Source organism: Denticeps clupeoides, chromosome 9 (assembly GCF_900700375.1).
Source record: "Denticeps clupeoides chromosome 9, fDenClu1.1, whole genome shotgun sequence".
NCBI classification, from domain to species: Eukaryota; Metazoa; Chordata; class Actinopteri; order Clupeiformes; family Denticipitidae; genus Denticeps; species Denticeps clupeoides.
Window position 1 is genome coordinate 477,953 of NC_041715.1, and position 70,499 is coordinate 548,451.

Sequence of the window (70,499 nt, forward strand, 5' to 3'; positions counted from 1 at the left end):
CTCAAAAAAACCTTTTCATGAGATGAACCATGTAATATGTTCTTGTGGAGTCTGCAGACTCGTTCTTCTAATTTGCCTGATCTGCAGAAGACATGTTCTGCGTTAAGGGACGCGGATGTTTGTTTTATGGGGGTGATGGTGGGGGTTCCCCGTTATCTGCGCTGGCTGAGGGCTGGATCTGTGCGGGCTTCGGGGCGGGGTGGCGCGGTCCCTCCCTCCGCGGAGCTTCCTGCCCGGATAAAAGCGCTCCGCTGCCGGGCGGCTGGAAGTCGGAGCTCCGACCTTCACCCTCCGTGGAAGAGACGCGTCAGAATGCGGCGTGGCGCCCTGTCGTGGGTGCTGGCGGTCCTCCTGGCCGGGGGGCCGGTGCGGGCCATGCCTCAAGCCGGGATCGAGAGCAGGGGGCGGGCAGACGCGCACGGCGCCGCGTCGGTGTCGCAAGGTGAGCTTTATTCTTATTAAAAGTTGGGAAAATTTTATTAGAAAATGAAAAATGATGAGCATTTGGAGAAGAACCTGCTGTTTGTCCCCCTGAACAGAAGGCTGCAGTGAAAATGGACATTTTTATGGGGTTCATGAGCAGTGGGAGCGCTCCTACTTGGGCGGGACGCTGGTCTGCACTTGCCATGGAGTTTCGGGGATTAAATGCAAGTCCAAGCCAGAGGGTGAGTGTTTGTGGGACCCCGGGTCTTGTTTTAGGGTCCCGTCGTGACCGTGCGTGACGTGACTGTGCTCCTCGTCCCAGAGGAGGAGATGTGCCACGACAAGACCAACTCTCGCTCGTACCGGGTGGGGGAGACCTACGAGAGGCCGAAGGACGGCATGATCTGGGACTGCACCTGCATCGGCTCGGGCCGCGGCAAGATCAGCTGCACCATTGGAAGTGAGTGCTCGTGTTTTTTGGCCGGATGAGTGTGCAGGGTGGCGCCGGGTTCACCGCGGCTCTCGTGTCCCCGCCAGACCGCTGCCACGAGGGGGGACAGTCCTACAAGATCGGAGACACCTGGAGAAGGCCCCACGACACCGGGAACTACATGCTGGAGTGTGTGTGCCTGGGAAACGGGAAGGGGGAGTGGACGTGCAAGCCCGTCGGTGAGCGTCCGGTCGGTGCCCGGGGGGGACGGGGGTGGACTTTCCAAAGCCCTTCTAACCCCTTCCGTTCGCGTCCCTGTCCCCAGCCGAGCGTTGCTACGACAACGCAGCAGGCACCTCGTACCTGGTGGGCGAGACGTGGGAGAAGCCGTACCAGGGCTGGATGGTGGTGGACTGCACCTGTCTCGGGGAGGGAAGCGGCCGCATCACCTGCACCTCCAGAAGTGAGTGTGTATCGCGTTCTAGATGTTACCACACAGCCGTATGTGAAGAGTTAAAAGTTCCCATCCGGTGGAACATTCCCCGCCGCACACCAAACCTCCAGCCCCACAAATTCCCACTTTAATTAGAGCCGTTCTGGCAGCGAGCGCGGAGCTGCGGCGGGGGTTTTAATGGCGGTTCTGCTTCCAGATCGCTGTAATGACCAGGACACCCGCACCTCCTACCGCATCGGGGACACTTGGAGCAAGATGGACGCCCGTGGCAACGTGCTGCAGTGCCTGTGCACAGGGAACGGGCGTGGCGAGTGGAAGTGCGAGAGGCACGCCTCGCTGCACACCACCGGCCTGGGTGGGTCTCCGTCCTCGCCATCGCATGGTGGCCGCGCCTCTGCTACCCGCCGCGCGTGACTCGTCCCCGTCTCTCCCCGCCCCACAGGAAGCGGCTCGCGCGTGATCACCAACGTCCAGCCGGCCGTGTACCACCCCGACGGCCACGCCGAGGGCGCCTGCGTCACCGAAGCCGGCTTGTCCTACTCCCTGGGCATGCGCTGGCTGAAGACGCAGGGCAGCGCGCAGATGATGTGCACCTGCCTGGGCAACGGCGTCAGCTGCGTGGAGGGCGGTCAGTGTCCCGCCGTTCGCGCTCTTCCAGGGGTCAAAGGTTAACCTGACTAACCTGCTCTTTGACGTGCAGAGGGCCGGACCCGGGTGTACGGGGGGACGTCGGACGGGAAGCCCTGCGTGTTCCCCTTCGTCTTCATGGGGAAGACCTACTACTCCTGCACCTCGGAGGGACGCGCGGACGGACAGCTGTGGTGCAGCACGTCCTCGGACTTCGAGAGCGAGCGCAAGTACTCCTTCTGCACGGAGAAGAACGGTGAGTGCGTTTACCGCCATTCGTGACACCCAAACAGCAACGATTAAAAAGGGGAGGAGCCTGCAGGCATGATGTAAATACGCGACACGCCCAGATGTAGCACAGCGTCCATCTCCTCCGTTTTCTGCACTCCTGACCACGTGACCACGCCCACTGCCGCTTTAATTGGGGACTGGTAAATCTGGCCCTCGGCGCGTGACGGAAAGTCTTCCCTTGTCGCGTAGTTGTGGTGGCGACCAGAGGCGGGAACTCCCACGGTGCCCTCTGCCACCTCCCCTACCTCTACAACGGACGCAACTACAGCGACTGCACGGCCGACGGGCGCAGGGACGGCATGAAGTGGTGCGGCACCACCTACAACTTCGACGGCGAGCAGAAGTTCGGCTTCTGCCCCATGGCAGGTATGTCCCGCTCGGCCTGGCTGATCAGATAAACTAATTAGTCCCCAGCAGTCATTAAGCCCCCTTCTTAAGACCCCTTTGCATTTAGACCGGCGTGAAAGCCGGGGCGTGAAAGCCGGGGCTTCTGCTCCCACCCGGGCGCCAATTACACCGTTCTGCTGCCCCACCCGGGGGTCCAATCAACATCGCTTGGATTCTGTGATGGCGACACCTAATAAAATGGGTGTGAGCGTGAGTGTGTTTGTTTTGGCGGTGGGGGGGCGGCCCCTTACTTCTCACGTCTGCCCCGCCCCCGCGCCGATCCTGGTGAATTCGCGTTAAAATAAAAACAGCGTCTCATAAACGAGTGGCAGACGGTTACCTCGACCGTGAGAACCACCCGGGGTTGTGGTGCCTCCGCGGCCGGGCCTGCAGAAGGGGGGCGGGGCCGGTATATTCGCGGTTTTCCTTCCTTCACTAATGAGGCCAGATGCGCAGGCCGAGTGTAAAAACCATCCAGTCGGTTCCGCTGCGAATTACGCCAAAATTCGCCATTGGGTGGGTGGCATACTGATGGTACCTGCCGTCGTCTCCCACTCAGCCCACGAGGAGGTGTGCACCACCAACGAGGGGGTCATGTATCGCGTCGGAGACCAGTGGGACAAGCGCCATGATGTCCTGGGTCACATGATGCGCTGCACCTGTGTAGGCAATGGCCGCGGCGAGTGGAGCTGCATCGCCTATTCCCAGCTCAAAGGTCAGAGGTCACACCTGCACGCCTCACGTGACTCTTTCATCTGGTGGACTTCCTCTTAGTGGCTTTTTTTTTGTTTTTACTGCTGCATAGACCAGTGCATCGTGGATGGGCTGACGTACGAAGTGAACCAGACCTTCACTAAGCTCCATGACGAGGGCTACGTGATGAACTGCACTTGCTTTGGCCACGGCCGGGGCCGCTGGAAGTGTGATGCCGTCGGTGTGTAGACCTGATTCTCCTCCAACTTAGGAATATTCTTGTCACTGTTCAAGAAATGAGATCCTGGTACATCCTGGTACAAAACAAAAACTGAGCATTCCTGAAAATCCCTTTTATTTTCCCAGATCAGTGCCAGGAGCCTGAATCCAGGGTGTTCTATCAGATCGGAGAGTCCTGGGAGAAGGTCATCAACGGGATTCAATACAAGTGCTACTGCTATGGCAATGGGATTGGCGAGCTGAGCTGTGAACCCCAGCAGTCCTATGCGGGTAAATCATGCTTTATAAATGATTTTATGACTCCCCCACCTAAACTACGTGTTTGGGGCCCTTTGTCTGGGGGCTTATATTGTCACTGGGATCTGAGCAATGCCTTTGATCCTCTAAGTTTGGACAGGTGACCCGGGTAATGGCCGAAGATTCATTTATAATCAAGGGTGATTGCCCTGTACATCACTCAGCCTTCCAGTCAACCAGAATGAGAGCATATCATCTTTCTAGGGTGCTCTGTGATCCAACGCCACCCAGCAGGAGCATCAAAGGACCAGAAGCTTTCATTAATTTCCTGTGCACTCCACTTATTTAGTATACACTTGTATCCATGGAGATGGTCGGTAATGAAACAGATCATTTTGTCTTTAATTTAATTAAAAAAGGGTAAATGCTGTATTCATTCCAAGTGCTGAGTCTGGTTAGAAGATCATTTTTCTCATCATTAGGGTGGCAACTTTTTGTAAGCACCTTCGAGTCTCCTGATTGGTCAGTATCTTGTGACCAGAGTGGAATCATTATTACAACCTCTTTCTCTTCTTGAAGACCATCTGAGGATTTGAGTTGTTTCGAGGACAAATGTGAACCATCCTGTAGCATTTGTCCGGAATGACGTCTCCAGGTGTCTGTCGGGTCACTGGTCCTCTTTGAAGTCACTTAGAGCAAAAGTTGGACCTAAGACGCTAAGTGACATGACGTCCCTTTGTGTTTGATGAAGCTCTATTTGAGGGGTGGGGCTCAACGTCTTTACTGCGTCCTGTCAGATGCGTGGTCACATGGCTGACCAGAGTACCTTGGTCTCGTGAGGTCACTATGAGGTTGAAAAATTGAAAGAATCAAATTTTCTTAGTTTGATGAAAATTTCAAATCAAGTGGTAAAAGAGAAATATGGTGTTTCAGTGCAGAAAGACCCCTGACCAATAGTGTCCCATAATGACACCCAGCTGGGAAGTTGTTGGGACCTGGAGAGGGCAGGGGCCGGCTGAAGCTTCCGGAACGTAATTCAGACTTAAGTGGGATTTAAATATGCTATTTATGTGGTTTTAATTGGGAGAAATGGAGACCAGACTGAGCTGAGTGGGATTCTCCCAGGCTCACGGTGCCCGTGGAAAAGTGGGAATGTTGTGGGATAAACACTTCCTGTTTAGAGCCTGAACAACATGACTTCTATTTGAATTAAAATGTCCATTGAGACCGAATGGACCCTTTTTGGAGTTTCTTTTTCCAGCGCTGCCTCCTTGCTGAACTACAGGCAAGAATCTCACAGACCTGTGTGACTTTTCCCAGCCTTTAGTTTCTATTCAGAATAAACAAGAGCACACCCTGTTAATTCAGAGTTGCCCCAAAATGAATACCCATCCTTTCAACTGTATATCTAGCAGAATTTCTTATTTTATTTCATTTTTACTCTCAGGTGGCAACCGGCCAGTAAAAGTGATTATTACTGAATCTGGCAACCACCCCGACTCGCACCCCATCCAGTGGAACCCTCCTCCCTCCTCCCATATCACTCAGTACATCCTCAAATGGAGGCCGGTGAGTCTCAAACACTTCTCCACATAGTCTATTGATGGCTTGATAATAACAGTAATTATACAGTAATACATAAAGATTATATACAATACACATAATATTTATTTTTCCAAGTTTACATATTCATATATATCCCTTAATATTTTCATAATTTAAAAAAAAACTTTTTTTTATAGTTACTTTTGATACTGTACTTTTGGTTTTTAGTCTTTTCTATTGTCCACTGTCCAGTTCCACTGTCACTTTCCCACTTGTGGGACTAATATTATCTTCCCTGTAATATAATAATGAAAATAATGATAATTGTGACCGTGACATTTCAGCAGTCTTTAACGTGAGTCCTGTGTGTAAATCCCATGTAGAAAAACAGCCAGTCTCAGTGGATGGAGGTGAACATCCCCGGGCACCTGAACTCCTACACCATCTCCGGCCTGAAGCCTGGCATCACCTACGAAGGTCAGCTGATCAGCATCCTGCGCTTCGGCCAGCGCGAGGCCACCCGCTTCGACTTCACCACCACATACGGCTCGCGTGAGTGGAAAATTGTCTAAAATAACGGCTAAAACGTTGCTCGGATTGCTGAATCCGAAACCCAAACCTTCTCCGGACCAGTGACGGACCTGGAGGGCGAGACCACCCAGCCCCCCGCCGTGGTGGACACGTCCGAGTCGGTGACCGAGATCACCTCCAGCAGCTTCGTCATCTCCTGGGTCTCGGCGTCCGACACCGTGTCCGGGTTCAGGGTGGAGTACGAGCTGAGCGAGGAGGGAGGCCGGCCCACCATCCTGGGTTCGTTAGTTGACCTTTTATGGAATTTTACAGATTTAGCGGAATAAAGGTCGTTGGGCCGAAAAATGAAATATTTGGATGTTCCAGACCTGCCCCGCACCGCAACCTCTGTCAACATCAACGAGCTGCTGCCAGGCAGGAAGTACACGGTGAACGTGTACGAGGTGACCGGCGAGGGAGAGGACAACCTGATCCTCACCACGTCCCAGACCACCGGTGAGCCTCCCAATTTAAAAATAATAAATAAATAAAGTGAAGTGATTGTCACATGTGATACACAGCAGCACAGCACACGGTGCACACAGTGAAATTTGTCCTCTGCATTTAACCCATCACCCTGAGTGAGCAGTGGGCAGCCATGACAGGCGCCCGGGGAGCAGTGTGTGGGGACGGTGCTTTGCTCAGTGGCACCTCAGTGGCACCTTGGCGGATCGGGATTCGAACCGGCAACCTTCTGATTACAGGGCCGCTTCCTTTACCGCTAGGCCACCACTGCCCCAATACACAAATACACAGCAAGAAACGAGACACCACCATTCACCCTGACCTGCACCCTGTCTCCTTCTGTCCTGCAGCTCCAGACGCTCCTTCTGAGGAGGAGGTGGAAGATGTGGGCGACACCGCCATCATGGTCAGCTGGACCAAACCTGTGGCTCCCATTACAGGTGGGACAGTGTCCATATACTGTCCTTTATACTGGACGTGGCACTTTTTTTGTTCTGTATGTAGACACAGTGCTGATTGTCTTCTGTGCCCCAGGCTACCGCGTGGTCTACACCCCCTCTGTGGAGGGCGGGAGCACGGAGCTGACCCTGCCCGACACGGCGACCTCCGTGACCCTGAGCGACCTCCTGCCCGGCCGGCAGTACAACATCAGCATCTACGCAGTGGAGGAGAGTCTGGAGAGCGAGCCGCTGACGGTGCAGGTCAGCACCACCGGAGAGGCCCTGCCAGGTACATGCCCCGCCTTCAGCGATCTGGACACTTCTGATTGGCTGTCGTTCCCATACTATCCAGATGTGAACATTACATCACATTAAATTGATCGTTTTGCCAGGATTGTGATGACCGTTGACTGAGAGCAACGTAAAAGTGGCGTACATTCCGATTTGCCCGGTTCACACTGTGGTGGTATTGCAAAAAAATCATACATACAATTTATACCCACGTTCTGAATATAGTAGATTTATCAGATGTTTCTGTCAGATTTACGTTCCAGAAGGGAAGTAAGTGTGAATACGTGCAGGAGGTGACCAGTGAATACAGGGAAAAAAGGTCCTTTCATGGTTTTCCATACGGAGGACGGTCATACAGTATCAGAATACAGTATTACTCTGATTTTTTATACTCAATCTGCCCAGTGTATTTTATTATACTGCAAGGCTCCCCAAAATCTGCACCTGCTGTCAAAGTCTCTGGTTCCTCCTCAGCTCCTGGTCTCCCACCCTTTGATGCTGATGGCGCTGTCTTCCTGTACAGGGATTAAGCCTAGTCCTGGACCAAATCTCACTTGCAATGGAGCTTTCCTGCTCAAAATGGAATCTGATCCATGGCTGATCCCTTTCTGAGAACGTGGTCCTACAAAGCGCAGCTCCGACTCTTCCAGCCGGCGTCCCGTGTAGCGGACAGCTGTTCTCCAGAAATCGGAGCCACACGGCCGGTGTCGCCCAGTTTCCCGCCGCTGAACATCTGCTTGCGCTTTCACCCGTCCCATCAAAAAAAGATTCATTTCGTTTTGGTTGGAGCCCCAGAAGCCAATTAAAATGTTAATGGGACGCGTTTTCCGCCAGCGTAGAACCCACATTTCTGTGTGAGCGTTATTCTTCTGGCAGCTCTGAACAGTAAACCGAAGCAGAAAAACCCAGGTGCTGGGAAGGCTGTATAACCCAAAGTGCCCTGTCAGGTCTCGGTCCGGTCTCGGCGGGACTTTGCGGTCCGTCTTCTGTCAGCAGCCGGCCTTGTTCCGACTGGCGGCTCCTCCGGCGCCCTGTCCGGTCTCGGCCCGGCCTCGGCGGGACTCTGCGGTCTGTCTTTTCTCTGGGCAGGGGGCCTTGTTCCGACCGGCGGTCCTCCGGCGCCCTGTCCGGTCTCGGTCTGGTCTCGGCGGGACTCTGCGGTCTGTCTTTTCTCTGGGCAGGGGGCCTTGTTCCGACCGGCGGTCCTCCGGCGCCCTGTCCGGTCTCGGTCTGGTCTCGGCGGGACTCTGCGGTCTGTCTTTTCTCTGGGCAGGGGGCCTTGTTCCGACCGGCGGCTCCTCCGGTGCCCTGTCCGGTCTCGGACTTGTTCACCATTTACATTTACTGCATTTACCAGACGTCCTTATCCAGAGCGCCTTACAATCAGTAGTTACAGGGACAGTCCCCCCCTGGAGCAACTTAGGGTTAAGTGTCTTGCTCAGGGACACGATGGTAGTAAGTGGGATTCGAACCTGGGTCTTCTGGTTCATAGGCGAGTGTGTTACCCACTAGGCTACTACCACCCGACCGGCGGCTCCTCCGGCGCCCTGTCCGGTCTCGGTCCGGCCTCGGCGGGACTCCGCGGTCCGTCTTTTCTCAGCGCCATTAAAAAGACTCAGCCCACCCTCGGCGGGAATCCGGCGGCCTTGTTCTCTTCTCTTGGCGGGTAAACGTGACATTTTCTGTCTGCAGACGAAGTCCCGTCACCCGCGGACCTGCACTTCTTTGAGGTGTCGGACTCCAAAGTCACCATTACGTGGTCCAGCCCTGCCGGTGAGGTGTCGGGGTACCGGGTGTCCGTGGCGCAGGTGGGCAGCGATGGCCTGGCCGAGAGGCAAATGCAGCTGCCCATCACCCGGAACGCCTACGCCGAGGTGGCGCCCCTGCTGCCGGGGACGCTCTACCGCTTCTACATCTTCGCCCTGAAGGGGGACGAGGAGAGCGAACCGCTCGTCGGAGAGCAGGCCACCAGTGAGTATCGCGGCGCTGGAAATATGAACAATATTACTTTACAATAATTCTGCTAGTGCAAGAGCATTTAAAATATATTACATTTTTGTAATCGTCAAATCTTGGATGTGATGAATAATTTAGTTACCGGGGTTACTACTTGCCTACTAAAGTTATGAATTTAGTGTTTTTTTCCGACCCGCCGCCCCCACTTTTCCCAGTCTAACTGGCATGAGCAGATGTGCTTCATGTGAGCGTTTTTCCTACTCAGAGCCGGACGCCCCCACCAACATCCGCTTCGAGAGCGTGACCGAGGACACCGCCGTGGTCGCGTGGGCGGCTCCCAGGGCCCAGATCGGCGGCTACCGGCTCTTCCTGAGCGCGGAGGGCGGGAACCCCAAGCAGCTCCGCATCCCCGCCCGCCTCTCCCAGTACACCCTGCTCAACCTGCAGCCCGACACCGAGTACACGGCCACGCTCCACGCGGAGAAGGAGAACACGCTCAGCGAGGGCGCCAGCGGCGTCTTCACCACCAGTGAGTCCCTGCTGCTGCTCCTACCGGTCACATGACCTGTAGCTGCATATTGACCCTGTTCTACATCTGGTAGCACGAGGTAAACGGAAAGTGATTGTCACACGGTGACACGGTGAAACGTGTCCTCTGTATTTAACCATCACCCTTGGTGAGCAGTGGGCACCATGACAGGCTAGTCACTTCATGTCAGGATTATCAGGATAAATTGTCATTTGCAGCCAGTGGTGGGCAATCTGGAAAGGAAGTGTACTCATAATCGGACTCATAAACTACCGAAGTGTCGCTGAGGTCCCTGTGATCAAAGTGAAAGTGACGTGATTATCATTGTGAGAAACTGCAGCACAGCACACGCTGACACAGTGAAATGTGTCCTCTGTATTTAACCATAATTTAACCATAAGCAGTGGGCACCATGACAGGGGACGTGGGGACGGTACCTTCATAAAGGGGACCTCATTGGTCACCACTGCCCCATAATCCCCGCTGGTGCTACCATCATGTCATGTCACCGCTTTCTGGATTATTTTTTACATGAAGTAACAGTAAAGTAGTGTGCTGAATGATGTCACTCATTCCTGACCTTGTTGTCATGACATTTTTTTTTCCAGGCCAGCCAATGGGCAACGCTCCACAGTTCACCACGGACGTCACGGACACCTCCATCATCCTCTCCTGGAAGCCTGTCCCCCGGATCGGCTACAAGGTACAATGACTGTGATTCTGAATCATTTATTCGATTCCCTCGCGGCAGTGTCCCTCACCAATGACCTTTAACCTCTCCCAGCTGTCTGTCCAGCCCAGCCAAGGTGGAGAGGCTCCCCGAGACGTCACCTCCGACTCGGGCAGCATTTACATTTCTGGCCTGACCCCTGGGGTGGAGTATACCTACAGTGTCCAGCCGGTCATTAACGGCCATCACCACGGCAACCCAATCACGCGTCGCGTAGTCACGCGTAAGAGTTTTCATACTTTCATCTACTGATCGCAAATGTCATTATTTTTATTAAATTCTGTCCCTTTCACCGCCACAGCGTTGTCTCCGCCCACTGACCTCAACCTCCAGTCCCACCCACACAAGGGAGAGCTCACCGTGCAGTGGGGAGACACCAAGACCCCAGGTTGGTGTTGGGCCTCGCCCCGCCGTCACCGGCAGCCAAACTCTGTCATTCACTGTCCCATCCATCCCTCCGCCAGACATCTCCGGCTACAGGGTGACGTGCACGCCCACCAGCGGCCAGCACGGGAACTCGCTGGAGGAGTTCGTGAAGGCGGGGCAGACCTCGTGCACCCTGGAGAACCTGAGTCCGGGGGTGGAGTACAACGTCAGCGTGTTCGCGGTCAAGGACGATATGGAGAGCGTCCCCGTCTCCACTACCATAACACAGGGTGGGTGGAGCTGTGGAGGACGGCCACGCCCATGTGCTCTTACTAAACCAGCTGAGGTCATGTGCCAAAATGAATGGAGTCTCTATGGTGACCCCATTCATTGTTGCCATGACTACCATGACAATGCCAATAATGTCACGAGTTTCATGCTTACGGATATGTGACATAATTGTGATGCCATATGCGTCTGCAGTGAAATGGCACAACCATGCAAGTGCTGCGCTTGCCATGGTTGACCCTGTTGTCATGGTAAAATTACCATGTTTTCACACTCACAGTCGCTATCTGTGTGTCCGTCGCCCCTTTCTAACCCACTAGACGTCCCCCAGCTAACCGACCTGAGCTTCGTCGATGTTACTGACACCACCATCGGCCTCCACTGGAACCCGCTCAACTTCACCGCCATAACCGGCTACCGCATCACGGTGGTGGCCGCCGGCGAGAGCGTTCCCATCTTCGAGGACATGGTGGAGCCCACGACGGGCTACTACACAATCCACGGCCTGGAGCCCGGCATCGACTACGACATCAGCGTCACCACGGTGGCGGAGAGCGGCGAGAGCCCGCCCACCACACTCACACAGCAAACCGGTGAGTTTTTCTAGTTTTCACCTGTCAGCTTGAGTCGCGAACACGGCAAACTCACCTGTTCGCCGTTCCGAAACCACGGCAGCTGTCCCTGCTCCAACGGATCTGAGGTTCGGAGACGTGAGTCCCGACAGCATGTCCGTGTCGTGGAGCGCTCCCATCGTGCCCAACCCCTCTGAGATCGACAGCTTCGTGGTGCGCTACCACCCCATCGACAGTGAAAATGATGCCGTGGAACGCACACTGGGGGGCGCCAACAACAACGTGGTTCTGCGCGGTAGGAACCGCTCCTGATTGGTTCATAAATTCTAAAGTTGAACTGAAATATTTAAATTTGGTGTGACTGTGTCTATTCTAGACCTGCTGCCCAACACTGAATACATGGTGAGCGTGGTGTGTGTTTACGAGGCGCGGAAGAGCTCACCTGTCGTGGGGACTCAGAGAACTGGTACGTTCCAACCACCAAATTGTCATACAATCATCTATCACCACTTTTTACGTGTCATTTGTGAGGCTGGTAGTAACCTAGTGGGTAACTAGGTGGTATAGAGGGCGGTAGTAGCTTAGCGGGTAACTAGGTAGTATAGAGGGTGGTAGTAACCTAGCGGGTAACTAGGTAGTATAAAGGGTGGTAGTAGCCTAGTGGGTAACTAGGTGGTATAGAGGGCGGTAGTAGCCTAGTGGGTAACTAGGTGGTATAGAGGACGGTAGTAGCCTAGCGGGTAACTAGGTAGTATAGAGGGTGGTAGTAGCCTAGTGGGTAACTAGGTGGTATAGAGGGCGGTAGTAGCCTAGTGGGTAACTAGGTGGTATAGAGGACGGTAGCCTAGTGGGTAACTGGGTACTATAGAGGGCGGTAGTAGCCTAGTGGGTAACTAGGTGGTATAGAGGACGGTAGTAGCCTAGCAGGAAACTAGGTAGTATAGAGGATGGTAGTAGCCTAGCGGGTAACTAGGTAGTATAGAGGGTGGTAGTAGTCTAGCGGGTAACTAGGTAGTATAGAGGGGGGTAGTAGCCTAGTGGGTAACTAGGTGGTATAGAGGGCGGTAGTAGCCTAGTGGGTAACTAGGTGGTATAGAGGGTGGTAGTAGCCTAGTGGGTAACTAGGTGGTATAGAGGGCGGTAGTGACCTAGTGGGTAACTAGGTGGTATAGAGGGCGGTAGTGACCTAGTGGGTAACTAGGTGGTATAGAGGGCGGTAGTAGCCTAGTGGGTAACTAGGTGGTATAGAGGGCGGTAGTGACCTAGTGGGTAACTAGGTGGTATAGAGGGCGGTAGTAGCCTAGTGGGTAACTAGGTGGTATAGAGGGCGGTAGTAGCCTAGTGGGTAACTAGGTGGTATAGAGGGCGGTAGTGACCTAGTGGGTAACTAGGTGGTATAGAGGGCGGTAGTAGCCTAGTGGGTAACTAGGTGGTATAGAGGGCGGTAGTAGCCTAGTGGGTAACTAGGTGGTATAGAGGGCGGTAGTAGCCTAGTGGGTAACTAGGTAGTATAGAGGGGGGTAGTAGCCTAGTGTGAAACTGGGTACTATAGAGGGCGATAGTAGCCTAGCGGGTAACTAGGTAGTATAGAGGGTGATAGTAGGCTAGTGGGTAACTAGGTAATATAGAGGGTGGTAGTAGCCTAACTACTGATTGTAAGTCGCTCTATATCAATGACAGAAATGTTATATACAGGGTGGGCTATTTATATGGATCCACCTTAATAAAATGGGAATGGTTGGTGATATTAACGTCCTGTTTGTGGCACATTAGTATATGTGAGGGGGCAAACTTTTCAAGATGGGTGGTGACCATAGTGGCCATTTTCAAGTCGGTCATCTTGGATCCAACTTTTTTTTTTTCAATTAGAAGAGGGTCATGTGACACATAAAATTTATTGGTAATTTCACAAGAAAAACAATGGTGTGCTTGGTTTTAACGTAACTTTATTCTTTCATGAGCTATTTACAAGTTTCTGACCACTTATAAAATGTGTTCAATGTCACCAACCATTCCCAATTTATTAAGGTTTATCCATATAAATGGCCCACCCTGTAGAAATGTGGTTAGTACATGCAATACGTTGTATAACAGCAGTGCCGGATCTCATGGGATTTAAATACATTGAAATATGGATTTAATTTACGTTTCTCTTTGCAGTCCTGGACTCCCCGACTGGCCTGCGTTTCACAGAGCTCCTCACCAACTCCTTCACCGTGCACTGGCAGGCCCCCCGCGCCGCCATCACCGGCTACCGCATCCGCTACCAGATGGTGAGCGGCGGCCGTGCCAAGGAGGAGCGCCTGCCCCCGTCCAGGAGCCACTACACCCTGACGGGCCTGAGCCCCGAGACGGAGTACAGCATCAGCGTCTTCGCCGTCAGCGGCTCGCGGGACAGCCTGCCTCTCACCGGACAGCAGGCCACCAGTACGGCCGGTCCCCCTCGCCACTTATACAGTTTTTAGATTGTAATAAATATTATAGTATTTTAATAAATCGATCATTTTCCTGTTTCGTCCGGTAGTTTCTGATGCCCCTACTGACCTGGAAGTGACCTCCTCGACCCCGACAAGCATCACCATCCACTGGGATGCCCCCTCTGTCACTGTGAGGTACTACAGGATCACTCATGAGGAAACAGGTTGGTCAGGGTAGCTCCACCCTTGGGGCTTTACATATTGTGTGCGTGTGTGTATTGTGTATTGATGATGTGATGGTTATCAATCAATATTTAGATATTTCTCAATTTTTGAGGTGTAATGTTTTCATATAAAGCACCACTCAGGCCTACAAATATTATATCGCCCCCTTGTGATGTAGCTTAAGGTATTAATCCAGATACATAAAAAAGATGAATATAAATGAATACAGAAGTGTGCATATTAAATGGTCTAATATTATCAGTGATAAATCTGAGAGTAAATATTAATGGTTTTTTAAATTTCCTTCCAGGAGGCCACAGTGGCCCTAAAGAGTTCACTGTGCCGGGCACCCAGTCCACAGCCACCATCCAGAACCTAAAACCAGGCACTGACTACACTGTCACCGTCTACGCCGTGACCGGCAGAGGGGACAGTCCCGCGTCCAGCACTCCCATATACGTCACTCACAAGACAGGTGCCCAGGCTGCTGCAGACATACGGCGAAGTTCATTTTCAACTTCGATATGAACGTCTCACTCTGCGTGCAGATATCGACTCGCCGTCTGAGATGGAGGTTACTGACGTGAAGGATAACACCATCACCGTACGCTGGTCCCCAGCAGCGGGACCCGTCACTGGATACAGGGTCACTGGCGTCCCCCGCAACGGCCAGGGATCCTCTTTCTCTGAGACGGTCGCTCCAGGTGGGATTTGTACAGTATTTACAATTCCAGTTTCATCTGGAATGGAATAGTTGCAACAGAATTCAGACAAGATATTAATTTTGCAGATTTAAAGCCATAAGCATAAACAAGGAATATAAAAAATAGATATTTCTATACATTTATACAACTATTGTTTAACCACCACCAGAACATGCCGAGTTGAGCTGGTAACATGCAGCGGAGAAGCGTCTCGTGTTTAATGCTTTTACCTCCATCGCTGCAGACCAGACAGAGATCACCTTCTCCGGCCTGATGCCCACAGCGGAGTACGTGCTGAGCCTGTACGCGCTGGTGGAGGACGGCGAGAGTCCTCCTGTGGTGGAAACTGTTGTCACCAGTGAGTCCCCTTCGTTTTGTCTGCAGACCCTTACAGTTCACAGGCATTCCTGACTAACCCTTACACTGCTTGTCCTGCCAGCTGTGGACCGTCCTAAAGACCTCGCCTTCTCTGACGTCGATGCCACTTCCATGAGAATCAGCTGGGAGAGCCCAGAAGGTCACGTGAGCTCCTACCGCGTCACCTACTCCAGCAGTGAGGAGGGCGAGAGGGAGCTGTTCCCCGTGCCACGTGGTGACGATGAGTCGGCCCTAATACAGGGTCTGAGGCCGGGCACCGAGTACACAGTGAAGGTCATCGCCCTCCATGATCGGACCCCCAGCCCACCGCTGCAGGGGACACAGGCCACAGGTACGCCAGCGACCGTCACTTCAACCCTGCTGCCCGTACTTCCTGTGGATCCTGATTCAATGGCTGCCTTGTCCCCACAGCCATCCCCCCTCCCACCAACCTGGAGTTCTCACAGGTCGGCCCCTCCTCCTTCACCATCACCTGGCGCCCGCCCATCGCCCGCCTCACTGGCTACCGCGTGGTCCTCAACCCCACCAGCAAGAGCGGCCCCACCAAGGAGATCAACCTCGCCCCGGACTCCGCCCAGGTCCACGTGCCCGGCCTGATGGTGAGTCTGGGTTCAGAGGGTCCAAAATGCCTTTGATTCTCTCCAACTTCATATTATCTTGTTTTACGTTATATACGAAGTCAGGGCGGAGCTGCATTGTTTCTCTCCAGTTCATGAATGGCTTTATTTCATCACCGTCTCATGGTGTTTATCTATGTTTCTTGAATTTGTATTTTGTTGAAATGACTGAATTGGATGGATTTATGACAACATGAGGAACGTCTTGTTGCTGCAGCTGTACTGAGAGCCCTGCTCTGGCTACTCGCTCTGGCCTTCTCATTATCTGCTGGTGGCCTGGAGCTCAGAGCTCCTCGGAGATGTGGCACACAGGCAGCACGCTTGTGTTTTCACATGTTTGTAGTCTGGGGAATAAATAGATAAAATATTTCTACCTAGATGTTCATGTTGTCCGTTTGTATAGCCTGAAACCTTTTTACTGGTCTTGCACAAAAAGGGCGGCAAATACGATGTTTTTTTGCATATAGCATTGCTGCATTGGTTGAAATGCACCGTATTACGTAATTTCATCATTTTGAAACTACCATACCATCATTAAAGTGAAAGTGAAGTGATTGTCATTGTGAGACACTGCAGCACAGCACACGGTGACACGGTGAAACGTGTCCTCTGTATTTAACCATCACCCTTGGTACTTGGGACGGTACTTTGCTCAGTGGCACCTTTTCATTAAAAAAATGCCATTATTATTATTATTATTTAATAATCTTGTGTGTCATATTTCCCTTCAACTTTATGCCACATAGGATTTTGATTTCGACTCTCTCTGTGTTGTATGTAGGTGGCCACTACGTATGAGGTGCAGGTTTATGGTCTGAAGGAATCTCTGACCAGCCCTCCCCTCAAGGGCCAGATCACCACCCTGGACAGTGAGTCCACAAGCCTCTCACACTCCACACTGGAGGCTCAGAACACATCCAGACTGAATTTCGGTAAAATCTGATCCTGCTTTTACTCTTCATGAACCAGTGTGGCTCTCGTGACGAGGTCTCGCATTGACCCAAAATTTACCAGCAAAGCTAAACTTGGGAAAAATAATCAAATCCATTTCGTTCATGTAGACATTAGCCCCCCTCGCCGGGTCCGGATCGCCAATGTTAAGGACTCTGCCATCACACTCACCTGGCGCTCGAAGACCGATGCCATCTCTGGCTTCCTTGTTGAGACCACGCCCACCAATGGTGCCCACACCCCCATCCACAGAACGATCCCTGCAGATTCGCGTCTCTACACCATCACAGGTACTCTCCTTTAGAGGGTCCTCTACCCAAAGGCACCTACTGCAGAACCGTGCCAATGCTCTTCACTGTTTCCTTACTGCAGGACTGCAGCCTGGCACAACCTACACCATCAACATCTACACCCTCAGCGGCAACGGCCGTAGCGACCCCTTCACCCTGACGGCCACCACCAGTCAGTGTGGTTCACTTTCATACGGAGCTGATTGATTTGGTCGAACTTCCTAACGATTCTAACGTTGTCCCTGCAGCTAAGCCGGTCATCAGCCCCCCCACCAACCTGCACTTCACCTCCCTGACCCCCAGCACCATCTCCTTCACGTGGGAGCCCCCCCGCAGCCCCATCACCGCCTACTACATCACCTACGAGGAGCCAGGCTCCGTCCCGAGGGAGCTGCTGCCCAGACTGCCGGCCGGCCGATCGGCGGCCATCATCACCGGTGTGTATCTTGGTCCACATCCACCTTCATAAGCTGATATACATTTCTACGTACTAACTGGTAATAAGAGGTAATATTCCGTCTTTTATTCCAGGTTTGAAGCCAGGCACCGAATACATAATCAAGATCGTTGCTCTCCAGAACGCCCAGAGAAGTCCTCCTCTAGAGGGCAAGGCTACCACACGTACGTCGTTGTTTTCAGAGTCATTTACATTCATTAATAAGCTTTGGCTGTGAAGGTGTGTTATTAATATTCTACTTTTAGCTTCTCACCACCATGCTTCCAGTCTAGCTCTTCAGCCATTTTCTTGTAGAAGACTGGCGCCCTCTGGTGGTCACCACATCGCTATTGCAGCAGCACCATGCTTGGCCCCTCCTAACCGCCCCTCTCTCCACCAGAACTGGAAACTCAGAGCCTGGTGCCCCAGTTGCCCATCCCAAACCGGACTGGGCCTGGAAACCTGGACGTCCCAGAGGAAGGAACCAACTTCAACAACAACCACGTGCACATGGTGGGACCCAATACCCACAACACACTGGGGCAGCAGGGCCAGCACATCTACACCGAGTACCAGAGCCTGGGCCCCAATGGCCACGGCGGGGCCCTGAACCCCAACCTGCGGGAGCCGCTGGTCTACATTCCTCTGCCCGGCCCTGATGGCGCCAGAGTGCCGGTGGTGAGTGTGAACAGGGGAGCCCTGCCCGGCCTCGCCTTCGGTTTCCCCGACAACGAGACAGAGCTACTGCAGGAAGCCCAGACGCGCACCAGTATCGCCTGGCAACCAGTCGCACACGCCTCCGAGTACATCGTGACCTGCAGTCCCCTCATCGAAACCAACGAGAAGACCTTCCAGGTCAGTGTTCACAATAAATTCCCACACTCGCACAGTATACGGGACAGCGGAGGCCTGGCGGGCAAGGAAGCAGACTCGTAATCAGAATCCCGACCCGCCAAGGTGCCACTGAGGTTCCCTTGATGAAGGTCCCGTGCCCACACGCTGCTCCCCGGGCGCCCGTCATGGTGCCCACTGCTCACCAAGGGTGACGGTTAAATACAGAGGACACATTTCACTGTGTCACCGTGTGCTTTGCTGTGTATCACAATTTATTCACTTCAAATTAATGAATATAATTATAAAATATATAATTGATTATAAAAACCACAAGACATTCTAAAAAATTAAAATGACTGTTAATTATTGTAATCTTAATCATGATATTTATTTAATTGACATAATTTATTATTTTGGCCAAATGTATATTATCATTATTTACTAAAAATTTTAATAACGTAAAAAAAATGTAAGTTAAATTTTTGTTTTAACTAAATTATGAAAATAAACAACTTGCTATGTAAAAAAAAAAAAAGTGAAGTGATTGTCACATGTGATACACAGCAGCACAGCACACGGTGCACACAGTGAAATGTGTCCTCTGTATTTAACCATCACCCTGAGTGAGCAGTGGGCACCATGACAGGCGCCCGGGGAGCAGTGTGTGGGGACGGTACTTTGCTCAGTGGCACCTCAGTGGCACCTTGGTGGATCGGGATTCGAACCGGCAACCTTCTGATTACGGGGCCGCTTCCTTAACCACTAGGCCTCCACTGCCCCTAGTTGTTGATTTTGTAGATTGTAGATTTTGCACTATTTATTTACTAAAATCTAGATTTTGTAGAAAATGTAGATTTTGCACTATTTATCACCCAGTGGTGTACGGTACTGTAGAAGCCCCGTGTGACCTGGCCTGCTTCTGCCCCCCAGATGCAGCTGCCTGGCACGTCTTCCAGCGCCACCCTCGTGGGCCTGACGCCCGGGGCGTCGTACCAGGTGCTGGTGGAGGCGCTGGACGGCAACGACAGACAGACGGTTCTGGAGAAAGTCGTCACCGTCGACAGCAGCGGTAGGACGGGCTCGGACGTCTCCAAAGAGACAGTTCGCTTCATGTTTCATCATGCATAAGGATCTGCACGTTGGTTCCTGCAGCTGTCCCCCCGGTCCCGGGAGCCGTCCCCAGCAGCAGGGACGCGTGCTACGACACCTTCACGGCCACCTACCACGAGGTGGGCGAGGAGTGGGAGCGCATGTCGGAGACCGGCTTCAAGTTGTGGTGCAGGTGCCTGGGTCTGGGCAGTGGCCATTTCAGATGTGATTCATCGAGTGAGTGACTGACCCCGCCCCTAACCACACCCTCTAACTGCACTAGCATGGCCAGCGAGCACTGATCTTTATAAAGCGTATAAAAAGGACTCCTGCCAATACTAGTCCGTCTGCAAAGCCTGAGTGAGTCCGTGTGTGAATGTCTGTCCACTTGCTAAGTGGTGAGGTCATGGGTCACGGTTCCCATGATCCTGTGTGCGAACGAGGGATGAATCCAGCCTCATTACTCCTCTTCTTCTAGTAAAGAGTGAGCAGGTGGTTTAAGATCTCAAGATGTTTCAGAGTGCAGTTACTGTTCTCCAGCACGTCTGTGGGTCAATATGGGAAAAGAAGACCCTCACCGCCACGCTCCCTTTACTCTCCTTCAGAATGGTGCCACGACAACGGCAACAACTACCACATCGGCGAGAGGTGGGACCGCCACGCTGACAACGGACACGTGATGAGCTGCACCTGCCTGGGCAACGGGAAGGGAGAGTTCAAGTGTGAACCACGTGAGTTCTGTTCCTCCAGGTCCCATCTTGGGGTGAAAAAATAGAGCGCGATGCATCGATCTTTCTGGCTCTTGCAGATGAATCCACGTGTTACGACGAGGGGAAGATGTACCAGGTGGGCAACCAGTGGCAGAAGGAGTATCTGGGCTCCATCTGTACCTGCACGTGCTACGGTGGACAGCAGGTGAGAAGATACGACCTGATCTAAATCTTCTGGCCTGAATAGATTTGTAGGGACGAAGACTACGTCTTTTCTGGTTTGTGATGCTGGTAATGTCCTTCGTTCAAGGTCGATCCCTCAGTTAACCAGTTCTATCTTTCTGTCTCAGGGCTGGCGCTGTGAGAGCTGCCGTCGGCCGGGCGGAGATGTTGATGTGGACGTCCTGCAGCCGATACTCACCGACACCTACGACCGCTACAGAGAGAACGCCCTGCGGAAGCTGGTGAGTTGACCTCGTACCTTCAGCTCTAAATTACACCCGCTTTCGTTAAATATCAGCACAATTCACATAATCTCTGTCTTCATTTTACTTCTAGTTTAGTCATTTTAGTTTTTATTAGTTTTAGTCATGTTAGTCTTTCTTAGTAATGCAATTCTATTTAACTACGTGTACAAGTACCTAGTAGAACAGACAAAAATGAGGAAATAACGTCTTGTTTTGTTTAAAGAGACAATAAAGAGACATTTTAGTCTAGTTTTTACTTAGTAAAACCACGTTTAGTCTCGTCAACATGATATATTTCGTTATAGTTATCATCCGTCACGTCATAAAGGATCAGAATATGAGTTTAGTACTAGTGGTCTACAAAGAAAAGGAGCTGGTTCTTCAGCAACATGTGACATTTATTTCAGAACATCCAGTGCCCCATCGAGTGCCTCAGACCGGACCTGTTGGCAGACGCTCAGAGTCCAGCTGAGTAGCTCCTCCCGGCCCCGTGTGGAGGTCCACATCTGCACCTTCCGGCTCCCCCACCTTCATCACCACGGACATCTGAAGAGCCGGATGGCGGACACATGACTGCCGTTCCTCTAACCCTTCTTCAGCTCGACTGGCTCTGTTTTTGCTAGTGGTACGGGTACTGAGCGTCCTTTCCTGACCTCTGGCTCTGCTCCGAACTCCACGCTGCCTCTCTTTCTGCCACCTCACGTTCCTACTGGCTGATTCTTTCCAGCACGCCGAGAAAAGACGATGTAAACGGCGCCGTACACGCTTCTCTCATGTAAATCCTGGTGCTTGCGGGGTCTCCCATGACCCCACGTGAGACGGGCGAGGCGGCTGTAGTAAAAGTGTTCTGCCCCGCCCTGTCTTGCACTGCCCCGCCTTTTTCAGTCCACCAAAGTGCTGAAGACCTCGTGTCTTCGGATGTTCGCCATTCAATTCAGACATTAGCATGACACTTTATTACAATGAACACCCTGTAAATATTCTTATTGTGGTAAAAGACCAAAATGTTCACATCAGTGCGTTATTGCATTCATTGACTAAGCGGCCCTAATGAGAAGAAGCACTGTGTTGGGCCCTGTTTTACCCAGAAACAGCGGGAAGCACTGGGGGCTTTTTTTGGGGGTTTTGGTTAGATATACACTTACTGAAATTTAAATGGTTGCTGTTTTTGGATTTTTTTTTTTTTTTTTACTACTTTCATGTTTTATTTATCCCAATTTGTCACGCATTTTTTTCTACGAATGCGAATTTGGGGTGTACACTTTTTAACTTTTGTATTGTAGGTGCCAAAGTCTTAACTACTGTGGACAAAAACATTTTAATAAAGTTTTCCAGAAAAAAGGTTGGCTAATGAATCTGCTGTTTACGTTTGCCCTCCTCTCAATTCTCCATTTATAAAATTTCAGCATTAACTGCCTGGCCGGTCTCGGGTTTTTAATACTGGAGGACGCCCTCAGTGTCTCCCCCATGCCTTGGGGTCACAACGCTGCGGTGCCCTTTGTCCTGTCTCCTCTGAAACTGGCTTTGACTGATGAGCGTATGAAAGAATATTTCCCACAATCCCATGCTGCCGCTGCCATTCCGGACAGTAGGGGTTCTGTTTTTTGGAAGTGAGCAGACAACACTTGGCAGGAGAACTCATAAAGTTCCACTGGTCCAGATTTGCGCTGAGGACGCTCGCCCTACACGCTGCTGCCATGAAATGGTAGGAAATCATTTGAAATTCCATCAACTTCTGCCTGATGTTTTCACCACAATATCTTCATTCGTTTAATAGTAAACCTTCTTCACAGGTGTCACGTGAGGGACGTCTTGGACTTTAACCGCCACCGGGGTTTTTTTATTGACGGCGCAGGTGACGGAGTAAAGTTCAGCATGTTCTCCTCAGCTGGACGGGCTCTTCTGCTTCTCCTCCTGCTTCTACTCGACTGTGCTGCAGACAGGTCGGTCGCCACGATGACAATCTTTTCTTTGCTTTCAGCGAGATGATAGATGCTGTTACTCTCCATGGCAGATCGACAGAGAGGAACTATGAGTACACGAAGTATCACCCCATGCCTGAGGTAGGAGATTCTGGACCATGATGGACGCCTGTATTCTGTCCACTTCCTCCTGTTCATCCGTCTCATTTCTCTATAAATGTTCTCGTGACAGATCTCTGCTTGGATGCAGCAAATGGTCGAGGAAAACCCCGGCCTGGTGTCCTCTGAAGTTTACGGGACGACCTACGAGAGGAGAGACATCATGTTCCTGAAGGTATCACCGTTCGCAGCGTACGCGTCGTCTAGAGCAGGCGTGTCCATGTTTGGTCACCGTTCCTGTAGCCATGGTCCTGGACAGTGGGTTTGTAAGCGTGTGTCTGCTGCAGATCGGCGTGGACCAGGACGGCGTGCAGAAGAAGGCCATCTGGATGGACTGCGGGATCCACGCCAGGGAGTGGATCGCTCCTGCTTTCTGCCAGTGGTTCGTCAAAGAGGTCCGGCGCCGACTTCAAACAATTCATCTGGCCGACTGTGGATTTTATTACAGATTCATGACAAAATAAGCTCATTTATACACGATGGTTGAATCTGTCTTATTTATAGAAATAGCTAATTTAATCATTGAAACGTTGTTGCTTAACAAAAATAAAATGGAATAAACGCGTGTAGCTGGACGATGAAAGGAGGCCACAACCTGCCTGATGTGACCCAGCAGACGCGAGGACCTTTGGTTGGAAACCGTCCCCGTGGTCCAACTTAAGGTGGTGCAGAGAAGACAAGAGTGTAAAATTCTGCCATCACAGCAACAGCTATCGGATTTGTAGAGACGCAAATCTTCAAATTACACGACCTCACATTTTACTTCATAGTCCTGCATCTTCAGTTTTGCCCATTTTTCCCAGAAAGACTTTTGACTGGGTGGTAGTAGCCTAGTGGGTAACACACTCGCCTATGAACCAGAAGACCCGGGTTCAAACCCCACTTACTACCATTGTGTCCCTGAGCAAGACACTTAACCCTGAGTGTCCCCAGGGGGGTACTGTCCCTGTAACTACTGACTGTAAGTCGCTCTGGATAAGGGCGTCTGGTAAATACTGTAAATGTAAATGACTGGTTGTGTATCTCTGAACGTGTGAGAAGGGTGCTGTGGGCTTCATGTCATTTCCCAGATGTTGCTGCGATACAAAACAGACAAGAAAGTAGGTGAGATGCTCAACAACCTGGATTTCTACGTCACGCCAGTGCTCAATGTGGATGGGTACATGTACACCTGGATCAACGAGAGCGTGAGTGTGAAATAAAACCCCAGTGGAGGTCGCCACAGGGGATCAACCGGCCTGGTTGTCCCCGCCCTTCCTCCCGGCACCAGGAAATACACCATGACATATATCACCAGCGGCTGGGTTAAATAACCAATATTTTACATGTCTGGTTACAGACTCGCCTGTGGAGGAAATCCAGGTCCAGTCCTCCAGAAAGCTGCAGCTGCCCCGGTGTTGATCTCAACAGGAACTTCTATGCCAACTGGGGCAGTACGAATTACATATCTAATTAGTATATCAATATCACATCCTGATGAAATGGCCCTGCAGTGCTCCTGGTGACCCCCATGTCCCCCACCGGTCTGCAGTGATCGGGGTGTCCAGGAACTGCTGTGACAACACGTACTGCGGGGCGAAGGCGTTGTCCGAACCGGAGGCCAGGGCCGTGACGGAGTTTGTGGGGAACCGGAGCGGCGAGATCCTCTGCTACCTCACCATCCACTCTGCTGGTCAGCTGCTGCTCATGCCCTACGGTCACCCTCAGATCTGGGCACCCAACTACGATGAGTTGGTGAGGTCCCTGGCGCCGATGCATCACGCTGATTTTCCTAATTTGACCGAACATATAAATCTCCTGACAGACACTCTTTCAAAAGAAACTTATGGAATCAAATTATCATAATGGAACATAAATCATTTCAAATTTAATTAAAGTTAAATGAACTGAAATGCAACGATGGCTCCAAAGTGATGAAAAGAATTTTGTGGGTTTTCCCAGACCAGATATGAGATATTTTTACGTGTTTTGCATTGAGATTTTTAAAAAATGCTATTTCACTGCACTTTATCAAATCAGTTGTGCAATTTGTCCTTTAAATGATGTTGTAAAGTAATTGAGTCCCTGATTGTGATCAGATGAGAGTCGGCCAGGCGGCCGTCAGAGCGATGGGATCAGTGCATGGGATGGAGTACAGAGTGGGAACCTCCCCAGATCTCCTCTGTAAGTCCTCCTCTGTAACGTACGTGCGGTGGCCATACGGAGAATCCGTCTCCTTACTGTGGAACTACATTAAAACGCTGACCAGCCAGGGATCTTTCCCAGTAGAAACTATTACAGTACGTCCTCCATTCACCTCTAGACCCCAACTCGGGCTCCTCCAGGGACTGGGCGCGGCTGATCGGCATCCCGTTCTCCTACACGTTCGAGCTGAGGGATAAGGGTCAGTTCGGCCACAAGCTGCCCGAGGATCAGATCCAGCCGGCCTGCGAGGAAGCCTTCGAGGGGGCCCGGGTAATCATCACCTACGTCCACGATAAGGCCTTCCATAACCGCACGGATATAGGAGCAGCTGGCATGGCCGCGGCCCTGTGGACGAGCATGCTGGCCTCCTGTCTCACCACCATGCTACTGGTGTGAGAAATATTTCCATATTCCCGAAGTTCAAAAAATAAATGAAGTGTCTTGAAGGCGTGTTTTTGTCCATAGAATGAGATTTGGTCCACTAGGAGGTGCTGTCGCACTTTTCTACAATTACTAATGAGCCGGAGTTTTTTCCATTTATTTGCACTGGCAAAAGAAAAATTGCCTTCAGCTGGTATTGTGTCCCTTTGTTAAATGCTGTATAATTGCTCAATTTGCAGCTCCATTCAAGAGACCTTCAGCACAAGAGCCAAGCTGAGACCTTTTCTTAGTTGGTAGATGAGAGGGAGCAGCTGGTCTGCTAGCCAGTGGTTCAGACGTTTATGGGTCCTGCTCCTGCAGCCGGTGGAGGTTCAAGTCTCCGTCCACGACTGGTGCATTGCCAAAGCCCACACTCCCTCCAGCGAGACCCACCTCGGCAACATCTGAATCCCTTTAACTTAAACGCTTGTTTAAATTAGATTGCATTTAAGATGTTTACTGACAATTTCACTTGGCCAAGCGACTCTGAGAAAGAGGAAAAAATCCTTCCAGGAATAACTAATTCCAGGAATTAACATGCGGAGCAGATATCTCAGCTCCATCACCTCCTCTGCTATGAAATATATACGGTGCCATGCGATATCTGATTCCGCAGGCTGATCAGAATAGTGGCTTTGCTGGGTGTGTGATGAAGGAATTGGTTTGAATTCACCGCACGGGAGGAAAGGGTTCGACAAAATCCAAAGTACCCTTCCAAAGAGTAAAATGTTAGCAACACACATTAACACATTTATTTCACTAACTTCATATTCAGAATTTCAACAATTTCCAGTTTCCCAAAAATTACCGATTTTACAACAATCGTTCTGTGTAACACACATAAATCGAACTTTAAAAAAGGGACCAGACCACATTCCAAACATTCTTCATTCTTATTATGTACGGGAATTTTAAATGATTTTGTGAAAAAGCCGTTAGCAGCATTAAATAGAGTAAAAACAGTTAGCATTGACCATGTTAGCTGTTAGCATTACTAAAAACAAAAATCCCGAACTGTCCCGAAAAAAATCCCGAAAAAATTCCATTGAGGTCCCCATGATGAAGGTACTGGTGCCCACTGGTGATGGTTAAAAACAGAGGACACGTTTCCATCATTTCACAATGACATTCGCTTCACTTTCTGACATTTGCAGATGTTTGGAGATGTTGGGGGAGAAGTAAGACAGTAAGGAAGTGGTACTGTGGTCGTTTGTGGGAGCCTCGTACCCCCCATCCTCGCCCGTCGCACAGTCGGCCAGAAGTTACCTGCACCTTTTATACAACTTTTCTGCACATTTAGCACTAATTAAATTACAGTTAAATACAGTGTTTAACACACATTTCATGTTGAAACAAGAACAAGTAAAATTAAAAATGTGAATATGAGACCATTTAGAATGAGCGAACGCCTGGATGGTGCTGGAGGCTTCAGGGTTGAGTTATGGGGTGAGGACACAGCACGCTGCATTGCATATTTTTCCTGGACCCCTTGCATCCAAGATCTACGATGCAGATCCTGAAGTGATTTGTTTCCATCTCGGTGTGGCTTCCGGGTACTTTATGTTCCATTTGGTAACCACATTCATCCTGCTCGCTTTTCATTGGCCCCTGCTGTCTGGCTAAACAGAATAGAGCCAGTGTTAGATGTTCCCAGCGTGGATTATTTGGTGAACACATAAGTCCTACTTGCAGACACGACTTTCCTCTGCTTCTGAGGTATGATGTTTGCACTGCATTAGAACAACCAAACCCAGGTAGGTGGATGGAATTGTTGCACCTCCAGTGAAATCCCTTGTGCTCGTTTGCTGGCTGTGGAACCTTGTAGAGATAAGGACTTTGGAGTGGTGGCAACCGATCCGTAATTCTAACAATCATAGCATTATAATTGTACACCAAAATGAAAGGAATGAGCAGAGAAACTTGTTGTTGTGGGACATTTTGCTGGTCCACTGGTGAAAGGTTGCAGGTCAGTAGAAAGTCACAGTGAGATATCTCACTACATTACAGGATGCCAGCATGTTTAATGTAATGGTCATGAGCCATGAACCTGGTGAACATCATCATGGACCATCTATTTGGAAGAAGGACGTTACTGCCGTCCTCAGATGCGCAGGAGAGTGTATTTATTTTATCGTGTGAATTTCTGACCTGACTCTTAAGATAAGATAAGATAAGATAAACCTTTATTAGTCCCACAAGTGGGAAATTGCTCTTGTCCCAGATGTAGAGTGGGTGCGGCCTTAATGACAGGAAAAGAGCGGCTTGGCTGCTCTTTCCCGGTTCCTGTTTGATGCAGCAGGCTAGCCGGCTCATCCTGACCCTGTTTTCACAACCTCGTGGAGGGTTCAAACAAGGGCCTGAACTTTCCAGCCTGGTTCTATGTTCTGAATAACTTCAGTTGTGCCCCAAAAATGAGACCATTTCACTGATTTTGAGGTTGTCACGGGTTCCACTCGCAGGTCGTGCAGCGGCCTTAAACCAGGCCAACATCATCAGAAGAAGTGAACTTCTAATCACAAACTTTCAAAGGTCATCAGGTCTGCTGCACACGCGGGCTGAACGAGCTCTTATTAATGAATGCACGCGAGGGCTGGAAGTGATTGATGAGCGCGGTTGGGCGTCTGATTTATGGGGCCGCGCGTGTGCGTAATGAACACGCCGCATCCGACGCATGATTTCAGAAACTGCCCATAACGACTGACAGCCAGAGTAATGGTGGTGATCAATACGCACTCGGTCTGCGCCGCACACGGCTGCATCAGATCAATTGCGCGTGTGTGCATTGTGCCTGAAAAGGACGTTCGGTGATGGTGATTTCTCCATCATGTGGCCTCAGATAAATTCCATCCTGTATAGAGAGGGGAGGTGTGCTGTTTCCTGTCCTTTCCTCCACTTCCACATTCACGGTTAGCGAAGATCTTAATTAAACGGAATGAATAAGAAGCTTGAACTGTAGATTGTCTACACGTCTGAATCACGCGTGGTCCCTTTATGGCTGGGCAGTAATGCTTTAATCCTCTTCCCTTTATGCGAAAGCAGGGGACGCATCATCCAGTTGAGAACTTCTGCTCCAAATTGACCAGGTCTGTGTTGAATTTGCTGCAAGAGCGAGCAAAAACTCTGCTGTAATGGCACCAGTCTGGCGGAGTGATCTGATAATCGCTTCCTGCGCACAGCCGCTTGTTCGCTTTCTTTTTGGAATAAACAGAATAAATCCTGCATGCATGGCGTTATACAGATGGAGTCCAGTGGCTCTTCTTATGGTGCTTTCAATGCTCATCAAGCTTTATCTTTACTTTACTTTACTTTACTTTACTTTACTTTATTTAGCAGACGCTTTTATCCAAAGCGACTTACAGGAGGAAGAATCCAGCAATTCTCGTTCGATTTCTATAGAATATTGAGTTTACAAAAACTAAGAGCCCTGATAAGGCCCAACTTGTCAGCAAAGAACATGCTCGGAAATTGTTAAGTGCTAGACGAAGAAGAAATTATAATGTGTGTGTGTGTGTGTGTGTGTGTGTGTATATATATATATATATATTTGTATGGTTTTGTGCAGTGTGTACGCATGTGCGTGTGTAAGTGTTAGATTTGTCTGAAATATTTTTTGAATAAGAGGGTTTTGCCTGCTTCTTAAAAGTGGTGGTAGTCTTATCTTACTTTCCCTGAAATGGTTATTTATCCTACACAATGGTGGCAATGGTGCCTAGTGGTTAAGGAAGCGGCCCCGTAAACAGATGGTTGCCGGTTCAAATCCCGATCTGCCAAGGTGCCACTGAGGTGCCACTGAGCAAAGCGCCGTCCCCACACACTGCTCCCCGGGCGCCTGTCATGGCTGCCCACTGCTCACTCAGGGTGATGGTTAAATGCAGAGGACAAATTTCACTATGTGCACTGTGTGCTGTGCTGCTGTGTATCACATGTGACAATCACTCCACTTCACTTCAAATATACAGATGCATATAAAATTATAAATGAATGTTATGTCATTGTGATACATGAATTATGAATCCGCTTCCTTACCCTATAATCCAGAAGTAAAGAGTGTGGAAAGATCTCCTTCCTCTCTAACCCCTCCACCTCTGGAATTAAGTTCAGGTTTCATTCCAGTTTATACATTTATTTTTGTGTTATTAGGCCGACAGAACAGCCTTTAAACGCCTCAGGAAGTGTATTGATGGCTTATCTTGTTCCCATGACAACAAGGGCTTTGCTTCTGCTCTGACCCTTTCTGTCTCTTCATGTGGTAGATGATTTAATGGACTACATGAGAGGAGAGATCGGCAGCCCTCCATCGATAAAGCCCAGTGGGACGTTTTTGTTGGGCCCTCGCACCCGTTCCCGCTGGGACTCTGAGAGCTACTTACTGTCAGGGCCTCGGTGAAAAATATTACTTCAAATGTTTCTGCTGGCAGAGAACCTAAAAGCTCTCAACACGCTGCGTTCCAGCAGCGCCGCGGCCCCGTGGCTCTCAACACGGCTCGCACGCCAGAAAGACAATCTCAAAAAACATGAATACTTTTAATAACATCAGAATCTCCATCCAGGGATGTCCCTCAGCAAGTCCCACCTTGACATTGGTGGCCGTCAACTGTATGGGGACTCCTTTCTAAGAGGAGGGGGTGGAACGTGGGGTCCAATATCTCAATATTTAGTGATTCTGATACAGAGCACGATGGCACGATGGCACGATGGCAGCGGCCGGCCGTGACAGCAGTGTGTGGATGTTGTGGATGATGTTTGGATGTTGTAGGACAGGAGCTGGCAGGAGCATGTTGAGCCTCTGAAGCTGTCTGATGCCACTAGATGGCGCTGTTGCCCAGCGGCTCGATCTGGCACCCGGTTCATGTACTATAAAAGCATGTGTGGTGCTGCGAGAGGTTCGGGACCTCGCTAGGCTGTTTTCTACATCTCTGTTCTCGTTCATCAGGCTGTGGTCAGGGACGCCGCAGAGGAAGCGCACGGATCTGAACGGCTTCCAAAAATGAGCTCCTGTTCCTGCATTTGTTCCATTTTGGCCACAATGAACAGGATGCGTCCCAGGGACCATCCCGGGGACAAAGCCATCATCACCAGGAACATCATTAGACCTGAAGCCCAGAGCCCGACTCTGCGTAGAGAGTGTAGTTGAAGAGCAGCGGGGTGGGGTGATCCGTGACACCGATGATGGAAATGATAAAAATACTGCCGATGTATGTGTGAGAAGAGAACAGGCGCCTGTTCTCTCCATTTCCATCTCCCTGTACATGACACAGCTAGGTGTGAAGCATCGTTATCATCTCGTCATCAGGATGAAGATGGTTATGAGACTCATTATAGCGTGTGACTGCTGCAGTGATCCACACCAAGAACACCATTCTTCATCTGCTTCATGACATCTGGATGGTTGTTCAAGTGAAAAATTGGCAAGTTTAAGCATCTTAGGGACTTTGGAAATGACCAGATTGGTTTTGTGTGTCTTCTTGCCTGAAAAGAACCTCCAGCAGAACTTATTGTCATTAATGTCATTGTAGGGCCAGTGGTGGCCCAGCGGGAAATGAAGCGGCCCCGTAATCAGAAGGTTGTCAGTTTGAATCCCGATCCGCCAAGGTGCCACTGAGGTCCCCTTGATGAAGGTCCCGTCCCCACACGCTGCTCCCTGGGCGCCTGTCATGGTGCCCACTGCTCACATTTTACATTTACATTTACAGCATTTATCAGACGCCCTTATCCAGAGCGACTTACAATCAGTATTTACAGGGACAGTCTCCCTGGAGCAATTTAGGGTTAAGTGTCTTGCTCAGGGACACAATGGTAGTAAGTGGGATTCGAACCCGGGTCTTCTGATTCATAGGCGAGTGTGTTACCCACTAGGCTACTACCACAACTAGGGCTCACCAAGGGCGATGGTAAAATACAGAGGACACGTTTCACCGTCTCACCATGTGCTGTGCTGCTGTGTTTCACTTCCACTTCCTTGTTTAAAATGATCACATGGATGCTAATGTGTTAGCATACACATGTAGCGAATGGCATATTCCCTTCTAACATGTCATTCCAGCATTCAGCAAATCCATGGAACATCTGGTGCTCCAGCACAACAGTAGCCCCATGTCAGAGATATGTGCATGGATGCAGCTTTATGGTGATTGTAATTAGCACCATCAATCTTGAGGGCCCCGCTGCCGGGTTCAGGTCTGAGATCGACTGGTTTTTCCACCGCAGAATCCATAGTGCATCAAGGTCTGTGTGTGTGCATCTGAAGGCATCGTGAGCACTGGACTTCTGTTGCATGCATGGGGGTGCAGCGGCATCCTAAAAACACTCCTACAATCCTGCTGGTTACGAGCAATTATCCCGTATACGTGGAACACGTACCATGTCACCACAGCAGCACCGTGATATACATCTCAGCATTAAAATGCATGACCATGAACCTCGGCACTTCATGATGGCTCCAGGGAGACGATGTTCCAGCCCCTCTCTAAACATTCACATTCTAATATGTGATATTAAAATATATGATATTAAAACGCTACATTTTTAATATACGTTTATTACACATTTATTGCCGGTTTATCCTATCCTAGGATCGGCTTCAACAAAAAATTTTGCTTTAGAAAATGGAGAGATGGAGCAGTAAATGGAGAGATGCAGAAGTAAATGGATAGAAGGAGAGATGGAGAAGTAGGTGGAGAGATGGAGAGATGGAGGAGTACATGGAGAGATGGAGAAGTAAATGAAAAGATGGAGGAGTAAATGGAGAGATGGAGAGATGGAGAAGTAAGTGGAGAGATGGAGGAGTGAATGGAGAGATGGAGAAGTAAATGGAGAGATGGAGAAGTAAGTGGAAAGATGGAGGAGTAAATGGAGAGATGGAGAAGTAAGTGGAGAGGTGGAGGAGTAAATGGAGAGATTGAGGGATGGAGGAGTAAGTGGAGAGATGGAGGAGTAAATGGAGAAATGGAGAAGTAAATTGAGAGATGGAGAAGTATGTGGAGAGATAGAGAAGTAAGTGGAAAGATGGAGGAGTAAATGGAGAGATGGAGAAGTAAATGGAGAGATGGAGGAGTGAATGGAGAGATGGAGAGATGGAGGAGTAAGTGGAGAGATGGAGGAGTAAATGGAGAGATTGAGGGATGGAGGAGTAAATGGAGAGATGGAGGAGTAAGTGGAGAGATGGAGGAGTAAATGGAGAGATGGAGAGTAAATGGAGAGATGGAGCAGTAAATGGAGAGGTGGAGAGATGGAGAAGTAAGTGGAGAGATGGAGGAGTAAATGGAGAGATGGAGAAGTAAATGGATAAAAGGAGAGATGGAGAAGTAGGTGGAGAGATGCAGAGATGGAGGAGTAAATGGAGAGATGGAGAAGTAAGTGGAGAGATGGAGAAGTAAATGGAAAGATGGAGGAGTAAATGGAGAGATGGAGAGATGGAGAAGTAAGTGGAGAGATGGAGGAGTAAATGGAGAGATGGAGAAGTAAATGGATAAAAGGAGAGATGGAGAAGTAGGTAGAGAGATGCAGAGATGGAGGAGTAAATGGAGAGATGGAGAAGTAAGTGGAGAGATGGAGAAGTAAATGGAAAGATGGAGGAGTAAATGGAGAGATGGAGAGATGGAGAAGTAAGTGGAGAGATGGAGGAGTAAATGGAGAGATTGAGGGATGGAGGAGTAAATGGAGAGATGGAGAAGCTAAGTGGATTGAGGGATTTTTTTTTTTTTTGAGAAGTCAATTAAGGAAAGCGGAGGAGTAAATGGAGAGATGGAGAGATGGAGAAGTAAGTGGAGAGACGGAGGAGTAAATGGAGAGATGGAGAGATGGAGAAGTAAGTGGAGAGGTGGAGAGATGGAGAAGTAAGTGGAAAGATGGAGGAGTAAATGGAGAGATGGAGAAGTAAGTGGAAAGATGGAGGAGTAAATGGAGAGATGGAGAGATGGAGAAGTAAGTGGAGAGATGGAGGAGTAAATGGAGAGATTGAGGGATGGAGGAGTAAATGGAGAGATGTTGGTGATTCCAGCTCTCCTGGGTTTGCATGGTGGCCAGAGAAACCTCTAGTAAAGTTGAAATTCGGTAGTAACGATGCTTTCCAAGGCCAGTAAATCAATGTAAACTTCACAGGACACGATCGCTCTTTCAATTTCAGTTCTCCAACTCTGCTGCTCATCTGGCGGCACCACAGAACGCTGACAGGACTCTCGCACCGCTCACAAGATGCGACTCACATGCTAGAATATGCAACAGCTCAGGCCGCGAGAATTATGCGGCGTCTCCTGCGTCCTCCTCCCCCGGCGCCGGGCGGGCGCGTATGGCCGGGCGCGGGATGGCCAGCAGCTGAGAAGACACTTGTCATCTGGCCTGGCGTCACTCTCGCCTGTCCTCACAGATTGTAGCGCCGACCGAGAGGACACATTAACATATTCGTGCTGCTCTTCTGTCTTCGTGTCTTGTGCAGGACGTGTTATTAACCCCTTACGGTGGAGCTTTGCCGTGCTGTTGAAGGTGGAACTGGACCAAGTTCCAATCGTACCTGAACGACATGATCAATGCTTCTAGATTACAGTACAAATCACTGTAAAAATCAATACTCAAGCAAATATAAATATGTATTAAATGTGACATATAATTACTGGGGCTTTCTGTATAATACCGCGAGGATTTTCATTGCGTGGTGTAGGGCAGGAGCGTCCGTCTCTGGTCGCCCCGCCCCGCCCCGCCCCGCCCCGCCCAGTCTGACGGAGAGGTAATGGAAATCAGGGCCGAGACCTGACCTCCAGCGTCAGGATTACAGAGGTAAAAGCGGGGTGGGATCAGGGCGCTCTACATGGCTGAGACCTGATGCATGCTGGGATAGTACGCAGCTTGGCCCTGATAGACGACTGATGGGGCTTTTCCGATAAGAATCCGAAGCGGAATGTGGCCTTGAAATACATGATTCCCGTTGTGTTTATTTACACGTCTACGTCGCAGCTCGTCCAACTCAAGAAGGATTTAAAAAAAGACAAACGCATAATTTGACACGAGGACGTGCTCTCTGCTGGAGTCGTATTTGAACAGGCGGCGGTGCCACGCCCACCCGAGCCGAGCCGCAGCCGAGTGTGTTTTTCAGGTCACATGTGCGCCTTTTTAATGGCCTACGTGGCCTGTTTAAATGTCACGGCCGCTGTACCTCTCGTAAATTGCCCGTGCCATTTTGTCTCCTGGAACACACTTCAGAGGAAGTTTGTTCAGCCCGGGCGGAGGGAAAAATGCCACGGTTCGCTTTAATTGCACCACCAAGTGTGTCTGATAACACAATCAAACCAGAGTTCGCGCTCTGACTTTTAAGAAGCGTTACTTCCTTTATCCACATGTCATCTGGGCGAAGGTCCCGCCCCCAAACGGACCCCTTCAGTCTTCCCGGCGTCTCCACCCAGATCAGCATTTAAATGGCCGCTTGCTCCTGGTGTGGCCGGGCCATTATGGCCATCGTCCGTCCCCCACATCCCTCCTCCGCGTCTCTCCCCCTCTCTCCCGTTATGGATGAGCCGCGTGACATTTCCAAAACCGTGCATCACTTAAACAAATAGACTCTCGGGCGGCCCGGGAACACGCCGGCCCCGGAACAAATGGCTTCCGCGGCCCGTCCCCTGGTATGAGGACAGTTTGTCTCGGCTGATAACGACGGGCACGGCAAGTTTTACGGCCTTCGCAGGCCGCCGCCGCGGAGATGCGTGCTGTTTGCATAGCGTCTCATTACGGGCATTTTCTACACTTTTAATTCCTCTCGCCTCATTCGAACTAAGACGGAGTCCCAGCAGCCCCCTCGCTCAGCACCTGAAGCCAAAACTAATTACCACTCGACATTAAAAAGGAAAAGATAAAAAAACGCGGGAAATAGACGACTATAAAAAAAAAATCCTAATCAGTCGTGTCCTGAGGCTGTAAATGTGAGGAGCTGTGAGATGTGGACTGATGGAGGAATTCATCAAAGCTTTATAAGGCTAATGTGGACTCGTCCATGTCAGCATGTTTGGACCTGGACAAAGTCGTTTGTCATTTCCGTGTCGATCCGTTCCTTCAGGAATGCTCGATCTCCGCCTACTGCCACTGTGTCCCTGAGCTGCTCCATCAGGACTCTCTGCTGAAAACATCATCTTGGGGATGAAAATGAATTTACTGAAATGCAAGGTAATTTAGTGGATGAAGTTGTGGGGATGGGGGTGGAGTTGTCAGGAACGCAGCATCATTCTGTCCACATCTTCTGGATTGGTTAGGTAGGACAGGGTCTCTTGGTGGAGGGTGGAGAGTTGGTACGAAGAGTACAGACATCAAATCCATGTCTCCAAAGCGAGGTCAGAGCTGATTGGCTTGATTATAACTTGATAACATCAGCTCATAATGTTCCACCGTTCCTCACTTGTCCACTACGTCCTTTATTTTTCTGCAAATAGCTAACATGGTTCATTTTCTGGGTTCTCGCACCGGGGACCATGAGAATTTGCAGATTTAAAGAGAGAAGTCTCACGATGGGGAAAGTGCGGGTCTCCTCGGCAGCGGATATGAGAGCCCCGAAATGAACCCTCTCCCCCGGCAGACGGGGGTCGGGGGTCACAGACAGCAGAGAACCTCTGCCTGATAAGCCTCCGCATTGATCTTCAACGCGCAGCTTGTTTATGTGGAAGGCATTACCCTCGTCTGGTGTGGTCCACGGGGGAAATATCTGATACGTTTCTTACCCAATTCTCATGGCTAATCTGGTTAGAGTTCTGCCGTAATCCGCCCCTTTATGTGCTGGATGCCTCGCATACTGATGGCTATCGCTTTAATGAGTCTATAAGTTAACTATAGACCGGCTGAGCCCTTTGGCACAGAGGCCCTTTGTGTAATGATCTAAGGACGACATCAAACACGCGTTGCTCCCAGCATCTGATATGTTCCTGCATCTTAATGCCCAAAGTGCAAACAGTCTTATCAGGGCCCACGTGGCACGTGCTGCTCCAACAGTCCAGGAATCGCTCTCATTTACATTCACAGGCACAAATGTGGTGACGTGGGCCGAGTTTGAAGTCACAACCGACAGGGTTTGAGCTTTAAAGTGTAGCTGCAAAAAAAAGCAAAGTCATTGGCTGCGTTGAAAGGGAACGAGTTTTGATGGTTTTTTTTGGCCAATTGTGTTGAAAGTCAAAGAGCTTCAGGGACAGCATCAAAGCGGTGGCCTCAAATCAGGAAGGACAGAGGGGGGGACAGCAGGGCATTTTGGGAATTTATTTCTGAACATTTTATCAAATGGATACTATCACATATTTTTTTTTAAAAAAAAGCTCAGCTTCCTGTATCGTTGCCAGGCCAGATTTAAGATGCAGAAATTAATATTCTTCCACTGACATACTTTTGACCGTTTGTATGGTTATGCCCCAGCGGCGCTGAGAAGGTTCTAGCCGGTGGCGGGTTTACAGATGCAGCTGCCACAACACACAGCATCGCTGCAAGTGGTTCTCAGGGTCCAGCGAAGCCGACAACCTTCTCACCTTAATTCAACGTCGGGCCCCGGAAAGCAAAACAAGCTCTGCCGGCGCACGGATCCGACATTCCCACAGGAGGCGCCGCTCCACAACACACAGGCCGAGATGACAAAGCTGAACACACACATCCACTCACAGCGGTGAGTAAAACAAGCAGGGTGGCGGGAGCAGAGGGCTCGGGGTGTCAATCACACTCTGCAGGGCCCAATAATTACTTTTCCAGCCACGCCATGGCCTGCACCACAGGGGCTTTCACACACACACACACACACACACACATTCCTGCGTCCTGTCTCACACCACTCTCCATTACTTACTTTATATCATAACCACACACACACACACACACTTTCCTACGTCCTGTCTCACACCACTCTCCATTACTTACTTTATATCATAACCACACACACACACACACACACACACACACATTCCTGCGTCCTGTCTCACACCACTCTCCATTACTTACTTTATATCATAACCACACACACACACACACACACACACACACATTCCTGCGTCCTGTCTCACACCACTCTCCATTACTTACTTTATATCATAACCACACACACACACACACACTTTCCTACGTCCTGTCTCACACCACTCTCCATTACTTACTTTATATCATAACCACACACACACACACACACACACATGACAAAACCATGGATTAAAACGTGTGGATTTAAAATACAATTAAAAAACGTTTTACAGGAGGTGCTTTAAAAGAGAACATACGTTACGTTACCCTGCATTCATGCTGCTCATTACTGTAGGGAATTCCCTCCATGCACGAGTGACGACTGTTTATTACGTACACGCGCCCACTCTGTTCGACCTCGGTCACCCCAGAACCCTGAGAAAACATCATGCGTTCTCTCTCCTGACCTCTGACCCGGACATTTCTCAGTGTCTGCCGAGTGACAAGTGCCAAGGGTTCAGGGAACCCGCGCAACCTGAAAAAGCATTTTAACAGCGCCACCCTCCTGTCAGTGGCGTGTCAGAGCCCACGGGGCAGCCACTTAGGAGGATCTGGAAAACGTCTCTCTGTACACGCCCACCGGGAGGTTTCCATCAGCTCGTTCCACACCGGACCTGATGCCCCCAGTTTCACAGCCGCCTCGGGGTCTCTGGCCAAACGATTCCCAGAATGAAGTTCTGGGAACAAAGACACAAATGCAGGTCTGTCCTTACAGTAAAACAGAATGTACTTATGTAGTAGTTATGTACTTAGGGTGGTAGTGTCCTAGTGGGGTAACACACTTGCCTGTGAACCAGAAGACCCAGGATCAAATCCTGCTTACTACCATTGTGTCCTTGAGCAAGACACTTAACCCTGAGTGTCTCCAGGGGGGGACTGTCCCTGTAACTACTGATTGTAAAAAAAAAAGTAGTCCAGATGGTTTGGGGTGAGCTGGACCAACAAGTGCTAAACACCTCTGGGAACACCTTCAAGACTGTTGGAGAAGCATTTCAGGTGACGACCTCTTGAAGCTCATCGAGAGAATGCCAAGAGTGTGTAAAGCAGTAATCAGAGCAAAGAAACTAGAATATAAAACATGTTTTCACTTATTTCACCTTTTTTTGTTAAGTCCAGAACTCCACATGTGTTCATTCATAGTTTTGATGCCTTCAGTGAGAATCTACCAACGTAAATGGTCATGAAGATAAAGAAAACACATTGAATGAGAAGGTGTCCAGACTTTTGGCCTGTACTGTAAATGTCACTGGGGGACAGAGTGGTCCCAGGTGTGGTCAGCAAAGATGTGGACCCCAAGGGACTTGAACCTCTCAACCCTCTCTATATGTCCTCTCCCTCAGTAAAGAGGGTGGAGTGCTCAGACCGACCTTCTGAAGTCCATGATCATCTCTTTGCTTCAAGTGCCGGACCTCGTCTCTGTAGGCTGATTCAGGATCAGTCCTGAAACGGTTGTGTCGTCAGCAAACGTAACGATGATGTTGCCGGATTGAAAAGTGAGTAGAGGGTGGGGCTCACCCCTCTACTCATGAGAGTGGAGGAGGTCCTGACGTTCTGAGCCCCACAGTGAGTTGTCAAGGCCCAGGTTGCTCAGCTGTTTAACCAGTCTGTGGTTAAACAAACAGCATCCTCACATAGATGTTACTGTTGTCCAGGTACAGGTCTACAGGTACGGCAGCCTTGATGTCAGGTGGAACATAGGTCCATAATCATTCAGGCAGCTCAGTATGTTCGTCTTGGGCACTGGAATGATGGAAGCTGGCTTCAGGCAGGTAGCAGAAGGACTGTAGTAGTGAGAGGTTGAAGATGAGGGTGAAAACCTCAGCTAGCTGGTCCCGTCCGATCTGCTATGGCTCAGATGGATGGTGTGCAGGGTCAGGGTTATGTGTAGATGTGTGGAGCTCCTGCTTTTCTCATCTGTGCTCAGAGAGCTTCATCCCACCCGCCATCTGCAGAAAGAGTCACAGCTGTTTAACTGTCCCGTAGCGTCGCTGGGTTCTCTCATGACAAAATAAGAAAGTACATTAGCAGAGTTGGACCACAGTCAACTTCATCAACTGGTCTTGGGATGGGATCCCTTCACGATCTTTTTGATTAAATACTTTTCTTATGGGGAAGAGAAAGCCAGATAATGTGCCATGTACGTCATGTTTCTCCAAAGACAATGCCATGGATCTAAATGTAGATATCATTAACACCCGGCTCTTCAGTGACCCCCTTCTTGTTAGCCACTAATGAAGCCTCTTCCTCTCAGATCTCTTCCTCTTGACATCTTGATCCAGCGGGGAGCTCCATGCCACAGCGCCTGGTCGGACGTTAATCGCTTAATTGCATTATGCAGCGCACGCGTCTGCAGGCATCTGCTCGTTCTCCACCCCGTAGTTCAGATTTCGCCGCGAATCTGTCACCCGTTTGCAGACGGAGAGGAAGATGGGCCACAGCTGGGACGTGTTCCTGCGGAGCCGCGGCTCCTTCACCCCCCTGTTCCAGCAGCAGCTCCCTGACAGCGAGCATCTCTATCACTCTCGGCCCGACAACAGTCCACCAAATCTTTTCCTCACTCGTCATCGTTTGAAGAATGAGTCGCGCGAGTGAACTTGAAAGCCGGTATTTATCTTGCGCATGAATCGTAAAATGTCCCACATATCTTTAAAGTGAGCGGGAGGGAAAAGGGTGGCATGAATATTTCATTTTAGATGAAAAAGAGATGGAGCTGCTGTCTGTTCCCTTGTCTTTCCGCCGGTGCTTTATTCAACGGCCCGTGCCGCTCGCCGCCTCCATTTCCAACAAGGCCGCATCTCTTCCTCTGGACCTCGGGGACTGATCTGGATCTGGTTCTTAATTTGAAATAATACAATGCTCACTCACTGTCCATTTACAAGAGGTCTTGGAGGTGTGAGGCCTCGGTGCTGACCTGTGGCCCGGGCGAAATGCGAACAGTGAAAATTATAGATTTTTTATCAGACGTGAATTCTGGATATCTTAAAGGACGCCTATTTTATTATAGTCGACGCACAGCTGGCCGGTACAGTCGATAAAAAGAATCGTCCTACTGTTACGTGAATTTGCTAATTAGCTGCCTGCTAATACAATGTTGTTAGATGGTAATATTTAAGATAAATTACAAATTCTCATTAACATTTTAGGTCTTTATTGTTCAACTGTTAATGTCAATAACCAGTAACAGGTAAAGTGTAACATATTAGAACAAATTTTATTGGATTCTAGTAAACTATCATTGCACTATTTTTATTTTACTTTACTTTACTTTGCAGACGCTTTTATCCATTCGCTTTCTATAGATTTTGAGTTACAAAACTAAGAGCCCTGATAAGGCCCAACTTGTCAGGAATAGAACATGCAGGGAAATTGTTACGTGCTGGATGATTTTTTATTTTATTTTTTGTGCGTGTGTTAGCGTTAGTGTTTTTGTCAGGTGTGTGTGCTCACATTGTAAATTGTGGCCAATGATTCCTTTGAAGAATTATTCTCACTTATGTTTCACTGAGAGCCTTTTAACACCCATCATGGGGGTAACCCGGCGAACCCCTCGGTTACTTGTCCTGGCTGTGATGCGACTAGCAACACGGGGATTAATCCGAGCTCATTATCACCGCGGCTCCTCGAGTCCTCCTATCGGGGCCCGATTCTACTCCTCTGAGCGCGCAGATAAAAGCTTAAACCGCTGAAGGGGGTTATTAAACGTGCACGTCAGGTCCGCAATTCAGAGTTATTGATGATGCTTCATTAGTCATTGACCAATGAGGGCATGTAATTCCTGACTGTCTGTCGCAGGAACGCCCTCTGAGGAATCCATAATGGCCACGGCGCACGGCGGCTGACAGCGGGGTGAAGATGTTACACCAGGCTCCTCTTTCAGTGACGCTGCGGGTTTCAAAGAAAAACAAGAAAATAAGACAATTCCCCCAACAAAATGAATCGAATTATTCCTTCATAAGATCCGAATATGAATCGTTGCAGCTCCCGCACCTGACCCAGAAGTAGACGAGGATGGAGACAAGGCGGGCAGCCATGTCAGTCTCCTGGCTCCGCCTTCTTTTTCTGGACTGTTTTCTCGTGTTGTTGGTCTTATCGATCTGGAACCCGTGATACTTCTGGGTTACCCAGTTCACTTAGTTTCAACGCGCTGAACTGATGCCATTTGATACGAGTGATGATTCCAGGTTCACGGTTCGGTTTATTCATGACCTGCCCGTGTGTCTAAGGCCCCTCCCACATGAGGACGCTTTTCTCTAAAACGGGTTTCTGGTTTCTAAAAAACCAGCGTCCACACGGGCGCGTTACCTGAAATGTTGTTGTCCCCAACGTGGTTTTAACCCCCTCCACACATGTAGGTGGCGCTGTAACTCCCGCTCTCCTCGTTTGGCGTCTAGTTTTCCTCCGCGGTGAGCTAAACACGTCGTTGTTCTCCATCCTTGTCTTTTCATTACAAATATACAGCGTAGAGAGGACTTAATGTAGCTCGTGCAGCACGACCTGGACCGTGTTGTCCATTGTATTTAGGACGCATTTGAGGTTAAAGGTCAGGTTGGCCTAATACATCAGCATTTTCACGAAAAAGCCGCTTTGCTGTCCACACCGTGGTGTGGAAAAGAGAAATTCTCCGTGAGCGGTTCTGGATTTCCTGTTGTGAAGTGTGTCATCGGTCCCGGCGTCAGTGGGTGACACCAACTGTGTTAAATGTGCTGACTCTCAGTGATAAACACAGCAGGAGTTGAGCAGGCTCCACCCACCGCATACCTGCCCCCTGCCTCATTAATAATTCACCATATCCGGTCCACCCCAGCACCGGGAAACCGGGAGCAGAGGGGACATTTTTTTATAAAGCGTTATATAAAAATGTCTTAAACATGCTTATTTATAATGATATTCATGGTAATTCATTTTGGGGAGAGAGAGTGTGGTTATTTTAAGTAGAAATGACGGTTTAAAACATTTGCATTTTCCATGTAAATGCAGAGTTTTCTGGCATTTTAAACTGTGCTACGTAGTACTTAGTGACTATATGAGACTAGAACAGAGTGAATAAAAAGATTGTATTCATAGTTGGGGGTCCTAGTGAACCAGAACTGACCACTTCATCCATGGTGACATGGAAGCACGTTGTAAGTCGCTCTGGATACGGGCGTCTGGTAAATGGCATAAATGTTTGAGACAACACAATACAATACAACAATAGATGGTATTAACAGTGTAGGTCGGTGTCCCCCCTTGAACTCAGCTTCTGAAGCGTGACCTGCGATCACCATTCTGGAGACACGTCCGGGACAGAATCACGTGGTGGCGTCTGCAGGCATCTTCTCCATCTGGTTTGGGGAAAGCTGCCCATGGACGCAGGCTGGCCCTTTCATTTTTTTATCGTGCGGCTGCTGTGGGTTGTAGCTGTGGAACCTGTTCAAATAAAAAAGGTGGAGAACAAGGTTAACTTATCCAGAGCACCTTACCCTCAGTATTGACAGGGACAGTTCCTTCTGGAGACACTCAGGGTCACAATGGTAGAAAGTGGGTTTTGATCCTGGGTCTTCTGGTTCACAGTCTACTACCACTCAACGCAATGTCTATTTGCACAGCCTGTCCTATGCAGATCAGATCAAGAAGGAACCTCACGCCTTTCAGAGGCCACCTGCATTAGCTATGCAGCCACGGTCCTCTGCAAAAACATGAAATATCTGCCCTTGGACCTCCACGGCTCAATGGCAGGTGATCCCCCTGGAATAAATAAGTCTGGAAGAGAGTTGCAGTCCACACAGTCATTGGTTCCCGAGGACCCCTGAAGACCCGAACATCTCCGCACCCTGTCGGAGGTACGTCACAGACAGTAGAACGTTCTCACCTGCGCGTGCGAGGTGGAACAGCCACTAATTACCGTGGAATTCGTGGAAATGAGGGCTCCGTCGGGGTGACATTAGAGTTCCTGTTTACTTTTACAGTGCCTTCCATCCAACACGCGCATGAGAGTCATGTGTCAAATTACCCATGAACCCCGCGTTGTCTGGTAGTCCAGATGAATCTCTGTCATTAATAATTCAGTCGCGGCCTCGTTGTTTAATAAACAGCGTGTCAGTGATTTATCGCGCGTCGCCGTAATTCGATTGTCGGTAGAAGACGGCTGAGGCGCATATGGCGAGGAATTCAGAAAAACGGGATCGTTGTCGCCGGTTAGCGTTGCGGCGGAGAAGAAGGAGGAGCAGAGGAGCCCCCAGAATGACATAATCAGGCCTGATGGATGAGTAGCTGCTGGAACGCAGTAACGGCGGGGAGATGAGCAGCTTTTATTTCTTCCTTCTTGTTGTTGCAGTTTGTCTCATTGCCGCCTGCCTGATCTGCATAAATATGTCTCTCCGGATCCTTCCGAGTCGGCCCTCGACCCTCGACCCTCGACCTTCCTTTTTCTCTCTGATGGGACATAAGGTCACCAGAGTCTTGCTTGGAATATTTCTTTAGAAATCACAGCAAGAATTTTGACCTTTATAAAAAGCAGATGGAATGAAACGAAATACAAAATTAAACGCGCGTATTGATTTGTTTCCCCCCCCTGCTGGACTCTTTATGGGCCTTTGAATTGTCTTCGATTTCTTGGCTGCAGTTTCTGGCCGCATGTTCGCTGGTTAACGTTTCTTGTTCTCCGTACGAGAGCAGCCTGCACTCCGCCATGATCACCAGAAGAAGAGCAGGCCTCCCTGCACGTCCCAGCGCGGGCCTGTAGGTGGCACTGTGTGATAAAGGCTGGTGGAGTGCCAACATGTGAAAAGGCCTCCCCTCTCTCACTCCTTCATTACGTGGCTTTTTATCCTCCTCCGGCGAGACTTGAGCGGCGTGCCGTGAGGAGGTTGATGAATAAACGTTTAATGAGCCATAAACACAGGTTCCTACCTGCTCGTATTTGGCACCCGTCCTTCCTGCCGTCGAGTCCCTGGTCACGTGGAGAGTCGCGTGTCTTTAAGAGGACGATTTAGCGATTGTTGCATGATGGGCGGTGAAGTCGGATTCTTCCTCTGAGAGTGGAGTCAATATGTTGTATTGTCTGGCGTTTTGGGCAGTTGCACTGGTGATGAATTATCAGGTCTCCTCGCTGTCCCCGTGGGTGAAGACGTCGCCCGTCAAACTGCTCATTAGACAACAGAAGAAGTAGCGTAATCTTCCAGCTGCGGCTCTCCTCGTCCCCCTGGCTCCACCGGAGACAGATGTTTGCTTAAGCAGAGTAAAGAAGTGGAGCCGGGGAGGCCGCGCCGGCGACGGGGCCTGTTTTTCTGCGTTCCGCATGGTTGCCATGGTTATGCCTCTCCCCGGTGGCGCCTGATGACGGTACATTACTTGGCTCTGGCACGCTGTGTAGACAAGCGCCCGCCCGCTCATCTCGCCGCCACCCGCAAAATGACAAAACCCGTCAAACGCGCCTCTGCCTCGCCGAGCACCTGCCGGTGCACTTAAACACAGAAAGCTCCTGATTGGAGCCCCCGCCGCCTGTAATCACCCAGTCAGGAGCTCCCGTCGAGTCGTGGCCCTCGACCCCGCACCGCCACACACCCACGAGGGTCCATACAGCAGCCTTATTAACAACTCAACATCTTTACCTGGAACCACATAAATAACCTCATGCAGATGAGATAAAAGGTGCAATTACAGGTAAGAGTATGATTTATGGGTGTTATATGGAACCTGTTCACAGTGAGGTCCGGTAATTACCGTTTGTGCGGTTGGGTTCAGCAGGTCGTGCGTCTGTTATAGAATATTGCTGAAGACGCCGTAATGGGAGGTTAGCGGGAGGCTTTTCGGTAGTCAAGATAACTCTCTGCCGAGGAACCTTGACGCAGGCTGTTTATGTGCGAAAGTGAAAGTTGGATGGACCCGGGAATGGAACCCCTGACACCGTGCGTGGCCAGCGGTGGAGCGTCTGGGCGGGCTCGGTGAGTAATGGCCCCGTGTCGCCAGGAACACGCCGCCCTGCCCCCCGCTCCATTACATTCTGCCTATTGGTAAAGATAAGAGGGGCGAAATGAAAGAGACAAAGTGGCGCTGGTCCCCGTCACCGGCAGAAATAGGCCGGCCCGCTCCTGGTCCTCCACGTGAGACTTGTAATATTTCATTAGCGAGCGTCTGCAATTTCCTGCAGGCGCACAAGGCCGGCCACGCCGCGTGGTGGGAAGGAGAGGAGGAAGAAAGGCCGGATAATGGAGACGAGGAGGGGGGAGCATGGGTACGAGGGGAACAAATCAGGCCATCGGCGGAGAAATAAAAAGCTGGAGCCACGAGTGCAAGGTACCAAACTCACCGTCGCTTAATTACCACACAAGTCTTCCTTTATTAGACGGAAAGAGATAAAAGCTGAGGACGGGTTTAATCTCCTCTTTGTTCCTTCCCCCATCTCTGGCGCTGGACTTTTCTGCCATTAAGGCGCGGCCGTAGCTCACCGGTGAAAAGTGGCCGCGCTCGATGACATTAGCATCACTTATTGTTAAATGGCGCCGTCCCTTACCGACGCCGTCCGTGGATTAATCAAGGTCTGAAAGGAGCCCCGCCCCTTTCCCAGATGCTTTGTGAGGGGCGGGGTATTTGGTTATTGACACGTGCGGGTTGAGGGGAGGTAATTGGACGGGCTGATCGATGGTGCTTGCTGCGCTATAATCAAGTTTCCCGTTTCCACTTCGAGGGGCTTCTTTACACCCGCACCACCAACTCGTCCATTTTCTACAGCCGTCCCTGCTTCCCTCTGATACTCAGACACAGTGCACTTAATTTGACATTATAAAAGTTGCGGATTAAAAGCGAGCCATGCGGCTTTAAAATGTCACGCTCATTACATCCGCAGTGAAGGGGGAAAATCAACATCCTCAATATCCATTTTTTTCTGCTTTTTTTTTTGAGACTTTGACATTTCAGTCCACGATTTTTGTTCTGTTAAATATAAATGACAGTGTCGGTGTTTCGGGCGCGCTGGCCTGAAGTGCACATTGATCCGTTGGTAATTATAGCCTGCACGGTCCCGGCTTATTTTAGCGCTTTTTCCCGCTCCTCGGGAACCCCGCACCCGTCTCCAGCATGCGGGGCCCGTTAAAATAACGTTCTTTACGCAGTTAATGAGAGTAAAAATACGATTTCAGTCTGATGCCACCAGTGTTGGGTCAATACCAGCTGGATCAGAGGAAGGCGTCTGTGGCTTTTAATTAAAAATATTTAATTAGGGTTTATTTTAATTATTGGGTTCTTGACTGCATTCATTTTGGCAACAGCACAATTTGCAGGTTAAACACAACTAGTGTTCCAGTCCAACCATGTTAACGTGCCGCTGGTGGTCATGATTTGGTGAAGGAGCAGTCCGGTGTGTCATGTTGGTTCATGAATGAATGCTCAGAATTGAGGTTTTTGTGAGGATACTCTAGATCTATAGATCTTTATTCCTGTTCACGTCTCATCCCTCCATCCAATGCAGCTCTGAGGTCGGACAGATGAAGAGGTCATCAACTTCTAAAGCCCTGCAATATCCAGAAAGTGCCGTAAACCAAGCGGGCCACGTTTATACCTACCCTGGCAGTCAGGGCGTGTTTGTGGTTATTCCGTCTTTGAACCGCGGCGCTCAGTTGGCCGGCTCGCAACCGAGAGGTTCTGTAAAATAGCAGGATGCTCCAGCAAAAGGCGTAAACATTGGTGGCATTTCCCGGCAATTCGGTGGAGGGTCTGGCGTGCTTCTTCTGGGACCGCAGGAAGCCAGCCGTTCCAATCCCATAACTCCACTCTCTGCTCGGCGCAGACGCTTTCCAGCTCCCTTGGCTGCATTCTGATTTTTTCACAGGAACTTAAGCATGAATCTTTAATTAGTGGCAGCTGTTGTGCAGTGTGCACTAGCTGATGGATGTTAACCTAACACACACACACACACACACACATACGTGTGCGCACATACACATGTGCATTTGTTCACACTTGCTGACACACACACACACACACACACACACTGAGCAGTCAGCACAGATTACACCGTCGCCACATCAGCTGCCAATTCTCCACCAGCAGTTTCCTGCTGGTACAGGAGCTGGAGGTCTGGCGGTTTGGGTCATCATCATCATCATCATCATCATCACCGTTATCGTCAGGTTGTGTTATTTGTGTTAAAACGGCAACTCTCTGAATTTCCTCATCGTTCTTTTGAAGTTGCTCATAGTGTTCACAGAAATGTAAAAATGTAAAAGATGCCCAGAATGCAACATTCATATCCTGACCCTTCCTCCTTAATTCAGGCCACCCTCCTCCTGTGACCTGGGCTTCTATTGATGGATCGATCTTGGTGCACCGGAAACAGGGCCGTATTACCATATAACCTCCTGCCTAATAAATGTATTCCTGCAATTGCCTGCTGCCTCTTGCACAGTGCCATTCTGTGTTCAGATCTGAAGTGTTCCTGGAGCTTCCAATCCACTTCAGAGCCATTTTATTCCGTCCAGCGCAGAAGATACTGCCATTACGACAGTGGAACAATCTCATCTGCTCCTCCACTTTGCCAGCTCTCGTTCCCTCTGACGTCCCTCGCTGAGTGTATTAGAGAGCAGAGTCCACTTCCGTACCAGCCGAGGAGGGCTGGTCCTCCAAACCCCCGTCCAGACCAGGGACAAAATTCCACAATTTACGCCTGAGCAGTTTCAGGACAGGACCTACTCGCTCATCTCCATCCCATTCCTGCTCGTGGTCCTTCAGTCATTTTGAACACACACCGGGGACAACATGCTCTGACACGTGCAGGAGTTGCGGCCCGGCGAGTTAACTCCTCTTCTGAAACCCAACTCGCTGCAGCTCAGCAGCTCTGCGAATCGACTCATTTCCACCCGAACATCTCCCTCCGCCGCGCCCCGCTTCCCTCCCGTACCCCAGAGTCCAGCCTGAAATACGTCCTGCGTGGAGCTGCAAGAAACCAGAAAAATGGCCAATTTACGGGGGATTGTGGCGCAGATGATTGAACAAATAAATGAGAGGCGAGGTCAGCGCGGGGCAACTTTTCCTCCGAAGACGAGATTGGAAAATAAAGCATGTTGCTCTCGCTCTTTTTCTCTCGAGCGAAGAATGAGCAGAAGCCTTTTATTCCAGGCGCTGCTTCCTCTCCATCTCTCCGCTGAACCCTGGAAAGAGCAGGAAAAAAGCAGGGGCAGAAGTCATGTGTCAGCTGTGAACTTCTTCCCCTGGCGCTTCTAAACACGCCGCACGTCCAAGGTCAGCTCCAGCTCAGCTTCAAAGCTCCGAGGCAGGAGCTGGAGAGGTCCACGCCGCCTAATCCCTGCTGAGGCACCCGCCGTTTGATGTCATGTGATCAAATGAGCTTCGCGTTTCTACACTTTCTCCGCTTTTCACTCGGATGGACCCCTGAGATGTGGGACGCCTCCTCGGGCCTCCACTCTTACCTGGAAGGAGCGGAGCATGCGGACCACCGTGCAAAAGCAACAAGTGTCTCGGCTTTCCTGGTCTCTGTTCCTCTACTGGAGGAACCGTCAAAAGTCTGGACGCCCGTACCCATTTATGGCTCTTGCAGTTTTTACATTACGCGAGGTTATTACTTAGTCCTGAAGGTTTATAATCAACACTTAGAGGAGTTCCCAGAGGTTTTTAGCACTTGTTGGTCCAGCTCACCCCAAACCATCTGGATTGGGTTCAGGTCCGGTGACTGTGGAGACCATGAATGTGTTCATTCATAGTTTTGATGCCTTCAGTGAGAATCTACCAACGTAAATGGTCATGAAGATAAAGAAAACACATGAGAAGGTGTACTGTATATTATTCAGGAAGATGATGTGAAATACGTCCACACCACCGTCCTGCACATGGGAGCAGCCACCAGTCTTCTTTTCTGACACATGAAGACATTAAAAAGTGCTGCCATGCTCTCTGCACGTAGCTGCGGATGGATAAAAATTCATAAATATCTTTGTGTTGTGGCGCTTCGGTCCAGGCTGAAAAGGTCAGGCCGTGGCCGCGTGCGGAGGTTTCATCAGAGAATGACCGGAATGGCAAGTTAAATAGATTTCTCTCCGTCTGACCAGGGCGAGGGAGAAATTCCATTTAAGTGCCAGGCGCTCCGGGTTAAAGGGTGCGCTCGGCCCTCTCAGGGAAGCTGCCGGGATTTTTTGCTCTCGTGGCATTTTTATCTCGACGTGTCAGAAGATGTCTTTGCTCGAGAAGCGGCTCTCTTCGATATCTATATATTTTTAAAACTGTATCCTCGCATGAGCGCAGAGACTTCATAATTTGCTTTCTGAAATACACAAGGGGGGGGGACTGAAAATAAAATGGGGAAAGAAAAGTAAGAAAGCAGTGACAAGAAATAAACTCCTTGACTGCTGCCGGGAAGCAGCTTTCAGGAGACTGGGGCCTTGCCTTCCACCAATTTGTATTTAATATATTTTCATGCTGAGGTTCCTCGGCCTGGTGTCTCCTGGAGAGGCCTGTTATCAGCACTGCTGTGGTCGTGGAAGGAGCAAAGACTTCGGTCCGAAATCACGTCCTCTACCTGGATGGTGCCTCTCAGAACATGTTCACATTTAAGTTAACCAGGACATGTTTATTCGTAGAATAATTTGTCTTTGAATAGTTTAATTGTGATTTGCTCTCCAATCCAGCAGGAGGTTCTGAGAGGAACCTGCCACCAGAACACAGGGCCTGCAAGATCCTGGAGGAAATACCACTTACCACTGATGAAACCCCCATCCCACATTGGATGCAGTTTCATTGTGCAAACATATTCATACCCAGTGATATTTTGGGGGTTTTATTTATTAAATATTTTTTACATAATGCTTTAAGATTTGTGGGCTTTCTTTGTGCAGTAATTTCCACCCCCTCAGGGTGGCAGTATTCACCACAAATAGCCACAGAACAAAAAAATGAATCCCACCTCACCTGTTATGTCCATTCTGGTGTCCGTCTCTTCACCCTCTTGACTCTGGAGTCACATGATCGATCCTAAACAAATGAATTAATCAATAATTCTCTTCAGTGGCAGCCTTCTCCCATGATGCTTTGTCACCGTTGCTGTGTTTCTTGAGTTCTGGCGTTCCATGCTGTGAATTACTGGTTGTTGCAGCTGCAGAGGCGCAAAAGTAAAAATAAGCAGCAACCTGTCAGCAAGGTAACACGGAATCTGACGTAACCATGGAAACGATTTTCCTCAGACTAATGCATGAGAGGATGAGAGGAAGGGCCAGATGCTGTGGAGGAGTGTGGAACCATGGTTGCTGATTGTTTTTTCGATGCCTTGGTGCCTCCGGGGGGCGGCGTCTACCACGCCACCCACAAGACGTGTCGATTGCATTACAAGCCCGGACCTGCCAGGCCCTCACACTTCAGCTGAAGGTCCACAGCCAAGCTCTCTGGGGATCAATGTCCACTAAGGCAACTGCCAGAATGGCTGCCTCTGCCACTCTCTGGTCATTTTATCCGCTCCTCCAACACTATTACTCCACTTTATTGGACTTCAAATACAGACTGCGGCTTGTTTGCTGTCATGCATAGTTTATCAGCTTCTCTCCGAACCAACCCTGTTCCTCAAGATCTAACATCGTGCAGCTATGAAACGACAAGTCTAACCGCACTAGTGTTGCAGCTAGATGAGGCGCCAGTGAAACAAAGATCGGTAAAAACGTTCAGAGAGCATCTGTGTGGGCAAGGCCGAACTCCTACCAGGAGTCATAATGTCATTATGAAATAATCCATTATGTGGTGCGTCCATGCAGAATCGTCCTCGTCTGCATCGCGATGCATCGATTATGAGAATCATTTAAGTTTTATTTTTTTAAGTGAATGGCACGGCAACCATCATTTCAACACCCCACTTGTATCCTACAGTCCAGTAAAGTACGAAATAATGCGAATGAAGCAGTAAAACCGGCGATCTGTTGGTAAACCATGGCAACCATCATGCATCAGCCGCCCACATGGTCGTATCTCCAGGAGCAGTGCAGGGGGGGAGATGTTGGCCATCGGATTACGCTCCCCGGCACTGCCTGTCCACCCGTTCTTTTAACCGAACGCTTCTCTTTGTTGATGGGACTTGGGCAAAGCCGTGTTTACTTCATGATCAATACCAATTCATGTACAGATGCCTCCTAGGAGAGGTCTCGACAATAAGCCGCCTCTCAATCTCAGCTCAATCGGAGCTATTGAAAGACACCTTGTCACTGTTCACTACTGTGCAATAAATTGAAAAGGGCCAAATCCAGCATGTGAGATTGGATGCCTTTATTTTCAGCCGTGATTTGGCCCGAAACGTTTTTTACTCGCTCGCTCTCCGTCTCTCTCTCTCTCTCTCTCCGTAATCCTGTTCTTTGTCCCTGGGTGAATGGAATATCTGGAAAAAATACATTCCAGCAATGACACCCGCTCTGTGTGAAAATGCTTTTCTTTTTTTGTTTTTTATGAGAGCCACAAGGTCAAATATTGAGTTTGGGGTGGGTTGAGATTTTCAATTAGTCCATTTGCATAACTTGATTGACTCTGTTTGGTCTGCAAAATGCCATTACTGCCGCGCCGTTCATTTCAAGCGAGGGTGAAGCTGATGTTGACCCGCTCCCCTCAAGAGAGAAAGAGATCTGAGCGATGCCGGAGTGACTTTCAGCGCGGCTTATCCATGTAGCGGCCTTGGCATGAAAAGGCAGAAATAAAAAACCCACACAGCTCTCCTGTATTCTTCTGGAACAGAAGCACCATGACCCAAGAGGTGAGCCTTTCATTTCGCACCACAAGATTGCCTGCTGTTTTTTGCAGCCGGGAAATTTGTCAAGCTTCTGGTCATATCCAGACTTCGGGCAAGACTACGAGACTAATGATGCGTCGGGTCGCGCGGAAACAGACGTGACCCCGGCCTGGGTTCCGATCCTGGACAGGGGGTGCGTGCGGGGACGTATTTTGCCTGCACAATAGAAGATGTTCAGCGCGTGGCGGGTTCACTGATGTCACGTTCGCTAGTTCACCCATCAGATCGCATGTTTTGAAGCGCAGACAACCTGAATGGTTTTATTTGGGATTAGGGATGGTAGTAGCCTAGTGGGTAACACACTTGCCTATGAACCAGAAGACTATGGAGTCACAGGTTCAAATCCCACCTCCTGCCATTGTGTCCCAGAGCAAGACACTTAACCCTAAGTGTCTCCAGGGGGGGACTGTCCCTGTAACTACTGACTGTAAGTCGCTCTGGATAAAGCCGTCTGATAAATGCCGTAAATGTAAATGTTGTAATGTCGGGGGACAGGGAGACCAAACAAGTACTTAGAATGTGGTTAATTTTTAACAAATAAAACAATACGAAGATATGAAATGTATGACCCATACAAACCAAAAACAGTGTATGTGCACTCAGAGCCGTAATGGCTTCCCAGGAACAACCCGCATGTGAACGACATCCATTCACTCGTTCACCAACCAGAGGTACTGCAAAGGACAGTGCACAAGCATGTGTGTTTTAGATCACTTTCTGCACCTTTTTTCAAGGTATTTTAGAATCTTGCTCAGACATGGCTAGATCTTATCTAGCACTGGTCCCTTGGGTCACATAAGAACAAGCTTGAGAACATGGCATTACAACAAATCTACTTCAACCAGCTTAAGTCAACACCTTTGACTCAATGTGGAGGAGCAGTGGTTGCACTCTGAGGTTCTCCTTGTCTGATAAGCATGGTGGTCAGACTTCTGGTGGTCAGACATCTGTCTCTCCTAGTTCCCGCATATTCACTGTCCCGCTGTTTCAGTATAAATAAATGTCCAGGCCCTTATTAAACCTGTGAAGGCAGCTTCTTCTGTAGCTCTCATCCAAGCTAATTCTACTGAAAACAATTCCTCTGCTAGAAGTCTCACTAAGGAGGAGGGCGAAAATGGACAGAGCATCTCCTACCAGTGCTCCACCCACCGTCCCACAAGCCTCCTGCCCAAACTGAAGTGCTTCCCACTGACCAGGACAAAAGAGGCAATGCTCCTCAATGACCTTCTCTTCTTTACCTTGATCTCTATTAACATTATAATAGCATCTATGAACTACGAAATATATGAATCATCCCAGAAGAGGTCGATGTCACCAGTAATCCTGATGCATGCATGTGATGAACTCTCCTGATTTGTTTGTAACAGTAATACAAATGCTTTGGCTATGGTATGAATTGAATTTTTAATTCGGATTATTATGGATGCATCTGATTGCGTTCATCCATAATAAGAATATGCCGCAATTCAGTTCCAGTTGCCCGTATTTCTATTTCATTCTTCCTGTGTGCACATGCATTTGAATGATTTTGAATGAAGTGTGTATTATTTGCTCAGTCTAGCCCAGTGGCTGCTGTAAAATGCAGATTTCCCAACACCAGCTCGCCGTGGTGACAATCGCATCATTAATGCGCGGCTGATTTAACAATTCCGGCGGTTATTAAAGTCTTCTTATTTAATTTGATCCCTATGGAAAAGCTGCCGGTTGTACTCATGGTGTCAGAAGCGGAGGGAGTGGAGGAGGGAGGGGAAAATCCTATGTGACAGTCTGCTAATTTGATCTATTAGGTGCAGGTGTCAGATGGCGTGATGTTCCCGGTGAAAATGACTCGTCCATGGCACTTGTTGGTGCGGTGTCAGCGAGGGTGAGAAATCTGAAACAACGCTCACATTCGCTATCTTCACACAAGTTTCGCTCGGGGAGAACCGACCATACCTCATTAGAACAAGTTTCATTTAAATGCACGGAAAGTGCAACTTCTGAGCTGCCGTGAAGGCGTGGGGATGGGACGGGGGGAGAAACATCACCCAGCAGAATTTCTGATGAGCTCTTCCAAGTGTCTCACACCATTGCGTAACGTAGGGTGCGTTACCTGAGGTACGATCAAATTACAATCCGCCGCATTTCATCACTCGCAATCATACTTTGTGCTCAGTGCTGATTGCTCTGATTTGCTGTATGTCTCTTTAGCATGCTGAAGGATCTTCTACACACTTCACCTGAAGCTCGGGCCAAATCTCACCCCGGTCGGCTGCATTTAAATTCAGCATGATGCTCAGCAAGCTGTGCTGCTGGAAGTGTTCTTCATGTGTGGGGTACGCAACTGCTACTGTCCATTCCTGGTGCAACAGGCCTCTCGAATCCCACCAGCGCCACTTCAAACATTTTTGTTTTGTGGAGCACGTGACAAAGTAGAGATTTTTTTATTAAACTGCACAGCGTGAAGCACTGATTCCTGAAAGCAGGTGCGTCACGGTGTCAGGAAGCTGGTCAATTTACAAAGCCAGAGCCGGTATAATAACCTCTAAAAAGCTTCAAGCACCTCCTTAGGTTCAGGAGTAGTGCACAATTGGAAATCGACCGCGTGAACTCTGCTGCCTCTAACTAGGCGTCTTTGGTCCAGCTGTTCCGTGTCCTCGCATGGTCTCGAAGCCATGCACCTAATTAAGCTGTTTTTCGCAATCGAGTGGGCAATTTAGCCCCAAGATGGATGTCATGGGACGGAGTGAAATTGCACAGAGTTGCAAATTAGGGGTGGAATGTGCCGCTTCTGTGGACGGTCCTCGCCAGTCCTCGCCCCCCTGCCGCGGCTCAGCACCTTGGCCGTGTTCTACAGACACGGCGGTTTGTTCAGGGCCGCGCTCCGCTCCCACTGGCAGACTGCGGGGAGGCTCTCTCCACGCACCCGCCCGACCTCGGTGCGCCGCCATATGGAGTCGACCACACCCTGCCTACGCAAGGCCATCAGCCTCCAAAGTGCCATTCTGTTCACAAACCATATTCTCAGGATAACTGAGGCTTTGGACGTGCTTAGCCTATGGGCTGCGTGCATTCTACACATGCATATGCTGCGAAATATCTAAATTAATACACTCTCCACACGACTACGTTTAAAGTTTAGTTATTCTGCTAATACATTTTTCGGTGTAAATGCTGTTATCAGTATTATAAACTGCGAGTGTCTTCACACTTTTTTGCCCTCTCTCGATCTTGGTGTGAGTGTTTATGTTCATTTAGGGCTTTTTTTTTTTCTTCTCACTTTTGGAGCGTTTTCTATTCTGTCCTCCAGAAATCCTTCTTGCATATTAGAATGCAATTTATTATGTAGCCTTACAAACTTCACTGTTAGTTCCAAGAATTCTTTTGCAGCAGACCCTTAATTTCCTGGCCTGATTTCACCCCAGGAGGCAATATTTTTCACAAATTAGGAAAGCCACTGCTAATAAATGAGAACGTGCTGCCTCTTAGACTTTCTGCAGAAATCCCATAACAATAAAGTTCACTTTGACTTGGACAAAATGTAAGGAGCTGTGTGCATTTTTTAGGTGTCAGTAACCATAGAGTAAGGAAAACTTGGGAAGGTCCCACAAAGTTTTCTGAGAAAACAAATGTCTTTCATCAGCACGTGATTCACAGCGTCGCCAAGGATCTGCTGAGAAGAATGCCACTCTCACTGTAAACGCAAGCAAATACCAGGGCCTAATGTCTCGGCCCAAACCCTGCCCACGCTGCAGAACAATATGCAACGAGCAAGGAATTTGACAATAATGTCATTAGGTGACCTCATCTGGAACAAACTGGCCGAATGGCTTGTATAAAAGGAGCTCCACTGGCTCTGTAACCCAATCCACTGGCTGCCAAACAGCCCTGTGCATGTATTAAACATGTATTAAAACCATCTAGAATGCTGGGTAATGTTGGGAAAATGGCTGAGCTGAAAGTCAGGTAGCACGGAGACCCAACGTAGTCTTACAGATCCGCAGGGGTGTAGTTGTCATGGTTGTCATAGAGTGAAAGGGCTTTTTTTGAACATATACTTTGTCATGCTAGGAAACCCTAGTAAACCATTGTAAGGCATAGAAGGAGGGCAGAATCCCAGGATGAGCTGCGAGGTGCATTCCTGACGCCAGCGAACAGAGAGACGCTTGAGGAAAATAACACGGCCCCAGTGTTTTTACTGCCAGATCAAACTGCGGAATAAAGGGGTAAAAACGCATTTTTCATTTTGTTCTCGCCGTTTCTGTTTCAGAAATGTAAAAATGCGTGTGTGTGTGTGTGTGGGGAGGGGACGTCCCTCTGTCACCGCCCTTCTGAATAAGAGACCCCCCTGTGGAGTAAAGATAGGGCCAGAGCAGGGGGCGGTCGCAGGCCTTTGTTCGCCGCGGTGAGAGCAGCGGACGTGATTGGTTTGGGGTGGAGGGACGGAGGGGATTTGGGGGGGCCAGACGACTCCCAGCCAGACCTTTTCCAGGGAAAAAAGGGGGGCTCAGGACATTGTTCGCACGGAAAAAGGGAAGCATTTCATCCAGAGATCTTAAATGAGATCTTGCGCTTTCAGAAAGGATTGCTTTGGCATTACAAACTCCAGCGCTCGGGGTACTGACGATGGCGATGGTGTTTGAATGGTGCATGACAGATCAAAAGAGCGCATTAAACGTTCCTCAGCGTTCCACAGGTGTCTGCGGCGCATCTTATTCTCGGCCATTCCTTGTATTATTTATTAACTTTTATTCAGCGCGAGACTTATACATTATTCTTCCAATCCATTTGAATTATTCAACATCGGCCTCAATTAAATTGTAAACTGCATCCATGTGTACTGTCTTTACTTCGGGGTCTAATTTGCAATTTCAAGGGAGAAGATTTCCTGACCCAGAAAAGAAATGTATTCCTCTGAAGTGCTCGGCTCACAGATTTTCTTTTAAGCTCCGCTGCCCCAAGGCTGGGACACTTTTAGGTTAGCTTTAGTGTTCTGTACACCAGCACATTTCATGTCCCGAAGCAGCGAGCCCACAGCATCTCGAACCCCCGAACGGGCCATTTTATTAGGAACAGTTATTTAATAGCACATCTAAGCAACTCGGGGTGCGGGGTCTCGCACAGGGACACAATGGCAGGGAGCGGGGTCACACTTTGTGGTGTTCTGGGTCCCAGGGGAGTGTGTTGCCCACCAGGCCACAACCACCTAGATAAGGAGGCTGGGCTGCTCGAATTTTCTAACATGTTTAAGTTCCGGTTAGTGTGTGTGCTGCTGTTCATAGGGTCAGAGTTACTGGGCCAGTGTAGGTTGTACGTTTTGGGGTTAAGGGGGTGAATTTGGGGGACTTCCCAGGGAGAAGGGAAGGAAGGAAAGACGGGGAAAGTATTTCCTCAACTTTAAATGGTTCAGCTCAACAGGTGACGTTCTGCTCGATTCCTGCTTAACAGAGAAGGCATGTTGTGGGTGGTAGTGGCCTAGTGGGTATGAACCAGGTTCCAACCCCACTTACTACCATTGTGTCCCTGAGCAAGACACTTAACCCTGAGTGTGTCCAGGGGGGGACTGTCCCTGTAACTACTGATTATAAGTCGCTCTGGATCAGGGCGTCTGGTAAATGCTGTAAATGTAAAATGTAAATGTAAATGCCCTCCTTCCTGCCCCCTGCCTGGCCCTTTAACAGATTAGGGAAGGTTTGGTGATGGTGGAGGCTGAGGATCAGCCCGAGTCGTGCTGGAGGACCTGCAGGGTCACGCCGCTCCACGTCCCACCCCGTTTTTCACCAGAACTCCCGTAACGTGGACGCCGGGGCGCTGGGCGCGATGCTGCGGGCCGCCGTGACGGGAAGCGCGGTGATAACGGGGCCGGTGAGCCGGGGAGGCGCGGCATCTTCTACCAGCTCGCAGCATTAACTCGGCCGCTGCGCCGGCGGAGGTGTCCGCAGGTCCCGCCAGCGGTTCGTTACGTGGCGACAACTTTTTTTGTGCTTTTTTGCGGCTTTTGTCGAACTTCGTTAGCCACCGTGCTAACAGCTCCGACTGAATGGATTTATTTAGCGGGCTAGCAGTAGCATATGGCTAATTTACACGGTTATTTCTCTTCTTCGGGATAACGTAAAGGGGTCAAAATATCTACTAAACTTTAAAAAAAGTTTTATTAATGCTGTTTTTTTTTCTTTGCTAAGACACTCGCCAACTTCATTTTTTTCTTTTTCAGTTTTGCAACATCCCGGAACGGAAACGTTTTGCTTGTTTTTGTTGTGCACGGTTTTGTTAGCGAGGCCGAAGAAGGGGACTTTATTAGTATTTAATTCACTAAATGCCGAGATTTCTTTTTCCGCCTTTGCGCATGCGCGCTACTCGCCGCACTTGTTGATGCCCCGGCCCCCCCCCCCGAGTGCCTGTGTTTCTGGGGTGGGGGGTAAAATGAAAGTGACGGTGACGTTTGGACGGACCGGCGTGGTGGTGCCATGCAAGGAGGGGTGGACGGTGCGGGACCTGATCCAGCAGGCGACCCAGAGATACCGGAAACTCCTGGAGCAGGTACATCTTATGCACCAGAACCACACCGTGGGTGGTTTTACTAAACCGGACCCAATGAACAGCCCCAGAACCAGGACAGGACTCTACCTGAATGCAGATATTACGCCAGGAACAACAGGAGTTTGACTCATTTCATGTAAATGTATTTTCCTGCCCAAAATGTTCCTAAATGACCGGAAAATTATTCTGTACATAACCAGTGAGTTCTGTTTTAATATCATTAACATTTACATTTATGGCATTTACCAGACGCCCTTATCCAGAGCGACTTACAGTCAGTAGCTACAGGGACGGTCCCCCCCTGGAGACACTCAGGGTTAAGTGTCCTGCTCAGGGACACGATGGTAGTAAGTGGGGTTTGAACCTGGGTCTTCTGGTTCATAGTCGAGTGTCTTACCCACTAGGCTACTACCACCCTCATTAAGACTGTTATAGACAGTTACTATACAGTTATAAGCACATAAATATACATTTTGTTGAATGTGTAACCCCCGTCCTCTGGACAGCAGTGACTGCGTTACGTAAAATTCTGAGCAAAACCATCCCAAACATCACCACATACCAGGCACAGTGTACTTCCAAACGAGAGCTGGTCTGTGGGGACGCTGGGCCGAGGGTGTCGTCCTCGCCGGCCGCGAAGCCCGACTCGTATTTACACGCCGCGCCACGCTGCCAGCGTTCTGCGTCCCTTCAGGGTTTCGAGGGTGAAATGAGATTTGTCCAGACGCCGGTATCTCCTGGATTATTACTTTGTCTTCAGGGTGGCCAAGTTGACTGGTGGCAGACGGGGACTTTCTACGAGTGCTGGTGCACGAAACCTCTGGGTCTTTTTGGGGACAGGCGACTTGGCACATTTGCCGTGGCCGCATTTGGGGACGCTGTGGAACATGGACCATGAAATGACAGTGTTGTCCTCTTGTTTTGTCTCATCTCTCGTGAAGTAGCCTAATTCCGGGTGTCCGTGCAGCAGGGGACCACTGAGTAGCCCGTAATCTCCACCAGGTTTCCCTTTATTACAGGCCTTGTTTGTAGTGTTGAAAAGCGCATCTTTCGTATCGATGTCGTGTTCGGTGACGAGCCGACTGGCAGCCCACCCTTCGACCCCATCACCCCCAGCAAACCCTGGTCAGCCTCGATGATGCCTTCCTACCAGCCTGGAGATATTCTGAAAGTGATGGTCATTGTGAAGCACTGCAGCACAGCACACGGTGCACACGGTGAAACGTGTCCTCTGTATTTAACCACCACCCTGAGTGAGCAGTGGGTGCCCGGGGAGCAGTGTGTGGGGACGGTGCTTTGCTTTGGTTTGAAGTGGTAGTGGCCTAGTGGGTAAGACACTCGCCTGTGAACCAGAAGACCCGGGTTCAAATCCCGCTTACTACCATTGTGTCCCTGAGCAAGACACTTAACCCTGAGTGTCTCCATGGAGACTGTCCCTGATTGTAAGTCGCTCTGGATAAGGGCGTCTGGTAAATGATGTAAATGCAAATGAAGTAAGGTCACCCTGGTTGGCAATAGGGGGTTTACTGAATTTGGAGGAGCTAAATGTAATAAATTCAGTTCTTTGCTCAGTGGCACCGTGGCGGATCGGGATTGGAACGGGCCACCTTCTGATTACGGGGCCGCTTCCTTAACCGCTAGACCACCACTGCCCCCCACTGTGGCTGAAGAAAATCTGTTCTGCTGCTGATACTTCTGGTGTGGACTTGGTGGATGTGTTGAAATAAAGTGGGGCCTGAACGGGATTTAGGGTGATGTGGCCGTGTAGCGTAGTGTCAGTTCGCTGCCAGTGTGCTGTGGGGTCATTATTAGCTCTCGCCCCTTTTGGAGTTGCATCGTGGGCCGGGATGGATCTCAGGCAGGATGGATGGGGGCCGTCGTCTCCTGGGTGCCGTTTGCAGGGCCGCCGGACGTTGTGGTTCAGCCACGGGGGAATGTCCATCTGAAGACGGAGCTACCGCAGCGCAGCATTCGGCGCTATTTACATGAAAGTACCGTCACTGTAGAGGATTTGTCTCTAGAATTCGCCATAATTATTTGCTAATGATCTCTGTGCATTAGCCAGGAGGAGGAACTAATTAGTGAAATTAGCTGTCTTAGTTGCATGTGTGCAAAAGCCTTTTACTTCTGCACCTGTGGTAGGAAGGCAGAAGCTCCTTGGAAGAGAGCGGCTCACTCCGGTGATGGAGTATAAAGCAGCGTTTGGTCAGAACGTGCGTGAATCCCACGAAAGACGAGTGCTGCCGGGCCCGGTCCGGTCGGTCCTGGGCGAACGGCGTCCTCTTTTAAAAGGACAGTGTGTCGGGGTAGGTTGAAGAAGGTGCTGCATCCGTATTGAATATTTGCTCCGAATTCTCTCCTGTGGCGAAGTGGCTGGCTCTCCCGATTGATTAACACTTCCTGTGGATATGGAAAACTCTGCCACGCCGACTCATTTGGTATTTATGAGTGCCGCTGGAATCATGGGATCGTATATCAATCGTATTATAATGGCTGCCATAATGTCAGATTATGGCCCTGTGCGTTTTACAGAGTTGGCTGTTTTTGGTTTGGGGGTGGGAGGGGGCCAGGAAGTGATTAGCTTTCTGTACATATTAATAAATTACCTTTTCATCATTAGGTTTGAATGATGCAATCATTTCTTTTGCAGTTTTGCAATTTCATGAATTCAGCCTGTCTTTAAAAGCCATTGCTCACATGCAGCGTCCTTCTAATGGATTAAATGGTTTTAAAGATGAGGAGAGAAAGAGGAAATAATCTGTTGATGTTTCAAAAGTGACATAAAGCGAATCACAACTGACTTTCCCGGGCGGATCCATCATTCCTTCTGATGCCTGTTTATATGTTTACACATGTAAACATGCAATAATAGTTGTCCGATAGCATGGCTAAGGTGTCATTTTGAAGTCATCTTTGCTTTACTTCGTTGGTTTAATTTTCCAAAATTCTGAATGCACAAGACACGTTATTTTGATTGCGGCGCCTGGGGGTTGCAGCTGGAGATACCAGCATATTGCGAATGCCACCAAGTGGATGCTGGATATGGATAAAGTGCACATTCTCTCGCTGTGCTGCGCCAGCTTTTACAGGCTGTGATGCGGAACGCTCATTGTTTTGACTTGTTTAAATGTGTGTTGGCTTGTTCGTGTGCCAGTTTGGCAGATTAAGCTATATAATGTTGCTGGCACACCATGCAACGGTTTCCCTTCGGCCCAGCCGTTCGACGCAGCTTCGTACAGGTCCAGCTTTATAAGAATTATTCTGCACAGTGACCCCAACGGGATTAAAATGCACGCAACTCTTCTGTTATTAAGCCTGTAATGTAATGAGAGACAAAAACCGATGTATTTACCAAACAACAGACATTCGATTTTTCATTAATACTCGTTCGTGAGATTCATTCATCCCTTCTTTTAAAGTGAAATGTCAGGCGGCCTTTTGATTGGAGTGTTGGAGCGTGCTGCTGAAGGTAGGAGGCCGGAGGGAAGGGGAAGGCGCTGGACAAGGGGAGGAAGTGGTTGGGAGCCCCCCAGGAAGGTATCAGGGCCACTTAATTACGGAGACGAATGTGGGCCGGAGCGTCGCTGATGTTTTTTCATTAGGGCTCAGGAATGCCAGATGCCGGAGCGCTGAGGCGGCTGCCAGAAAGCTGCTGATATCATCGCAAAAACGCTGGCCTCCCGCCACAACGCTAAACAATTAATATGGGACGTCCGCCATCGTCGTCACATGGGCAGGAGCTATTCGGCCGTTTACACTCTCTTCCATGACCCTGCATAGTTCCCTGTGACCTTCTGACCTCATCTGTTTCTGGTCACGGTGCCGCCTCGCACTCCATGCGTTAATATCGCTGCCATTGTTCAGAGGCTTCTCTACAATAAAGACGGTCCTACACTGAAGCCTTCTCAGTGCTTTAGATGGAGCGTGTTCTTTGTTTCAGTGCAGTTGACTGAGCGCAAGTTCGTTTTCTTCGGTGAGGTTCTGTCGTTGTTTTTCCTCAGCGGTGAATAGATTACCGCACTGTTGTGGTGGGCCTGGTTTCTGGTGAGGGACTGCCAGCCCCCCTGCATCGGCAGAATGACAGTGGAGAGAGAGCAGAGCTTCTGCTATCTGGGTGTTAACATCACTCAGAACCTGTCATGGACCCGCCACACCGACACTCTGGCAAAGGAGACCCGTCACCGTCTCTCCTTCCTGAGACGTCTCAGAGACTTTCACCTGCCCCAGACGGGGGGCTCAAGACCTTCCACACTTGCACCATCGAGAGCATCCTGACAGGAAACATCTGCACCTGGTTTGGGAACATCACCAAGCCCTGCCGAGCACAGTCCATCTACTCAAGCCAGGAAGATCCTGAAAGATGACTGTCACCCCGACAGCGGACTCTTCTCCTCTCTGAGCTCGAAACTGAAATGATACCATAGTTCCCAGTGAGAAGTGCTGGGTCCCTCGACAACCTTGTCTACTTCATTCTTGCTTTTTGAGACTGATAAGTGCACGTTGTTTTCCAGAAGATCCGCTGAAGATCCACATGTGACACACCAAAGCATGCACAATTTTACTGCTGCTAATGTGCCTGTCCTTTGGAACAGGGACACAGTTTTATTAAAATATGTGTTTTGAGTTTCATTACTTGCCACAATTGAAATAACCTCGCGCTAAATGTAAAACTAGTCGACTTATTCTTTTTATGGTCGATGACTATTAAGGAGCTTTGCTAGTTGCAGCAGTCCTCTTTCAGTGTAATGTATAAATGTACAGGCATCAGGAGGGGAAGGTGTGCCTGGTGTGTCTGAAACACTGGCGCCTGGTGCCGGGGCAGCTTTCAGACGCGAATCTCATTTACCTTCCGATTAAACCCCAACCCGCCACATCTTCAGAGCACCAGGCTGCACGTCTGGAAATTATTAATTTCTGCTCGCAACGCATAGAAAAATACCTCATTTTCACCACCGGTCTCACGGCTCATAATGATGGGTTGGGGTGGGTGGCGTACGGTGAAATTGTATTTTTATTAAAGTCAATTCACAGCAAAAATGGGAAAAAAATTTTTTTCTTTGCTCCTTTCATAATCGAGGTAGAAGCATGGAAGCGGGGAGCGTTCGGAATGAGACGGACGGTCATCATCATTACGGGTTATGAGTATGATAATGATGTTAGCCTTGGTAATAGACCCCTGACTTCTCACAACAAAAGGCGTGGTGGAGATTTACATCGCTTCATTACAAGGCCCCGTGTCCCGGTGGCGTCTTCATTCTCCGGGCGGGCGCGCAGGAAATGGAGCGTATTGTGGTTTGCACGTGGCTCCCCGTATCTCAAGCATCGCTCATCTTTTGGCCTTTCTGTGGTGATAACGGCCTGCGTTTTCAGCTGGTGGGAGAAGAATGAAGTCGCGCGCGCACTTCCTGCATGGTGGATTTTGTTCTTGCATTCTACCTTCTTGTCACCACAGCAGAGGCCGAGGACTTCCACAAGCAGATGGACTCGGCCACGCGTCCCGTAACGAAGCGCCAGGCTCTTCTCGAGCCTCGAGACGTTCCGCATCTTCAGAGGTCTCCGAGGAGTGTGGGAGGAGTCCGTGGCTCTGTAAGAATAGGCCTTGTACGCAGCGAAGATTATAAAGATCACGTCGCTGTTGTTTTAATCTACCCCGCATGGGCTCCTGGGGTCGCCTTTTTTCAGCCGATGAGCATTCCTCTCGGCGGTTACGGAGTTATAATCGTATCTCTGCATCACAGGCAATAGTGAGTCAACTCGGGGCAGCTCATCACCATAAAATGCATTTTACTTTTGGAATGAGTGCGCTTATGGGTAACAAACCCTGTTCGCCCTGTTCAGAATCAGAAAAAAGAACCATCTGACAAACGGTCGCCCTCGGGTTACGGAAAAGAACGTTCCTCTCTCACGCTGTTGAAGTTGTCTGACAGGTTTGGCCTTTTACAGCAGTGCTGATTTCACACGTCGGCGCCGGGTCATTCGAACGGCCGATAACCTCACACCGTCCTCGCTTCGTACCATTGTTCCATTTTACACACAGACAGACAGACAGGGAGAAGGCGTTCTGCTCAATGTTGTAGACGTAGGGACATAAGAAATCTGTTTAATTTTTTTCTAAATAGTTTTTTTTCCATTGGAGTTCTTCAGAATTCCATGTTTCCATGTGATTATGGAGGGGGTGGGGGAAAATCACCTGCTTCCACAGGCCCTACAGTTGACCCCCCACACTTGACCCTTCTCACACAAATCTGTAGGAGAGAGATAAAAGGTGGGAAGGAGTGATACAGAGCGGGACGCCCTTCCAGAGTAGACTGATGGTTGGTGATGGTTTGTCCTACAGGTGTAGAGGTGGAGTAGAGCGTCTGTCCACGTTTGGAGTTCCTGGACAGAGCAGAGTAGTCCAGTGTCATGGTCTAGATTACGTGTCCATCATGATGCTACTGGTCCATTTGAAGATCCCTGAAGCTGTAGTTGTTACGGTGGTGGTGGCTGTGGGGACCCTCTGGTCTGGAGGTGGTCCGCACGCTTGATTCAGTGTCTCGCGGCAGACGGTACAGACTGGTACAGAAATACGTCTTTATAGTGGGACATTGGTGCAACCGTGGCCCGGTACCCAACTAGGACAGGTCAATTTAACACTGTCTGTGCTGGACTAAGTGACAGTGTAATTAAGTGGACTTAGTAATTGACACTGTGTCTGGGACTTTTAACACATTCTTCCTTCGCCTTTGGTCTCGACGTAAAAAACGTAGCAAATAAATAAACATTGGGGAGACCTGGAATCTGGAAGTTGTTTTAAAGCACGTGTAGTGGGCCAATTATACACAATTCTAATGTTTCCTTCAATGTACACTCGTTTACAATTACGTTTCTGGCATTTATCAGACGCCCTTATTCAGAGCGTCTTACAATCAGTAGTTACAGGGACAGTCCCCCCCGGAGACACTCAGGGTTAAGTGTCCTGCTCAGGGACACCATGGTAGTAAGTGGGGTTTGGAGTCTTCTGGTTCAGAGGTGAGTGTCTTGTACTCTAGGCTACTACCACAATACACTCCTTATTAAACATATTTATTACTGTGCAATCATATTTCTTGGATAATAATAGTCATGACTGTCGTAGGACACTATAAAGTAAAACGTAATTAAAATATCAGTTTTGTGACCAACTGGAGACCCACATTTATTATATCTATGACAGAAAAGTGGCGTTGTACGTCACAGAAGTGACAGTACAATAGAATAAAATTGAAATTGTAATGGAATCTCTAGCTTGCTCTTAAAACAAAAGCCGTAATTGAAGGATTTTTCTACTTGAAAGGTGGGATTACAACATTGTTCAGCACTGGCTGAATGAAATAAAAAGCTGTCAGGAATGTCCTAAGGAGCGTTTGCTCAGCTTTGTGTTTTTTGTGCCTGTTGTCTTCATGTTGTCTTATCTGATGCTTGCAGTGTTGCAGCACTCGCTCTTTGGCTGCACGTACAGCTCGAGCGCTCGCGCCAGCTCTCTGCAAACGCGCCGTTTGTTTGGATAAAAGTCTTCGTCCCCGGATCCGCACAGCGGTGGTTGGATGGTGTTTTGTTGGGTGTCCGCCATAAATGCCATAATGACCATGGGCAAACGATTTAAAGCCCATTCAGTGTGCTGCTACTGCACTTTTCATCTAAAATTACTTCATTTTGTCAAAAGAAAGCTCGCTCTTTTTAAAGAGGTTCATTTAATGGCGTTTAGTGAATTTACCTGATGGAGCGTGGTAGTTTTGTTATGTTTATGACTGATGGAATTGGCTGTAAATGTCTAAAATATATTTTTAGGCGCGTAAATGACCTCCTTGGGCCTTATGCAATGCCTGGTCTTTTAATGCATTTTTGATGCTAGTTGCACAAGCGGTTTGTTCTGAGTGAAGACCATCTCTCGGAGTCTTTCTCTTCCGACCCCCAATAGCGGTAGCCCCGGAGGCATGAATGGCCCGCATACATCATACGTGATTTCCAGAAACCTCTTTTCCTGCATGAATGCCCTGCACTCCCCTTTTCTCTCGCCATCGTCTGGATGCGAGGATGAGCGTTCGGCGGGAGCATCTGGACCGGTCTGGTGACCCCGTGTTCGTGCGCCAAAATACACACAAACTAATGAGCTGCAGGTGCCCTCAAAACGCCGGTCCAGCGGACCTCATCACCACCGAGAGTTCACTTTCACCTGCACTCTCAGCAGCCAGAAGGTCCCGGAGCGAACCGTGCCGCTGCCAAGTGGCCATTTAGCACCACGGAGTCCTGAAAGGTTCATAATGTTCTGGATAAGTGTGTCTAAATGGGGAACACACTCCAAAACAAATGGCGGCGCTCTCCAGCGGGCTGCCCGCTGACCCGGCGCCGCTTGATGAATCTGAATGAGTTTTGGTTATCGGGCCCGGCCTGTTAAACGCTGCAGATGTTTTCAGCTGCCATGTTTTCTCTGCAGGAGGGGGACTTCTTGGTCCGCACACACCACGTGGAGTACTGCGACGGGGGAATTCTGGACCCGGATGACATTTTGACCGACCTGGTGGAAGACAGAGACAAGGTAGGCCATGACGTTCTGTTGGAAGTCTCGCGCGTCTTCACGAGAAGAGCAGCAGGGTTTCTCACCGCGGTTTTCTTCACAAAGTCACGCAGTGGGCATCTCTTACAGTTGGAATGGCTGCATTGCACACCCTTCACCGGTGTTTAAATGGCCATTACGTCTTCTTTCCCTTCTAATGAAGTTAAAAAATACGGCCGTATACAGAGCGCCGAATCGCTGGCTCCTAACTCGATAACTAAAGGGCAGTTTGGCCTTAATCGAATCAGCTCTGACATCGGGGCCACTATCAGATGCAGAAGCTTTTTGATTTTTGCGCAGCAATTAATATCTGTGAAGGCTGGTGGTTTAGGGCCGGCCTTCTCAGCGCATAAGTGCATTGCTTCATTATTGCCTGATAAGCAGAAACCGTGTTTCTGCTGGTACGAGGAAAAGACCCCTGAGTGAGCACTATCTAGCATAATTCATAGAACAGATGGGAGTTATTTTGGGGGGGGGGTCGTGTGTGTTTTACAGTTTAATGTATGGTGTGTGCCATTGCTGCTGATTGGCATTCCGGAATCTATTCAGGCTTCTTGCTCTGGTGGGACGTGAAATTCTCTGAGACGTTGGTGGTGACGTTGCCATGGCGATGAGTTCCACCCCCCCCCCCAAATATCAGGACAAGAGCGAGTGCTCGCTTCTGATCCAGGAAATCCACTTTGCTTTTTCTTTGTTCTGAGCCACAGTGTCTCTGTCTCCTTGAAATGTCAGTCTGCACCGGGGAGGAGTGGGGAGTATGGAACGCTGTCATGGCTGCGGGATTCCCTCCACACCACTAATAAAAGGCGCGGCCACGGCCCCAGGAGGGCGGCTCTCCTCCCCTGACCTGCGCTGGCTTGTGGGTCTCCAGTATCTGGTTGAGATATGTGTGGAATGCTGAAGAGAAGAGCCTCTTATAACCTGATATAACAACTGTCCAAAAACCCCGGGTCACTTTTCATTATTAAGAGCTGAAAGGCAGGAGAAGTCTGAGATCATGCCTTGGCACATCCTGGGAATATCACTGTCGATACCTCCCTGTGTTTGTGCCGGCTGTGCGTGGGAATCCCGTTTGATCTTCCTTCCATTACGCTGCCCAGGTTACACTTCAGCTTAACCAGGCCCGCCGCTCGGAGCGAAGGAGAACGGGATCTGACTCCCACGATAACCGACTGCTGAGGTTTCGAGGGCAGAGTGTCTTTTTATCTTTCTTTTTAAAAAGAAATAAAGTTAAAAAACACCCAGTTGCCGAAATGGCCCTGATAATGCTAACAGTCTGTGCTCATTTTAGACTCCAGGCACAGACTGAATAGGAAATGAAATTATAATATTCATCACATTCTGCATGGCACAGTGGGAGTTTGGATCCTCTCTCTCTCTCTCTCTCTCTGTCTCTCTGTGTGTGTGTGTGTGTGTGTTGTCACTAAAGTGTCTTATTAAACCTGCATTCGTATGTGAACCCTCTACTGCCCTCTAGGGAGCAGAACAGGAAAGTCCCTTCCCCCGTACAGTTAAAAACTCAGTACTAGGCGGCTGGAGGAGGATCCCACAGTAAGTAAAGAAAACTTTATTATTATCGATTGCGTGACGCGCGTTCCATCGGCGTGTTGTAATTTTTCATTTCTGCTGCTATTTAAAAGCCCACATTTTAAAGGTTAGCTGGTAATGGAGTAATGGTGCGAGGGTGTAGCATGTATTGATGTGTGTGTAGAAGATTAATCAACATGCTTTTGGGCTTTTTTTTCATGAGCAGAGGCTGGCCGCGAATCTGAAACAGATGGAAAAACAGATTATTACGAAACTGTGAAATACAGGCCTCTTGCCTCATGCTGCAGAAAAACGGAATTCTCTGAGAAAGTTTAGGCAAAGCCAACATCCAAAAAGTGAGACTCGTCCTAAAGAACCTCGTCCTAAAGCTTAATTCAGCCTGCGCGTCCGGCCTGAACTGTGCTTTTTTACCCCTTTAAATTCCCTCGCTGGACTCGCTCAGTTCCTTCACAGGAAGACAACATGAAGACAACATGCGTGCTTAAAGTTAAAAAGTGAGGTGATTGTCACATGTGATACACAGCAGCACAGCACACGGTGCACACAGTGAAATTTGTCCTCTGCATTTAACCATCACCCAATTGGTGAGCAGGCGCTCGGGGAGCAGTGAAAGTGAAAGTGAAAGTGAAGTGATTGTCACACGTGATACACAGCAGCACAGCACACAGTGCACACAGTGAAATTTGTCCTCTGCATTTAACCCATCACCCTGAGTGAGCAGTGGGCAGCCATGACAGGCGCCCGGGGAGCAGTGTGTGGGGACGGCGCTTTGCTCAGTGGCACCTCAGTGGTACCTTGGCGGATCGGGATTCGAACCGGCAACCTTCTGATTACGGGGCCGCTTCCTTAACCACTAGGCCACCACTGCTCCGTCTTACAAACCTTCCCTGACCGGGAATCGAACCCGGGCCGCAGCAGTGAAAGCGCCAAATCCTAACCACTAGACCACCAGGGAGCTTTTAGACCACCAGGGACCTTTTGATACCTTTGCTTGATTTTCTGCTGTGCCACTTTGGCTTCACGTTGTAAGAGTTGTGTGTGTGTGCATCGTGTTGAGATTATACTGGCAGGAAAAAGTGTGGTTGTGCGGAAATGTCAGTCACCATGGAGATGTGTAGCCATGGCGATGGTTTGTTAACAGAAAGCTGCGACATTTGGAAGAGTTAGCGCGTATGCTTGTGTTTCATCTTGTGAGCTTGAAGCGTGGAAGAGAGCACCCAGTGTGGCCTTACTGGATAGAGCCGCGAAAACGGTTCTATCCAGTGAAAACCACGGTGAAAAAAACCATTCACACAATTCAAGATATCTCTTCTTAAACCACTGGTGTCTACTGGACAACGGCAGCCTTGTAGATGATGGAATAGGTCCAGCGATGGTTCATTGAGCCTCGTTGATTGTTAAAACCTGGTAGGACGCTGCGGTGGCATGGAGTGAAGGTCGGCTGGTGTCACCACGATGGCCATTAGCCCTCAGCGAGGAACGGTGGCCACTGGCTCACCTCTGGACAGGACTTGATGAATATTCAGCGGTGCAGCGCTGCCATTGGCCCGCTGCTGGCCCGGGCTCATGAATATTCATGGTCCGGCTTGATGAATGGAGGTGACTGGGCTGCGAGTAGACCTGGCCCGGCAGGGGGTGGAGACCAGCCGTGCTACTGGCAGAGAAGCTGATCTTTTCAGTCAATTAATCCCGCCTACTTGCCTCCATGCTCAGCGGGGGGACGGAGCGAGAGTAGAACATGGAAACTGTCCCACTTGCCGGAGCAGGGTCACCACCAGGGACCGTCACTCTGGCGGCAGATCAG

At 49.5% G+C, this 70,499-nt stretch overlaps 3 protein-coding genes and 1 non-coding gene across 9 annotated transcripts in view; 3 read left to right on the forward strand and 1 right to left on the reverse strand.

Annotated features, from left to right (window-relative positions):
- Positions 1-208: 208 nt before the first annotated feature.
- On the forward strand, positions 209-22,007 carry fn1a (fibronectin 1a). 2 transcript variants are annotated; one of them, XM_028990670.1, is made up of 46 exons: positions 209-442; positions 540-665; positions 746-883; positions 961-1,092; positions 1,179-1,316; positions 1,504-1,662; positions 1,750-1,935; positions 2,008-2,190; positions 2,415-2,591; positions 3,172-3,327; positions 3,418-3,546; positions 3,672-3,815; positions 5,230-5,351; positions 5,711-5,879; positions 5,961-6,137; positions 6,225-6,353; positions 6,713-6,802; positions 6,897-7,091; positions 8,786-9,064; positions 9,315-9,578; positions 10,187-10,281; positions 10,363-10,531; positions 10,610-10,696; positions 10,773-10,964; positions 11,283-11,555; positions 11,638-11,829; positions 11,911-12,000; positions 13,695-13,961; positions 14,059-14,175; positions 14,487-14,651; positions 14,725-14,880; positions 15,125-15,238; positions 15,320-15,589; positions 15,670-15,857; positions 16,657-16,807; positions 16,937-17,116; positions 17,199-17,288; positions 17,365-17,553; positions 17,648-17,737; positions 17,953-18,407; positions 19,317-19,455; positions 19,539-19,712; positions 20,081-20,206; positions 20,284-20,390; positions 20,536-20,649; positions 21,060-22,007. In XM_028990670.1, exons 1-46 carry the CDS (start codon positions 313-315, stop codon positions 21,126-21,128), a joined length of 7,482 nt encoding a protein of 2,493 aa, XP_028846503.1. In that variant the 5' UTR covers positions 209-312; the 3' UTR covers positions 21,129-22,007. The 2 variants fall into 2 exon arrangements, with proteins under 2 accessions (XP_028846503.1, XP_028846504.1); XM_028990671.1 differs by having other exon boundaries at positions 210-442; positions 16,657-16,744.
- A 288-nt stretch (positions 22,008-22,295) lies between these two features.
- On the forward strand, positions 22,296-25,363 carry LOC114796498 (carboxypeptidase O-like). Its single transcript, XM_028990673.1, has 10 exons — positions 22,296-22,357; positions 22,446-22,595; positions 22,667-22,715; positions 22,807-22,908; positions 23,021-23,128; positions 23,804-23,920; positions 24,073-24,166; positions 24,265-24,467; positions 24,812-24,896; positions 25,036-25,363. The coding sequence occupies exons 1-10, from the start codon at positions 22,350-22,352 to the stop codon at positions 25,311-25,313; spliced, it is 1,194 nt and encodes a 397-aa protein (XP_028846506.1). The 5' UTR covers positions 22,296-22,349; the 3' UTR covers positions 25,314-25,363.
- Positions 25,364-57,723: 32,360 nt separating this feature from the next.
- pard3bb (par-3 family cell polarity regulator beta b) overlaps positions 57,724-70,499 on the forward strand; it is a 138,354-nt gene continuing 125,578 nt past the window's right edge. For 4 of the 5 annotated variants that reach the window (XM_028991005.1, XM_028991006.1, XM_028991008.1 and 1 more), the window contains exons 1-2: positions 57,724-58,572; positions 67,028-67,129. In XM_028991005.1, coding sequence (XP_028846838.1) covers positions 58,405-58,572; positions 67,028-67,129 — 270 coding nt within the window. In that variant the 5' untranslated portion in view covers positions 57,724-58,404. Of the gene's footprint in view, positions 58,573-67,027; positions 67,130-68,627; positions 68,699-70,499 lie in introns of those variants that run through there. The other variant, XM_028991011.1, reaches the window with a different exon arrangement.
- trnae-uuc (transfer RNA glutamic acid (anticodon UUC)) lies at positions 69,579-69,650 on the reverse strand. Its single transcript has one exon. It is a non-coding gene; the product is annotated as a tRNA-Glu (tRNA).

Bases quoted from the DNA above. Each gene is read 5' to 3' on its own strand.
- fn1a (XM_028990670.1), top strand. From the start codon at position 313: ATGCGGCGTGGCGCCCTGTCGTGGGTGCTGGCGGTCCTCCTGGCCGGG. The intron at 2,592-3,171 runs GTATGTCCCGCT...TCTCCCACTCAG, and splicing joins CGGCTTCTGCCCCATGGCAG to CCCACGAGGAGGTGTGCACC. The intron at 5,352-5,710 runs GTGAGTCTCAAA...AATCCCATGTAG, and splicing joins ACATCCTCAAATGGAGGCCG to AAAAACAGCCAGTCTCAGTG.
- LOC114796498 (XM_028990673.1), top strand. The intron at 22,596-22,666 runs GTCGGTCGCCAC...TCTCCATGGCAG, and splicing joins CTCGACTGTGCTGCAGACAG to ATCGACAGAGAGGAACTATG. The intron at 23,921-24,072 runs GTGAGTGTGAAA...GTCTGGTTACAG, and splicing joins ACACCTGGATCAACGAGAGC to ACTCGCCTGTGGAGGAAATC.